Source organism: Tiliqua scincoides, chromosome 9 (genome assembly GCF_035046505.1).
Source record: "Tiliqua scincoides isolate rTilSci1 chromosome 9, rTilSci1.hap2, whole genome shotgun sequence".
NCBI lineage: Eukaryota > Metazoa > Chordata > Lepidosauria > Squamata > Scincidae > Tiliqua > Tiliqua scincoides.
In genome coordinates, this window is record NC_089829.1 from 2,889,175 (window position 1) to 2,959,458 (window position 70,284).

At 46.3% G+C, this 70,284-nt stretch overlaps 3 protein-coding genes across 7 annotated transcripts; 2 read left to right on the plus strand and 1 right to left on the minus strand.

Annotated features, from left to right (window-relative positions):
• The first annotated feature begins 255 nt into the window (after positions 1–255).
• Positions 256–9,326, plus strand: MAD2L2 (mitotic arrest deficient 2 like 2). 2 transcript variants are annotated; one of them, XM_066637894.1, is made up of 9 exons: positions 256–367; positions 1,213–1,264; positions 2,000–2,118; positions 4,574–4,645; positions 5,098–5,198; positions 5,739–5,833; positions 6,254–6,327; positions 7,033–7,125; positions 8,772–9,326. In XM_066637894.1, the coding sequence occupies exons 2-9, from the start codon at positions 1,225–1,227 to the stop codon at positions 8,811–8,813; spliced, it is 636 nt and encodes a 211-aa protein (XP_066493991.1). In that variant the 5' UTR covers positions 256–367; positions 1,213–1,224; the 3' UTR covers positions 8,814–9,326. The 2 variants fall into 2 exon arrangements, with proteins under 2 accessions (XP_066493991.1, XP_066493990.1); XM_066637893.1 differs by having other exon boundaries at positions 275–610.
• LOC136660602 (F-box only protein 6-like) lies at positions 4,979–16,466 on the minus strand. 3 transcript variants are annotated; one of them, XM_066637891.1, is made up of 6 exons: positions 16,302–16,379; positions 14,495–14,778; positions 13,706–13,832; positions 13,112–13,207; positions 12,274–12,406; positions 4,979–5,491 (listed from the first exon to the last, which is right to left on the minus strand). In XM_066637891.1, exons 2-6 carry the CDS (start codon positions 14,751–14,753, stop codon positions 5,432–5,434), a joined length of 675 nt encoding a protein of 224 aa, XP_066493988.1. In that variant the 5' UTR covers positions 14,754–14,778; positions 16,302–16,379; the 3' UTR covers positions 4,979–5,431. The 3 variants fall into 3 exon arrangements, with proteins under 3 accessions (XP_066493988.1, XP_066493989.1, XP_066493987.1); XM_066637892.1 differs by lacking the exon at positions 4,979–5,491 and adding an exon at positions 9,138–11,709 and having other exon boundaries at positions 16,302–16,466; XM_066637890.1 differs by lacking the exon at positions 4,979–5,491 and adding an exon at positions 9,138–11,709 and having other exon boundaries at positions 16,347–16,426.
• Positions 16,467–17,907: 1,441 nt separating this feature from the next.
• FBXO2 (F-box protein 2) lies at positions 17,908–28,307 on the plus strand. 2 transcript variants are annotated; one of them, XM_066637888.1, is made up of 8 exons: positions 17,908–17,971; positions 22,898–23,131; positions 24,450–24,731; positions 25,145–25,271; positions 25,507–25,602; positions 25,704–25,839; positions 26,897–26,985; positions 28,076–28,307. In XM_066637888.1, the coding sequence occupies exons 3-8, from the start codon at positions 24,479–24,481 to the stop codon at positions 28,212–28,214; spliced, it is 840 nt and encodes a 279-aa protein (XP_066493985.1). In that variant the 5' UTR covers positions 17,908–17,971; positions 22,898–23,131; positions 24,450–24,478; the 3' UTR covers positions 28,215–28,307. The 2 variants fall into 2 exon arrangements, with proteins under 2 accessions (XP_066493985.1, XP_066493986.1); XM_066637889.1 differs by having other exon boundaries at positions 26,897–27,062; positions 28,076–28,151.
• The last annotated feature ends 41,977 nt before the right edge of the window (positions 28,308–70,284 follow it).

The window sequence follows — 70,284 nt, forward strand, 5'->3', positions numbered from 1 at the left end:
CAGCGTCGCCTCCCCCAGAATGGCTCCGAAGGGGGGGGGCCGCTTGCACGCCGCGGTGAGGCTCCCTGAAAAACCTAGTACTTTGCACCCCACGGCTACGCCACTGGTCCAGCCGCAGGGATGCCCGGTGATGGGCAGCGCACCGGAGCGCACGGGCTCTAAGACCCGGGGCCAGGAGAAGGGAGAGGCGGGCACGTCAAACGGCCGCGTCCGCCGGCAGGGCTCCTCCTCCTCCTCCTCCTCCGCCGTCATCAGCCTCCCAGTCGGGCGAGGCGGAGCTGCTGCTGTGCCAGCCGCCGCTCCCCACCGACGGGCGAAAGGGCGGCGCGCGCGCAGGAGAGGTGGCCGTCCTCGGCGGTTTGGGCAGGTTTGCAGCGCGATCCGTGGGGAGGGGGCTGTTTACTCGGGAGCAAGCCTTCCCCGGCAGTTGGGAGTCCGCGTGGACGCGGGGTCTGGTTCGCATCAAGTGCTCGGAAACAGGGACGTGCCGGAGTCCTCTGCTGCTGTGTCCTCCCAGGGGTTGGGAGTTCCTGAGCACTTCACGTGGCCAGCGGGGCTTTTTGAAGGATTCGGGTGAGGAGGCACTGCCTCACCAGGCTCCCCACCAGTTGTGAGTACTCGAGCACCTCCCGTGGCAGCGGGGCTTTTCAAGGGACTTGAAAATAATAACATTTACTTTAAAACAGCCACTGCAGAGGGTTGTGGTGGGATGCAACAAGCAGCTTTGCTCAGATGCAAGCCCCAGTGGGTCTTCCCCCCCCCCCAAATAGATGGGGTAAGGACTGCAGCCTGCATGTCTACTTGCAAGCAAGCCCTTGTGAATGGCATGGAGCTTTGCTCCCACCAGGATCCCTGGAGTCGTGCGAGACCCTTGCCAGGGAAAAGCAGCCCATTGTTCCCAGCCCCTTGAGGATTAAACAGCGTCCTGGTTGATCTCTGGGGTGAGTTCGTTTTCTGGAGGAAAAGTCCACCACGGGTTACAAGTCATGATAGGTCTGTGCAAGCTCCTGGTTTTAGAGGTAGGCTACCTCAGATTGCCAGATGCAGGGGAGGGCACCAGGATGCAGGTTGTGTCTGTTGTCTTGTGTGTTCTCTGAAGCATTTGGTGGGCCAGATTCAGGAAGCTGGACTAGATGGGCCTTTGGCCTGATCCAGCATAGCTCTTCTTAGGTTCTTTGCTCTAATGGTCTCAATTCTTTCCTTCCTTTCAAGGTTGCTGGGACGATGACCACCTTAACCCGGCAGGATCTGAACTTCGGACAAGGTACTAGAAGCAGCAGCAGGGCATGCTCAGATGAGTCATCCTGGGACTGGGGGTGGGCCAAGGCAGCTTGCCATGCAGACAGTCCTGGGTTCATGCCTCTTCAGGTGGGGCTGCGAAGGTCCTTTGGGCTGGAGAGCCACTGCCAGTCAGTGCAACCACACTGAGCAGAAGGGACCAATGTCTGACTCTGCAGGCAGTTTCCCTCATAGGAAAGGTAGTGGCCCAAGTTTTCAATGCAGAAAAACGTGACCATCTCTTCTTAAAGGGATCTAGTAGCAGTGCCGGGTGAGGCTTTGTTTGAGACCTTGGAGAAATGCAGCTGTGCAGTCCCTTTTTAAGCCCATTTTAAGCATGCTTACTTAGGAGTAAATCCCACTGAGTTCCAAGAGTATGTGGAACCTGTAGGTGCCAAGAGACAGTGGTATAGCTATGGGGGGAGGGGGTGGCTGCACAGTTAGCACTGTAGGCATTGCAATGTGCTGTGTAAGTGGCCCCTCCCACCTGCCATTTTGAGCCAATCTAGCAGCGATGGCAACAGTGAGTGGGATGGGCTACTTACACAGCGCTTACCGCTGCCCCTAGTAGCTACACCACTGCCCCCAGCTTCCAACATTTGCCCAATGCACACTTCCAATAGTGTTGTTCCAATTGCACCAACTCAGATGTTTCCTTTCTCCTGCTTTGCTCCATCCCATCTTATTCTTAGTCCCTTTTCAAAATTCTTCCTTCTTCCAGTCGTTGCCGACGTGCTTTCTGAGTTTCTAGAAGTGGCCGTTCACCTCATCCTTTACGTCCGAGAAGTCTACCCCACTGGGATCTTCCAGAAGAGGAAAAAGTACAATGTACCTGTTCAGGTGAGAGACGGCTCCATCTTTAGCCTGAGTCACCCATCTGGCTCATCTCTTGCTCAGGTGTCTTTTTCCTTCTAAAAGACCTCCACTCCTTCTCCAATAGCTCCTATTTCTTTTTCATTTCTTCTGTTTTGCAATCCCTCCCTTCAGTCCATGCTAAAAAAATGACATCTAAATATATTTTTGCTTACACTGGCTGAAGCCTATGAGCCATCAGGAAGAAATGGAACCTTTAGGTAGCATCTCTCTTAAATATCAATTGCTGGGAAAGGGCTGCTGCCTTCACATGTTGCCTTGAGACATCTGGTTGTCCACAGTTGGAAACAAAAATGTTTGATTAAATAGATCTCCTGGTCCAACAGAGCTCTTCCTATGTTCTTTCTTCCTAGGAAAGAAAGAAAAGACCATTGTAGAGTTCTGGAAAGGTCACACCTTAGCAGTGGCGTCGCTAGGGGGGTGCAGGCCGCACCAGGTGACGTGCAAGAGGGGGGTGACGCGCACTGGGAGGGTGACGCGCTAAAATCGTGGTGGTTAGGAGTAATACCATCATGTTATATACCGTTGAATGTGGAATTTTGAGCGGAATGCATTGCAAAAAACGGGAGTGAAATATCTCCTTTCTATCAAACGTTATTGGCAAAAAAACTGGAAAACAAAAAATGCACGGAGCCCAATGGAAAGAGAAACCAAGGGGTATCTCGTGTTTACGCACGAGTAGGTGAACATGCCTTAGTCCCTCTGAAAGGGCAGGCTGAGAGGAATCCAACAATCCCAGAATGGTCCTGATCCAATGAATGTAGCCCCCCCAAAAACACCAGAGGAGGTCCCTCCCTCCAAGCTGGCGAATGTATTGAGCCCTATGGAAAGCGAAACTAAACCACATGGTCCTGGGCAGGTCAGGCAAAGGGAAATGTGAGGCCACCAGAATGATCCTGATTTGATGCAACTGGAGTTCAACAAATGCTCCAGAAGGCAGCCCCCCCATAAAAAGAATGAAACAGGCTTGACAGGGTAAGGTGAAATTTTTATCTGTTTTAGGCTGCAGTCCTATCCACACTTTCCTGGGAGTAAGCCCCGCTGACTATAATGGGACTTACTTTTGAGTAGATAGGCATAGGATTGGGCTCTCAGACTTGCAAAGATAGGTGGGTCCTGATAGTGATATGCTTGAAATACAAGAACTTAAATTGAACTGGGTACTGGGTAGGGGTGAAAATCTTACTGATTCTTTTTGGGGGGGGTGTTATTGCAGGCAGGCTACAGAGAAAATTCACTTGGTGGAACAGGGCTGGCTTTCCCTTATTTATTGATTTTACTTTAATTTATTTATAAATAAATTTATTTATTTATAATTATTTATTTTAATTTGCTTTATGATGGGTCCTGGACAGATTGTCATTCCAAGAAGTGGGTCCCAGTGCTAAAAGTTTGAGAACTGCTCCAATAAGGTGTTAATAAGTTGACACCCTGGGGGGAGGTGACACCACTAGGGACCAAAATCACTAAAATCAGAGTTTGGAGGAATAATACCATCATGTTATATATCAGGGGTGTCCAAAGTTTTTGGCAGGAGGGCCACATTGTCTCTCTGACACTGTTGGGGGGGCCGGGGGGAATTAATTAATTTACATTTAAAATTTGAATAAATTTGCATATGTTTACATAAATGAATATATTAAAGATGAACTTATATGAATGAATGAAGGTCTTGCAATAGCTCAAGGCCTATAAAAGGCTTTGCACAAAGCAAGACTGGCCTTTCCTTTGCTACTGCATCACAGACGTGAAACAACAAGCAGTGGAGAGAGCGCTCATCCCACAGCTCACGTGAGAGGTCAAACAATCGCCCTCACACTGAGAGCAGTTGCGTCAGACCAGTGTGGGCTCCAACAATCTCTGGAGGGCCAGAGGCTCCTTGGAGACTGGCATTGAGAGGCCTTGATGGGCCAGGGCAAGGGTTTGGGCACCTCTGTTATATATCAATTAATGTGTAATTTCATGCAGAATGTGATGAAACAAACTACATTGAAATATCTTTATTCTATCAAAAGGTATAGCCAAAAAAACCAGTGGGGGCGGGGCGATGGTAGATCACCATGCCTACCACTTAGAATGTTGCCCCGCCCACTGCAGGGGGGTGACGCACTGGCCTCCCACACCAGGTGACGCAAACCCTAGTGATGCCTAGTGACCTTAGTTGCTGAAAACCCTGCTCTTTCTTTTTCCATCTCTGGATTCTGGGGTTGCCCCGCCCTCTGCTCACACGTTTTCCAACTATTCTCTATTGAAATATAAGAACTAGAAACTTGACTTTTAAAACAAAATGCAAGCAGAGGCTTTTGGGGTGCTGAATTTCAGAACTTACACACCTTGCTCATTGTCAGCATGTACAACAATGGGATCATGGAAAAGGGAGGATATTCTTTGCAACTAGATATTCTTCACTCTGTTTGAACAGATGTCTTGCCACCCAGAGCTGAATCAATACATCCAGGACACCCTTCACTGTATCAAGCCTCTGCTGGAAAAGGTGAGTCAAGAAAGGACAATCTATGAGGGAGCTGCAGGAGTTGTCTGGTTCAATTTTTAGTTCTGTTTCCAACTTAGGGCCCAATCCTATCCAATTTTCCAGTGCAGCCATGCCAATGGGGCGTGCACCGCATCCTGTAGTGCGGAGGCAGTCACAGAGGCCTCCTGAAGGTATGAGAACATTTGTTCCCTTACCTCAGGGCTGCATTGCAGTTGCACTGGAGCTGGAAAGCTGGATAGAATTGGGCCCTTAATTTCCTCATCCTGAGATTTTTTTTTATTATTGCAAAAAAGTAGCCAACAGAACAATAACCAATCAAAACAAAAGCAATAAAAATATCTCCTATTAAAATCAAGTTAGTTTGGGTTGAACTCCCAGGCTCCCAGATTTCACAGAAACCTGTTCAGTAGAATGAAGAAAAAGAAAGTTCCTGTGTTTTGATTGCCTTTCAGAATGATGTGGAAAAGGTTGTAGTGGTCATCCTGGACAAGGAGCACCATCCGGTGGAGAGGTTTGTCTTTGAAATCACGCAACCACCCTTGCTGTCTATCAGGTGAGAGCCTTTCTACTAGGCTGCTTCAAAGTGTTGCTCTTCTCTAGTGAGAAGTCGGTTTCACAGGATTGGAGCTTGTTGGCCCTGAGTCATTGCATGTCTGCCCAGTGATTGGCTGTGTGCCTGTAAGCAAAGGCCTGTAGTATAGGTTCCTCCTGCAAGAGGAGGAAGAATCTCTACCTTGGCCTTTACTCGGTGGTAGGCACCAACTTTGCACTTGGAGGATTCCAGCTTCAGTCACTGACAGCATCTTCAGATATGAGGAGAAGGACCTTTGGCTGAGATCTGGAGAGCTGTTACAGGAGAGAGCATAAGGCCGAAATTAACCTGAATTATGAGATCTTGAGCATATACCTTAACAAAACCGATCTCTGATAGACCTGGAAAGGGGTGCAAGGGATCCTTCCCTGAAGAATTGCACGTACCCTCCTTGCTCCTTCTTCCAAAAGGATTTGGTTTTCTGAACCAAAGTAAACTATTTGTGCAAATCCTTTTTTCCCTGCGATCACCACAGTCTTCTTCCTCTTTTTCCCACCCCAGCTCAGATTCACTTCTGAACCATGTGGAACAGCTGCTGCGGGCCTTCATCTTGAAGATCAGCGTGTGTGATGCCGTGCTAGACAACAACCCTCCAGGTAGGCTGGCAAGCTGTTCGTTACTTAATTGGTTTTTGGATTTCTTGCCTATTCTCTCTCCTCAAAGAAGGGGTGGGAATGAGTAGGAGTTTGTACTGAATACCTTTTCCCCCTCCCCCCACCACACACTTCCTCCAGTTACCTGTCTGGCTAACTCAGTATTGGCAGCACCAACTGGTAGTTACTCTCTAGGCTTTCAAATGGGAAATTTTCATTATCTTACCTGGAGAGTGAGCCTGAGTGAACCTTCTGCATGCAAGGCCTGTTTTCTGCCAGTGATCTATAGATCCTCCCTAATATGTCTATGAACCAACTGCATTTCACCCAGAGCTCACGTGGTGGAGCTTGGATGCTATTGCATCAGCACCCAGTTCCCTCTTAGGCTTCTAATGAGCTTTCTCCAATATCCCTTTCTTGGAGGCTGTACTTTTACTGTCCTGGTTCACACACGAGAAGCCGCTACCCGCAACATGGAGAAGATCCAAGTGATCAAGGTAGGGGGGAGAGGATTAAATTGCAGGATTTGCAAAAGGAAACCAGCAAATCATAAAATTTCCTATCAAGGCTGCTGCTTCTTGTATAGCCCAGAAATGTGGCTGATTCTTTCTGCTGTTAATAGTCTCAAAAGCTATTTGTGAATGTGTTATTTCACTTATTTCTAAGCCATATTGGGTATGTGGTGGGGGAAGCACTGACATATTACCCCTGCTAATTGGGTAAGAGGCACTTTTTCAAGTGGGTGTCCTCTTATTAGCAGGGAAAGAGTAACTGGCCCTCCTCACCCCGGCAGTGTCTTTTCTAGTGGCTGTCTGCTGGTGTGCTTTTGCATCTTTTTAGATTGTGAGCCCTTTTGGGGCAGGGAGCCATTAGTTGTTTTATTTTCTCTGTAAACCGCTTTGTGAACTTTTCGTTGAAAAGTGGTATATAAAGTTAATAATATTATTATTAATAATAATAATAATAATAATATTTGCCCATCAACATTTCACATATAAGCATTTATCCCTTGATGGCTGCAGTGCCAGGCAGTAATTGGTTTGTGTGCATGTGTGTATGAATGGGGCCACCTGTGAGGCCATAGTCAGAACTTCCACATCCCTCAAATGCAAATGAAGTCAATTGACCCATTCCCATTGGGTCAACATTGGGCTAACATTATAATAGCTAATAGTAAACCAGCACCAAATCTTTGCCCAAAGGATTTCCCCTGGATCCTCGCTGATGAGCAAGATGTCCACATGCGTGACCCACGGCTGATCCCTCTGAAGACCATGACGTCAGACCTTTTAAAGGTAAGCGGTACACTTTTTCTTAGAAGGATATCTTTTTGAAGAGTGGTGAATTTTCTTCTGATGGGCATCCAAATCTTCATGCTGGCCATGCCCAGCTTCTTAGGACTGGAGATGCAGTGGCAACAGGCTGGCCTGGAACCAGGAAGTTGCCTTCACAGGCAGGTCAGCCAAACTGAGGAAGTACACCTTGTAGCTTTTACAATAGAGAATGGCCAACAGTTGGCTCTTCTGCATCACCTGATTCTCAGGACCAGGAGGATTCTGGGTAGCAGTGTTTTCTGCCTGCAGTTATCTCCTCTGACCAATGGGAAAAAGGACCTGCATGCACTCTAAGACTCCTGAGTCAAGTCTCACTGTACCCAGCAGCACAATTCTGTAGGCAGCGCTACATTGAGAGTTGTGGTCCAACCTGCTTGCTCTAGACCCCCTACTGCATGTGTTGCAGTTTTACTGCACAATGAGGGTTCTGGCTCTTGACAAGTCAAAGGCCACTGGTCTAAGCTAAGTTCCTGCTCTCCCTAGTCTACGTCACAAATCCAGACTCAGTGTGTCCTTACACCAGCAGAAGGGCTATAGGGCAAATGGCTCATGCAAGTGAGCCAAACTAAGCCACATCGCCATTCCTGGCTTACTAGCCAAACTGAGCCAGAGAGGGGGGAGGGAGAACTTCCTGCTCCCAATAACCTTGTTCAATTCATGCACTTGTTCTCCCTCTCTTTGAGTTTTCCAGTCCTTAGATTTATGTGCTATATCTCAAAGAAGTTTTTTTGCTCTTGCCAACTCATATCAGTGCTGGGCATTGAAAAGACTTCCTTCAACAACAGCTGCTTTTGTTGCCTTTCAGTCCCCCTCCCCAACCCCACAATTACGCTTCAGTTAAGTCGAGGGGGCAGACAAACTGTGTGGAGAACAGGGGGTGCTGTTGGAAATATTGCAAGCCTGAGAGCTGCTAATTGGCCTGCCACTTACTGCAGTTTACATATTGGATTCATGAAGGTAAACTGGATTGGGTGGATATGGCAAACTTGGTTTAAGGAGCAAACTTTCTAAACTCTTTCCCAGTGAATGCCAATTTCTGCAACTGAAGGTGCTCTCTGGCTCTTCCCCAGTCTGAGATATTAGAGGCAGTCATGGATTCTGATTCTGGTCTAAAACCAGAATCTCACCAGGGGTGAGTTTACATATCTGTGGGGAGGAACTATGAAGCCCCCGAAGCCCTGCAGAGCTCTGCTGAACAGTACACAGTTCTGCTAAACTGTTATGACATTTACCTTAAGAGTGCATCACTGTGGGTTTTAGCTGTTAGGCAGAGAGGCATTATTTTGTTACTTTAATAAATTAAATATCCAGTGAGCGCAACTAAATTTGAAAAAACCGTCTGAACATTCCAAAAAGAAACTATTTACAAACATCTGGGTATTGGTCTCAAAGTTGAATATGCATTATTGGATTCACCTGATATCTTGCAAGCAAAGTGTTTGATATTTTTTTTACTTGAACTACATCTAAACCAGTTCTAAACATCCAAACTGGTTATTGAACTGGAATGTTTAAAAAAAAAAAAGTTGAACTTGAAATGATCTGAACTCCAAATACAAATGGTGTTAACTTATCAATGATTGCTTTAAATCTTCCTGTGTGTCCAGATGCAGCTGTATGTAGAGGAGCGGGCTCAGAAAGGAACTTAAGACCAGCCATTCTCAATATGCCTGCAATCTCAAGATCTTCAAGGGGAGCCAGAACTGACCTGACATCTCTCTGTAGTTGCCAAAGCTGGTGTTCACTGCCATCTGTGGTGACTTTTGACACTGTGCCAAGGCCTCTCTGGCGTGGACGTGTACGTTTTTAAAAAGTGCTCTTCTGTAGACAAGAGACTCCTGTAGAAAAAAGTCCTGCCAACTTCAGTGGGTGGGTGTCTGTATGTTGCCTGCGTCACAGCTTGAGAGACCTGTGTACTTGGGGAGGAGGAGGAGCACACAGAGGAGCTGCCTCTCATTGTGAATATTAATGAGTTTTGATGTAATGTTTTGGTCTGTGTGTGTGTGTGTGTGTGTGTGTGTGTGAGAGAGAGAGAGAGAGAGAGAGAGAGGCATGTGGAATGTGAGTATGTCATGACTCTGTCCAAGGTGGTTAACCTGTTCAGGAGGAGACTACTGTGATATTTCTGGCTATCAATAAATGGGGATTTTTTTCACTGTAAACTGGTTCCATCTGAATGGATGGCTTGCAAAGTGGGCAGTTTTGACAGTGGGGAGAAGGTAGTGGATCCCCCATGAATCTATATGGGAACTTGAGCTTTTTAAGCTGTTCATCAGTGACCTGGAATTGGAGGCAAAGAATGTCGTGGTCATGTTTGCAGGTGATGCCAAACTATGTTCAGGGTGACAAAACCCAAAGCACATTCAGAAGGGCTCTGGAAGAATCTCTCCAAGCTGGGCAAATGACAGTGAAGTGCAGGTCAGTGTCCAAAAGTAGTAAACACGCACAGTGAGAAACCAAACACCCCAACTTCACCCCGACTTTGTCAGTGACAAAGCAGGAAAGAGACGGGGGGGGGGCTGTGGTGGGAGCTCAAGAAAAATGTAGCTGAATAGTTTTAATGCATGCACTGGTAATAAACACTCCAAGATTATACACCCCTCTGTGTTGAAGAGAGAGGGACACACAGGAACCATTTTCCGAGGTGTGCTAAATGGTGTTCTTTGGTTGAAGATGAACAGAGGTGATGCCACCAAGTGCCCACTGGGCTCAGGGGCAGAATGCCCAATTTTAACCCTTCCCTGTCTTGTATCACCTACAGAACAGAAAACCCCTGAACGTGAATTTGGTCAACATACAAATGGGAACATCGTCCTTCCACCCTCCATATAGAGATGGTGGGGAAGGAAGCTGCTTTAGGCTTGAATTAATCTGGTGTGCATGGCTGTAGGAGCTATGCTGATAAGATGGTAGGCTTGAGGAGAAGAGGGTCAAGGTAAAGCCCCCCCATAGTTCTACAGCTAAGATGGTGGCTCTTCACCCCTCTGCTACCTTAATGTAGCTTGATTCAAGTGTCTGCTCTCACTATGATGCCTTTGTGGCCCCTGTTACAGAATCTGAACACTGCACAATCTTTTCCCTGGGCAATCCACACATCACACTGTACGTGTTTACTGAGTGTGAAAACTGTCAATTTGTAGGCTTGATTTGCTAGTCACATACAATGGCCTACAGGGGTGTGTGCTGCCTGGAACAAGTTGGACCCTGCATTCCCTTTCAAAACAGCAAACGCAAACACAGCCCTTCATGTGCATACATACATACAGAAGCATAGACAAATATCTGCCTGTAATGCAAACAAAGAAGTTGGAAGTGCCCAACATCAAGACAACATAAAGATATGCACTAGGAGTGTCCTACGATGTGCACTGGAGATGGCGGTGGCAACTTGCCAGCTGAAGACAACTGCTTTGGGCATATACGCTAGGAGCTTCCAGGGGTTTAGTGTGTGCTCTGCCCCAGAGTGATAGGCCCTCCTGATCAGCAGCCATGTAAACCAGCCTGCTGATCCCTCAAATCTTAGTACAGACCGACTCGCCAAAGTCTCAGGGAGGGAGCCTATCTGAGCCCTGCCATGCTTTTAGTGGCTTTTTAGTGCTGAGTGGCCCTTGAACCATTGGTCAAGGACAACACTTTCTTACTTGCCTGGCTATTATCTTATTGCTATTCTCTTTGACTCTTGGTATTCCTCATTCTACACTGCTTTGTATTCACCAGTGGGAAAAGAAAGCGGGGTAGAAATTATTGAAATAAATAAACTGGCCTTGGGCAGGCAAGACAGAGGGATTTCCCCAGACCAGCCACCCAAGTTCTTTTTAAACAGGTAGGACTTTGACTACCTAGCAGATGCTGTGCCATGGAGTGACATCCTCTCACTCTGGACACAAGGACATGCTAAATAGCTCTGAAAGTGTGCAGCAGCACCACACTGCAGGTCCCAACTGCATTCGATTGTCACTCCCAGTTCCCCTTCTCCAATGGTTCAGATGGGGTGGCTGATAACTGCCTGCATGGTTGTCTTATCAAACATTTATTTGGCACTTTATTTTTCTCTCTTTTTTTTGCTCTTCTAAATCTGCTCTGAGAAGGAGCATGGGGCTTTGAGACATACACAAGCACTGGCCAATCAGAGCTATGCAAATCCCACAGCTGCAATAACCAGGAAAATTGATTTCCCAGGCATTCAGTCCTGGGGATGAAAACGGTCAGTATATCCAAAACACTCTTTCAAACTGGGCCCACCGCTGAAGCCACGTATACCTGTACATGGTCAAATGTGACCACCGCTGGTCAGAAAATTAAAAGAGAAGCTTCACCCATAAACTGCACATGGGGAAGAAAGCATTGCAAATTTCACCCAAGCATGTCCGTGACCCGAGCATCTCAGTGCTGCCATATTCACTCTGCCACCTCTGGGCCAATGGTGAGGCTGCTGTTGGTTACTCTGACACCATACCAGCCAGCCCAGAACTGCGTGTCTTGACCTCCATGGCTAAAGAGGATGCGGCGGACGCCAGGTGCGTAGTTGTGAAAAGTATGAGACACCTGAACGAGATAAAAGGAGAGGGGGATATTTAGATATTGTTCCTGCCAGTCCAGATCATGTCCCGAGAACTTCAGTGACAAGAGGCCTCCGAGTCCAGCATCCCACAGTGTTCGACCAAGTACCTCCGGGAAGCAGGTGATGAAAGCAACAGCTCTCCTCAGCTGATTGTTTGGCCTCCCCACTGAAGCATCCAGACTACTTAGCATGGCTCCATTTAGCATGGTTCCATTTAGCATGACTACTGGGTAGAGTGAACCACCAGCTTCAGGAGCAGAAGGTTGCTAATATCACCTACCAGAGGGTGCAAAGAGCACAATCCTAGGTGTGTCTACTCAGAAGTCCCATTATGTTCAACAGAGTATACTCTTAGCTAAGTGTTTATAGGACTGCAGCCTAAGGCTTTCCTGGGAGAAAGTCCTAATGAATTTAATGAAACTTATTCCTGAGTAGACATCCATAGGCTACTCCATCGAAAGCTTTCAAAAACATTTGACTTTAGCAGCAGTTGCACAAAAGGGTCTCCAGAAGGCCCCATTGAGGACTTCTATTGCAGGCTCCTTTACCTCACACCAGTCCACATCGCCTGGCTGTAGAATCACATCATCAGGATGAAATTCTTGGAGGACAATGTAGTCCGCGGAGAGAAGCTGCACAGTCAGTTGGTATCGACAGCCGCAATCGAATCGCGCAGCATACCTGGTTTGGGGAGAGTGGTGAAAAAGCAGGAGGACCTCAACTGTTAAGCAAGTCCATTATGCCTTTGCACCTCTACGGTGATCACTTGATACGGTGATCACTGCAAACATCGTATGCAGATATCATCACAGTGATATCTGCACCACACATAGGGACATCAGAACACCCTTATCTGCACCACACATAGGGACATTGGAACCTGCTGCTACAGCATCCCTGACAGGTGACCACTAAGCCTCTGTTGGAAAACCTCAAATGAGGGTGAGCTCTTCTAACCATTTATAGGAATCCACTCCAGCTTACCCATAGCCAAGTCTTCCAGCACCTGTTGCAATCCCCCCTCTCCATTTTTAATTTCCTCCTTTTGCTTCTTTAGCAATTACTTTCATTTTGCTATCCAACTTTTCCTCCCTAAATTATACACAATTATTAAAACAATACAAATAAACAAACTATTAATAATTATACTAAGAGTGGATTTCAGGAGGAAAGTTTTTAAGCATCATCTGGCTTAAAAGGCCCCATCTCTGCATAGGCTGGCTGGATCTCTATTAGTAATGGCCTGGATAGGAGAGTTCCTGAGGTTGATCTCAGGGGCTGAGCAGGTACCTACAGAACCAGGTAACGTAATCCCACATCATTTAGTTTCAAATATTATCATCACGCTTCAAATTGAGTTGCTTTCCACCTTTTTTTTCTACTCACCAATCTTTCACCACAATATCAGGCCTGGTTTCATCCATCAGCTCATCCCAGTAGCCTTCATCCTTTAAGGAGAAGAGTTGAAACTTAACGCAAGGCCTACAGGAGAAAATATTATTATTCAGGGTTGCAAATATATTTGCCAAACTGCAAAACTACACTGCAGGAAGAGACAAAGATTGCCCCAGGAAGGGAGCCTGTTCTCATGAGCACATTCCAATCCCCTCCAGTTTTCCCCTACATACACTTACAGACGCTCGTAATTACCCAAACCTTTCCAGAGCTGAGATGCGGCATTGAAAGAATGCTTGATGGACCAATACAGAGCTCAGGGTAAGTCTGCTTCATAATTTCTGCTGCTGCATCTTAGATTCAAGTCATATTAAACAGGATTGCAGCACCATCTGGTAAAAGCTGAAACACCAGACTCTATGATGCAACTATTCCTTTAACGTATTGCAAGGCTGAGCACTGCTTGAAACTATTAAAGGACAAGTTTTCAAGTTCCTGGTGGCCACCAGATCTTTGCACCGCTGATGACCATTGCCAACTCTGTAGTCTGGCAAATAAACCCAATTCCAGCCTAAACACCCTCACCCGTATGACGTGACAAAGTATTTTCGAATGTGTGGATGTGGGAAGTCCTTTCCGCAATCTCCAGGCAACTCTTCAACCTTCCACTCGTTTCCTTCATTGGACTGGAAACTCCAGGAATTAAATGCGTCTGATGAAAAATCACAAAGAAGGACTATGGTGGGGGAGGCAGTAAGTGCTACAAAAGAGATTTGGGGCAAAACCCTGCTGGGTGGGCAGCTTGTGTAGTGGGTACAGCAATGGCTGCAGACATCTCTCTGGAACTCAAAACACTCCTTCCGTCCCATGGCCCCTTTTGCACACATTCAAAAGAAAAGAACATGTATCATTCACAAGCTCAAATGCTGTAAAAGGGTTCAGACACTGCAAAGCATCACTCCCATTTTATCACTGAATAGAGCAAGTTCTTTCATTTTCTGCATCTATAAGAGCATAACAGCATATCCACCTCTGCATGGAACCCTGGGAAATGTAGTTATCCTGCCCAGTCCTTTCACATTCTCCTCACCCATAGAGAGCTAGCATGTCAGAAAGAAAGGCACCATTTTTTTGCCTTCCCATTGAGATGCAACCTTTCTGCAGGCAAGGAGAGGCTTGCTTTGTTTGAATGTGGAGAGCGTCCAAAGCGTCCAAAGAATGTGGAGAGCGTTCCCCCACACCTGCATTATGAAGTGGTACAGTCCTAGGAGTGGTACAGTCCTACAACTTTTCTGGAAGTGAAGCTCAGCCCTAAGATGTGAATCATGTTTAAGTCCTGGAGAAATGTTGTTCTCTACTCCAAAACAGACAAACCTTCGGCACAAGGATTCCTGATTAAATTTCTCTTCAGGTTGCAGAGGAAGTAGAAGATTCTCCAGTCTCGGTTGCCAGAGTCTGGTGTCTCAGAGAGGTAGCCTTCTTGCTGGCACTTGCGTTTCCACAGCGTGGACAGGTCCACCAGATCTCGCCACAACAAGCACACCAACCGGCAACTGCGAACCAGGTGCCTTGCGGGAACAAAAGACAGGATCTCCAGCATGACATCCTCTGGCAGGTCCCCAATATTCACCATGTTCCTTTGGAGAGATCTTAGCACCCTGCAAAGAAGAGCAACTAAGAGTCAGGTCCACAGAGAGAGAGAGACAGTCTGCATGTGCTCAGAAGGACACATTTTTCCTTTATCATCACCTCCCTTGCCTGGAACCAGGCAGATTGATGGTGCATATTATACTCAACAGCTGAACCACCATGTGCAGAGGTACTCTACCCTGAAGCTGGAGACCAACAGCAGCAGAAGGCAGTTTGTCTTCACGGGATTGCGGACCTCGTGGGAGCATCTGTCCGGTTACTCCCAAAGCATGGTGTAACTAAGGGGAGTACAGAAGTGGTGATTGCACTGGGCAGCATGCAACAAGCTGAGCTTGACACTAGTGGCCAAAACTGTGAAAACCTTGGTAAGTATAATAAAATCATCATCATCATCATCATCATCTTTTGGATACAGGCTGACAGACACGTGGAGGCCAATACTCCAGATATTACTATCATAGAAGCCAGGCGTGTGTAAATCATTGATGTCGCCATTCCTGGCGACTTGTGAATTTTGGAGAAAGAACAGAAGAAAGTATCCAAATACTGTGACCTGTGCATAGAATTGACACGTATCTGGATGAAGCATGTAAAAGTGCTGCTAATAGTAATTGGTGCATTAGGAACAATATCAACACAATTTAATGAGTACTTTGCACAACTGGATGCCCTGGCAATAATACTAGTCGAATTACAGAAGACTGCCATAATTGGTACAGTGTCCATCCATCCTTCGTCGGTATCTCATCTACACCTGGATGCCAGGCAGATGTCTGTGTGGATGAGGATTTACCAGCTGATAAATGTTGTGTTTTTTGTGTGTATATGATCATTATCAGCTGTGTTGCCATTTTGATGTGAATAATAATAATAATACCACCATCATGAGATATATCACTGAAACGGTAATTTAACACAAAATGCAATGAAACAAACTGCATTGGAATATCTGCAATCTATCAAAAGTTATGGCCAATTAACCAGAAAACCTTTTATTTATTTACTTAAATAAATGGATTTTGTCATATGGGGGACTACAAAATCTTCTTTGACCCGGGCAGCTGATGCTATGCCACTGCCCTGAAAATAGCCTACAACAGCCTGTTTAGACAAACAGGGCCTCTGAATACTTCTGGGTACTAGAAACTGGGGGGTGGGGGAGACACAGCTGTTGGCATTCTGCTGCTGGAGACGCGCTTCTTCTGCTTGCGAGAGGCTGACCCAGGGTCACAGTCCAGGGGGATGTGGCAGCAGCGACCCTCCCCCCGTCCATTACTGCTGCTTGTGGTTCAAGGCTCATTCGACAGTTGGGAATCCTCCCCGCGTTACAGGTGTAGGGAGGGCTCCTAGTGTGGCTTACAACAACCCTGCAGTGTTGCCCCGGGTTGACTAGTGTCTCTCTCAGCCGCATCCATCTCTGCAGGGGGCTTTAAGAAGCAACATGGGGAGGGTCTCTTGCCCCCAACACGGATCTGTTGCCCAAGGTCTCCCCGCCCCGTCCGGTATCATCAGGGTGCCGGGCGGGGCCTACCTGAGCTGCCGCCGTGCACAGAGGCGGGGCCCGCTCGAGGCTGACCTGCTCAGCGCCGGGAAAGGGTCCCTGCCCCGCAGAAGCCGCGGCACAGACCGAGGAAGCGCCGCCCGCCGCTGGAACGCAGGAAGCCGCCGGAAGGGGAGCGGCAGCCAACCCGGCGCGGGCGCCTCCCCCGCAGGCGGGCGCACGAAGGGAACTCCCGGCCCGGCCCGGCCCGCCCCTCCCGGTCACGCGCGTGTAGGGTCGCGCCCATTCAGACGACGTGCGGGCGAGCGGGGGGGGGCGCTGCGGAAGGCCTGTGCCGGGGCGGAGAAGGGGCTCTCCGGACTCCTTCTGTTCGCGAGGCCCGGAGGGCGTCGCTGCAAAACACTGGCGCAGCTGGGGGTGCAAAGCACGAAGGTTGGCCCGGAGCCTCCCCCTGGCTAGCCCCTCTCCTTCGGGCGGCGGGGCCCAAGGGAGCCTCCGAAGGGGGGCCTGCAAAACCGCGTGCGGCACCTGCTCCGGCTGCCCCCGTTGCCCCGCCTCGTTCGTGTTCTGCCTATAAATCCATCCGGCGGTTCTTCCATTTGCAGTCTGTTCAGAGCGCTTCAAGCCTGTGGCAGGCATGTGGGGAGCGCAGAAATGGCCCCCCTTCTTCGTGGGGTTTGCAGTGCCAGCCAGGCCAGCTTCCTCCAAAGTCAGTCCCACTGTCTCTTGCTCCCGAGTAAGGGTGCTTGCAGCCGACTCTGCCCACGGAGCACCTGGGGTTTGCAAGGGTGGCTGCAGCCTGGCACTGACCTTCCCCATCCAAAGCCTTTCCAGAACAGACGAGGCATTGTTGCCAACACAGGCCGACAGTATCTTGGGATGGTTACTTGACAGGGGAGTTTGGAAAGTATCTGCTGATCATGGATGGCTTCAACCAGGGGCATGATCGTGCTGCAGCAGAACAAGGAACATCCACTAAAATTGAGTTAGAACAGACAAAAGAAAATATTTCTTTACCCAATTAAATTAATCTGTAGAACTCCTTGCCACAGGATGTGTCTGGCCTTGTTGTTGGTATCCTTCAGTCTTGAAAGACTCTGGTATCGCACTCTGAATGGTAGTTCAAAAACAGTGTCTAGTGTGGCTGAAATGGCCAGTTCGGGAATGACAATCCCTTCCACACTGGGTGCAAGTGCAGTCTGTCCCTGGTCTGTCTCCCTGGCTATGGGCCTGCCTCTTTGCCTCAGTCTGCTGGGCAAGTGTCTCTTCAAACTGGAAGAGGTCATGCTGCACAGCCTGGCTCCAAACCGGCCAGGGTTTCCCACCTGTTGAGGTCCACTCCTAAGGCCTTCAGATCCCTCTTGCAGATGTATCGCAGCTGTAGTCTTCTTGTGGGGTGCTTTCCCTGCACTAGTTCTCCATAAAAGAGATCCTTTGGGATCCAGCCATCATCCATTCTTACAACATGACCAAGCCAGCACAGGTGTCTCTGTTTCAGAAGTGTGTACATACTAGGGGTTTCAGCTCATTCCAGAACTGTGTTGCTTAAGACTTTGTCCTGCCAGGTGATACCATAGATGCGTCGGAGGCAGCGCATGTGGAAAGTGTTCAGCTTCCTCTCCTGTCATTTGTGAAGAGTCCAAGACTTGCTGCAGTACAGAAGTGTGATCAAGACACAAGCTCTGTAGACCTGGATCTTGGTATGTTCAGTCAGCTTCTTGTTGAACCATACTCTCTTTGTAAGTCTGGAGAACACGGTGGTTGCTTTGCCAATACATTTCTTTAGCTCAGTATCGATAGAAAGAGTGTTGGAGATCATTGAGCCAAGATACACATAGTCATGGACAACCTCCAGTTCATGCACAAAGATTGCAATGCGGGGGTGGGGTGGATCAACATCCTGATCCTGTGTTTTCTTCAGGCTGATTGTCAATTCAAAGTCTTGGCAGGCCCTGCTAAAATGATTCATGAGCTGCTGAAGGTCTTTGGCTGAGTGGGCAAAGAGAAAGTCATTTCAGACATTTCAGCTGGGCTTTGGACTTTGCTCTCAGTCTGGAGAGGTTGAAGAGCTTCTGATCTGGTCCGAAGATAGATGTCTTCTGTTTTCGTCTCAAAGGCGTGCTTCAGCAGGACAGCAAAGAAAGTCCTAAACAAGTTTGATGCAGGGACACAGCCCTTCTTCACGCCAGATGTCAAAGGGGTTTGATGTTGAGCTGTCAAAGACTACAGTGCCTTTCACGTCCTCATGAAAAGACCTGATGATGCTGAGGAGCCTGGGTGGACATCCAGTCTTGGGGAGAACGCCTTTAAAAGAGGATTTAGATGCCTTTAAAAGGGTATTTGACAGATTTCTGGAGGAACATAAGAACAGCCCCACTGGATCAGGCCATAGGCCCATCTAGTCCAGCTTCCTGTATCTCACAGCGGCCCACCAAATGCCCCAGGGAACACACCAGATAACAAGAGACCTCATCCTGGTGCTCTCCCTTGCATCTGGCATTCTGACATAACCCATTTCTGAGGTTAAGGAAAAGTTCATCGCATATTACAAGCCATGATATAACCTCCTGGTTTTAGAAGTAGGGTACCTCAGAATGCCAGATGCACCAGGATGCAGGTCTCTTGTTGTCTTGTGGGCTCCTTGAGGCATCTGCTGGGCCACTGAAATACAGGAAGCTGGACTATAGGCCTTTGGCCTGATCCAGCAAGTGGGCTCTTATGTACTTATGACAGACAAGGCTGGTGGCTCATCAGCAATGATCTGAGTTCATGCACCGATCTTATGGCCTTGTCTGCACAAAAGTCCTCACGAATAAGCCATGAAAAGGAGCCTGTACAAGAGGAATGGGCTTCACTTGAACCAGAATGGAAGCAGACTGCTGGTGCACAACATTAAAAAGGTGGCAGAGCAGCTTTTAAACTGATCCCTGGGGGAAGGCTGACAGGAGCCAAGGGGCATCCGGTTTGGGACTCCTCATCCCTATGGGACAAGGATGGGGAGGTTAGAGAACAACAAGGTAAAGGCAGAGTAGGAGAAGAAATTGGGAATGGTAGCGTGATGGTTTGGCCCAATGAGAGGATTCAGGGATAAAGGAGCTAATAAGCAGCCCATCCTGGGGCATTCCATGTACAATGCAAATGTACATTTCAGGCTTTTATGCAAATGCCCAAAGTCTCTGAGCAAAGATGGGAGAACTGGAATGTTCTCCCAAAGATGGGAGAACAAGGGAAAACATTGACATAGTGGGCATAGTGGACATAGAAACCTGGTGGAATGCAGAGAAGCATTGGGATACCGCAGTCCCGGGCTATAAACTCTACAGGAGGGACAGGGAGGGCCGTGTTGAAGGTGGGGTGGCCATTTATGTTAAGGAAGGGATAGAATCCAGCAAAGTAGAGATTGAAGGTGGGTCCAACTCCATAGAATCTCTGTGGGTTAAATTACCAGGCCTGAAGAGTGATGTAATACTGGGGGCGTACTATCGTCCTCCAGACCAGAAACCAGAAGGGGACCTTGAAATGAGGAAATAGATCAGGGAGGTGACAAGGAGGGACAGGGTTGTAATCATGGGGGACTTCAATTATCCTCATATAGACTGGGTCAATTTGTGTTCTGGTCATGAAAAGGAGACCGGATTCCTTGACATGCTGAATGACTGTGCCTTAGAGCAGCTAGTCATGGAGCCCACCAGAGGACAGGTGACTCTGGATTTAATATTGTGCAGTACTCAGGACCTGGTTAGAGATGTCAGTGTTACTAAGACATTGGGGAACAGTGATCATGCTGCGATCCGTTTCGACATGCACGTTGGGGGAAGAATACCGGGCAAATCTCTCACAAAAACCCTTGACTTCCGACGAGCGGACTTCCCTCAAATGAGGAGGCTGGTTAGAAGGAGGTTGGAAAAAAAAGGTAAAAAGAGTCCAGTCTCTACAGAGAGCATGGAGGTTGCTCAAATCAACAGTAATAGAGGCCCAGCGGAAGTGTATACCCGCAAAGGGCTCGACTAAGTCCAGGAGGCTGCCAGCATGGGTAACCAGCCAAGTTAGAGAGGCTGTAAAGGGCAAGGAAGCTTCCTTCCATAAATGGAAGTCTTGCCCTAATGAGGAGAATAAAAAGGAACATAAACTGTGGCAAAAGAAACTGGAGGCCGAGAGAGACTATGAGGAATACATGGCCAGCCGCATTAAGGGGAATAATAAAAGCTTCTTCGTTAGAAGCAGGAAACCCACCAGAGAAGCGGTTGGCCCTCTGGATGGTGAGGGAGGGAAAGGGGAGATAAAAGGAGACTTAGAGATGGCAGTCAAATTGAATGAGTTCTTTGCATCTGTCTTCACGGCAGGAGATCTCGGGCAGATTCTGCTGCCCGAACAGCCCCTCCTGACCAAGGAATTAAGTCAGATAGAGGTTAAAAGAGAAGATGTTTCAGACCTCATTGATAAATTAAAGATCAGTAAGTCACTGGGCCCTGATGGCATCCACCCAAGAGTTATTAAGGAATTGAAGAATGAAGTTACTGATCTGTTGACTAAAATATGCAATTTGTCCCTCAAAATGGCCACAGTGCCAGAAGATTGGAGGATAGCAAATGTCACGCCTATATTTAAAAAGGGAAAGAGGGGGAACCCGGGAAACTATAGGCCGGTCAGCCTAACATCTATACCGGGTAAGATGGTGGAATGCCTCATCAAAGATAGAATCTCAAAACACATAGACGAACAGGCCTTGCTGAGGGAGAACCAGCCTGGCTTCTGTAAGGCTCACAAACCTTGTCTTGCCTCACAAGACTTTGTCTTGCCTCACAAACCTTTCAGAATTCTTTGAAAAGGTCAACAGCCATGTGGATGCGAGAGAACCCATGGACATTATATATCTGGACTTTCAGAAGGCGTTCGACACGGTCCCTCACCAAAGGCTACTAAAAAAAACTCCACAGTCAGGGAATTAGAGGGCAGGTCCACTCCTGGATTGAGACCTGGTTGAAGACCAGGAAACAGAGAGTGGGTGTCAGTGGGCAGTTTTCACAATGGAGAGAGGTGAAAAGCGGTGTACCCCAAGGATCTGCCCTGGGACCTGTGCTCTTCAACCTCTTCATAAATAACCTGGGGAAAGGGTTGAGCAGTGAGGTGGCTAAGTTTGCAGACAACACCAAACTTTTCTGAGTGGTGAAGACCAGAAGTGATTGTGAGGAGCTCCAGAAGGATCTCTCCAAACTGGCAGAATGGGCGGCAAAATGGCAGATGTGTTTCATGTAAGTAAGTGTAAAGTCATGCACATTGGGGCAAAAAATCAAAACTTCACATATAGGCTGATGGGTTCTGAGCTGTCTGTGACAGATCGGGAGAGATCTTGGGGTGGTGGTGGACAAGTCGATGAAAGTGTCGACCCAATGTGCGGCCGCAGTAAAGAAGGCCGATTCTATGCTGGGGATCATTAGAAAAGGTATTGAGAACAAAACGGCTAATATTATAATGCCGTTGTACAAATCTATGGTAAGGCCACACCTGGAGTATCCAGTTCTGGTCACTGCATCTCAAAAAGGATATAGTGGTAATGGAAAAGGTGCAAAAGAAGGCAACTAAGATGATTACTGGGCTAGGGCACCTTGCTTATGAGGAAAGGCTAAGGCATTTGTTCCTCTTCAGCCTAGAAAAGAGATGCCTTGAACATGATTGAAACATACAAAATTATGCATGGGAAGGATAAAGTGGAAAGAGAGATGCTCTTTACACTGTCACATAACACCAGAACCAGGGGACATCCACTAAAATTGAGTGTTGGGAGAGTTAGGACAGACAAAAGAAAATATTTCTTTACTCAGTTGGTCTGTGGAACTCTTTGCCACGGGATGTGGTGACGGCATCTGGCCTGGATGCCTTTAAAAGGGGATTGGACACGTTTCTGGAGGAAAAATCCATTACGGTTTACAAGCCAAGATGTGTATGTGCAACCTCCTGATTTTAGAAATGGGCTACATCAGAATGCCAGGAGGCAAGGGAGGGTACCAGGATGAGGTCTCTTGTTATCAGGTGTGCTCCCTGGGGCATTTTGTGGGGCGCCGTGAGATACAGGAAGCTGGACTAGATGGGCCTATGGCCTTATCCAGTGGGGCTGTTCTTATGTTCTTAAAAGCCAACCTCTGACCTCTGACCTATTATGGCAAAGTGGCTCGTGGGCTCCTGGGAACTCCAGGTAAAGTGGCCCCACTGTGTCCTTTTCACACTTCCCACAAACCATTTCCCACCACTGCTTATTGGGTCCACTCCAAGAGAAGTGCAGGAAATGGAGCACCTCGACACCCCCCCCCAGCACCTCTTTCCTTAGGCGTCACTTTTCTCTTGTTGGATTTTGACCCAGAAATCCAACAAGACCAAGGGGGAAAATGGGGGGGGGAGCATATGCCACACACACTTTTTTCTTGTGCTCAGAATGGTGTGATTTGCTCTGCAGTGAAGGTTACGGGACTGACCTGTGAATGTTCCTACCTTGCAGAAAAGGGGTTAGTCTGGATGACCTTTGGGAATCCCTGCCCAGTTTGCAGTTCCAACCAGTGCCATTCATAGAGACTCGCTTTTGCCTGCCTGCCTGCTCATTTTTTTTCTCTTTCATTCTCACTCCCTGCCAGAGAACAGGCGCTAACATTTTGAAGTTACTTGCCTGCGACAGACAAGACCAGACTGGTCCAGCTACAGAGGTGGAGTCTAAAGAGACAGGAAGTGCCCAACCCTCCCCTTCTCCTCCAACATACTGACAAGGCTGGAACTTCATCCCCGGAGGCTGCTGTGTCACCACAGGCAGCAGTGACACTGCAACGGATTCACAGATTCCATCTGGATCGCTGACTTTGCAAAAAGTTTGGGTAAGTGCCAGAGAGATATACTGTATAATTTTATTTGCATCCTGCAATCCGAATACATTAGATTGCCTGAGAAGTAAATCCCAGTTAATTCAATGGAATTTACTGCCTAGTAAATGATTTCAGGATTGCAGCTTCAATCCTATGCATACTTTCATGCCATTGAAATCAGAGGGCCTTACTTCTCAAGTATACATGTTTAAAATTGTGAATGTCTTAATGAAACACACAGCCGAGTGAGTGATGGCTGCATTCTTTTCTCAATAGAGCAGTCTCTCTCCAAGGTATCCCATAGGAGTTTTCCTGGCCCTGCCTCCAAGATCCATTTAAACCGGAGTTTTGGGAAATTGAGTCTGGGATCTTTAACATCTTAGGAAGGGATCTCTTTCAGTATCTGGTGAGACAATCAGAGACCTAAGGCTGGTATCTCCGTGATTTAATGGATGTGGGAATTAGGGATTATGACTTGAAATTCTGCATTTGGGGCATGGATAATATAGAGGTGTGATGGTCTGATATTCAGAGGGCTATTCTAGGAGAGCTGAGGCCGTTTGGGGCCATTTGGGGCCTACTGCAAATTGCATCATTTTGAGGTACTTTAGTGGCCTTCTGGCACCTGCTGCCCCCATATCAAATAAGGTGCCTGCAAACCTCTACTTCTCTCACTCCCTGAATTGGAAAAGGAAGAGGGAGCCAGATAGGAAAGGAAGTGTGGAGAAGAGTGTAGTGGCCTAGAGTGTCTCTGATCCTCGAATCCACCACTCTAGGTGGGTTGAATGTTCAACCCTTCCACCACTCTATGGCTAGAGTGCTCTTCTGCTGCTCTTCTCATCCTCTTCTGCTCCATTTCATTCTTGCCTTTCCAGACCAGAGAGCGAGAGGAGCAGCTGCAGCAGTGGAGATGACTGGATGGACAGAGTTGGGTGTTTCTTGCTAATCTGCTGCCTGAGGCAACAGCCTCAACTGACCTCATGGATGTGCCATGATATGTACCTATATGTTCAAAATGCAAAGATATTTTCTTCCAAGAATGAGCCATGGCGTTTATTACATTGTATGTTTGGTGTGTTTGAAATTGTAAGTTAGCTCAGTCCTGTGCATTTTGACTCAGAAGTCAACACACTCTGTTCAGTTCACTCTGACCAGGTAAACATGCACAAAACTGCAACTTTATTGATCAATGTTCAACCCTTGATTGTTCAACCCTTGAACAATCTTAAATTCTTAAATTATGAGCAGGGAAGATCCCAGTTGCAGTTTCCAGTGTGTGCATTTCTCTTTGCTTCTCCAGTTGATGAGCTGTTTACAATTTTATTTCCAGCAAGCTCTCTCCCCTCGTTTAGACTGAGGATGGAGTCCCTTTCTGAGCCACTGCTCATCCGGATCCTGGCTTCCATCCCAGCAGTTGAACTGGTCTTGGTGTGTCGGCTGGTTTGTTCCCAGTGGAAGAACCTCATTGATGGAGCAGCCCTCTGGCTCCTAAAATGCCAGCAGGATGGATTTGCTGGGGAGGACGCAGAAGAGGAGGGGGCAGAAAACTGGCAAACACTTTACTTCCTGAATCAGAGGAAGCGGAATTTAATCAAGAACCCAAGTGGTGAAGGCAAGTGGTCAGAAAATGTTCTGGAAGGCAGGGTCAGAGTGCATGTCCTTGGCAGCAAGACCAGTTGGCTTCCATCTTTGCTTCTGGTGAGGTGGCCATCTTTCTTGCTAGCATAGTTCCTGTTTCTTCAGCAGTTCCCCTTTAAGCAGAAATTCTGCAGGCATAGTTTCCTTTATCATTGCATATTCATGATGGGAAAGCTCAACCTGCTGAATTTCTGCCTGAAATGAAACCAGTTTGAATTCTGCTGCGTAGATACGAGAGGAGAGTTCCAGAATAGGTCTTTCCCACCCCCAATATTTTCCACTCTTTCTTCATAAGCAAAAGGGACTTACCCTCCATCCTGTGCTGGGGATCTGGGGTTGTATGAACAGAACAACAAGGACTGATTTATCCTGTTTTGCCATTTGCAGAAGGTCTTGACTACTGGGTGAACGTGGAAAACGGGGGTGATGGGTGGAAAATTGAGGACCTGCCTGGAGATTTTGGGAAAGAGTTCCCAACCGATGAAGTCCAGAAATACTTTGTCTCCTCCTTTGAGTAAGTTCAGTTTTTCTCTCTGTCAGTGGGGATGAGGGGCAAGTCTGGAAATCCACATCAGTGTTACAGGAGGGGTCAGTGTTGCCTTCCCTAACTGGCAGTAGTTCTAATCAAGTTCCTGAGTGCGAATCTTTCTCTGTCCTTCCTAGAAAAGCTGCATGTGAAGCTGGCCCTCCCCATTTGTGCATTCACACACTCCCAAATCAGGAAGGGAATTAATTAATTTGTGCTCCAGGTGGTGCCGCAAGGCTCAAGTCATTGATCTCCGGGCTGAGGGCTACTGGGAGGAGCTGATGGACACCACCCAGCCCAAAATTGTGGTGAAGGACTGGTAAGTGGCAAGAGAAATGCCCCTCCCCAATCACAACCATGGCAAGCCACTGATACACTTTCTGTCCAGATGTCCTGAATGTGTCAACCTTCCTCCTGCAGGTATGCAGCTCGGTGCGATGCCGGCTGCCTTTATGACCTGAGTGTGACGCTGATGTCAGAGAGTGAGGATGTGGTGGCTGAGTACACGAGTGACACCGTTGCGGTCCCGCAGGACAATGAAGGGGAGTGGACTGAGGTTGGTAACTGGGCAGGGTTTGCTGGGTGCAAAACCCAAGAGGAAAGAGTCGGGCATGTGTGATGAGTTGTCCGTTGCTGCACCTTTTTGTAGTGGCTTGGTGCGCGGACATGAAAACGCAGTCATGGCTATTGCCATGCCTGTGAAGAACAGCAGCTGGTTGAACATACCCAGCTGCTGCCTACTGAGTCAGAGCCTTGGTTCGACTCACTCACTATTGCCAACCCTGACTGGCAGCAGCTCTCAAGCCTTTCAAATAAGGGTCTTTCCAACCACTACCTGGAGATGCTTCTAGAGATTGAGACTCTCAAACCCACAGTGGGGATTCCATAGGCTTAGATTCAGTGGAGGAGTAAAGCATGCTGCAGTCTTTCCCTAGGAGAAAACCATATTGTGGGATCTTTTCAGAGGCAGGCATTGACCAAGCCAGTGGAAAGCCAGCCCAGTGGACAAAACCATGACCCAGAACTGGTGGAACCCAATACCAATCAAAAGAAGAAACTCTAAAGGGGAAGAAGAATGGAGAGGTTTATGGGATATCTGTTTGCTCTCCTCCCCACCTCCCCCCCCCCAGCTTTCCAGGGCTTTCATTTTAGGGGAGGGGGGAAGACTACTGAGGGGAAGAAGATGCAGATTTATAAAATGATAACCAGAGAGAGATTTATCTCCCTTTTTCTAAGTCTAAAGCTTGGGTCAGCAAATGAAATTGATTTGCAGAGGCTTCCGAAGAGAGGAAAAGAAGCACATTGTACAGAAATAACCTATGAAACTCACTGTCACAAGAGGTGGTAATTCAGGGGAGACCAAAGGAAGAATGTCTTATACAGATGTGACTTAGGGAACTCATGGCCACCAGATGAGCCATGCTAGTCCTATCAGCTGCTAGTCCTAGTCAACTATGCTAGTCCTATCAGCTGCTGTAGCTGAATGGATTTGGAATGGATGCAGGTTTTGTTTGTTTGTTTGTTTGTTTGTTTGTTTGTTTGTTTGTTTGTTTGTTTGTTACCATTTCCCCCTACCCCAACTCTCCCTCTCACCTTTTCTCTCCCCTCACAAGGTTACCCACACATTCACCGATTATGGCCCCGGAGTTCGCTTCATCCGTTTTGAGCATGGTGGCCAGGACACTGTCTTCTGGAAAGGCTGGTACGGAGCACGGGTGACTCACAGCCAAGTAACCATTGAACCCTGAAGCAGCCTTGAGAGTCCTGGAGCTGGTTCAGGTCTGCGTGCCACACTATCCTTCATTAAGGAGCGAGGAAATCTTTGCATGGTTGTACTCAGGGTCCCTGTTATACTAAACACTTCACAGTGTGTGCCAGATCTGGAACCCTAATGGTGATCTCCTTCTCTGGAATGTAAATAAGTTTCTTTATGTCCTCTTGGGGGGAAAAATGCTATCTCTGCAATTGACAATGTTCCTGCAACTTGGACTAATATGATGCCCATTCACACATGAAAACAGGACTGCAGCAGTGACCCCTTTTGGGGTGTAGAAAATGTTTTAAATACCAAGGGTCTGGATTGAGAGATAGAACAAAATACTCTTTCCTCCATGGTTAATAACAGCTGGGGGGGTGACTCAAGCTGGGGAATTGGTGCAGGGGTAAAAGAGTTGATCTCTTCTGTTCCGTCATCATGGCCCTGGTCTGAGTCAATATCCCAAGCTTGAAGAATGAAAAAAAAGGATCGCAGAGTCACTTTTAATATTGGTCTTTTATGGAAGAACAAAATTAAAGATTAGGAATGGGTGCATGTTAAAGATTAGCTGGGTGCATGTTTGAATACAAGCACATCTTTCTGCCCCATCTTATATGTGAACACTGGGTGATGTATACCCTGGAGCATATTTAAGGACCTGCATGAAGGATCCAAACATGGATGAGAAAGAGGGAAGCATTTTGGGAGGAGGAGGTGGAGGAGGTGGAGGAGGGAGACAGAGAGATTGGCTGCAGGGAAAAGTGACAGCGATTTGGTTTGGTTGTTGACGGAGTGATTTTTAATACTAATTTTAAAAAAGAATCAATATTTAACCTGTGATCAAATTTGGTACAGAAAAATCAAGACTGACCAAAGCAAAATCTGAACAAACAAGATTTGACAAAGTTGTCTGGCTGTCTGCTGGGGATGCTGTTGTCACCTCACTGAGCAGACCTCTGAGGTCAGTTCCAACATTGTAAGATCCCATCATGTTATAACTGAGTGGACCTGAATGTAGTGCTCCTTCTGCTTGTAGGGTGTCTGCTACAGAATCCCTTGCGATGCCAAAGATCACAACCACCGATTGCCTTTTCCGATGCTGCACTGGGACTGTATGTGCTTCTCTGCTCTACCCTGCCCTGCCTTGTGATGATCTTGTCAGACGATGGCTCTGACAAGAAACAGTGGCTCTTGTGTTCTCCACTTGCCAGTTTGGTGGCCCCATCTCCTGCCTCTCTCTTGCCTCCACACCAGGCTCCCAGGGCTGTTCACACACGTGTATGTAAATAAATGTGTAAGCACCCATTGTGCCTCCATGCTGTTGTCTCTTACTCTTCAGGATACACCTTTATTGATTCTTTCAAGTTATAGCTATGTTTTTTTTTTACTGATTCTTCAACTCCATAACAGTTTATAAGGCCTTTCTTCTAAAGGAGCTGAGGTGGTGGATTCCCCACTCCCATTGCAAGGGAGTGGTGCCAGAATGCAGGTCTGTTGTTGTCTTATGTGCTCCCTGAGGCAGCATTTGGTGGGCCACTGAGATATAGGAAGCTGGACTATATGGGCCTTTGGCCTGATCCAGCAGGGCACTTCTTATGTTCTTTTGCACTTCACAACAACCCTGTGCAAGAGGGTGGGCTGAAACAGAGAGATTAGAACAAGGTCACCCAGTTCATGGCTGAGAAGGGATTTGCTGCCCTATCTGCTACATTACATAACCTCATTTTTAACTCTTATTTCTTCCTGCTCTCCATTCTCGACTCTTTTGGGGCTCAATTCTGCTGTAGTGACATGAAGGATCAGTGCCTAGATCTTTCTGCATACAAGCCATGCATGTCCTCAACCACCAAAATTCCCATTGGAGCATCTTTCAAGGGTGCATGCTGGAGCATCTTGCTGTTGGAAACGGGCTGTTGCATCTGGCATGAAGCAAGGCTTCAATAGCTCCGAATAAAGCTGTCCTTGGAGATTTTGTTTCTCCTTGTCTTCTCATTTAGCCAAGCAGGCCCAGTGTAGATCTCCAGGCTTTCTTTCAGCTGGAAATTGATGCTGGTTCCTGGAGATGCCAGGACCTTTGTGGAAGGTGGACAACCTCAGTTGCAGTGGGAAGGCAGTCTTAGAGGTCTGGAGATGTGAACAAGCCCTTTAATATCTTCCAGGCCTGTAGAAGGTTCTTCACAGTTCCCTTGAGCCAAAGCCCTTAACTTCAAAGATAAAGGCACAAAGAAAACATATGAGGTAGTGATCAGATACACATTTACCTGGAATGTGGTGGAATTTGCATTTGAGGAAAAAGCACAGGCTCAGGCTGCCATCCCTAAACCTACCACAAGGTGTCATCATTGATCCATTAGGCCGGGGATGCTGGAAAAGCCCTGCTGGCTTTCCCAAAACATGAGTCCCTGGGATCAAATGATGAAGGCCAATCTGGGTGCATTTTGGGGAAGTGGAGAATTAGGCGTATCAGTGCATTTTTAATATAGGGTGCAAAACATTCTCATACACAGAAACATGGCTCTGTTAAATGTTTACTTAGTCACTGATTGACTGGTTGTCACTGCAAGGCCTGTTCTGGAGGACAGGGCTGAACAAAAAGCAGGAGGTATAAGCATGGAATAGAACTTGTTCAGGAAGAGTTTACCTCTGAATAACAGAGGCTGAGAGCTATGGGGAGGAGTGCCAAGATTTGATTTTAAGTTTCCAGCTTCAAAACTCTGGAATTGTTCATGGGTGACATCTGGTTAGGGGGATGGAATCACAATAGACCACGATGTCACTCCTTCCTGACTTCCTGGTTGGACCAGCTGCAAGACCCAGAAACTCAGAAGCCACACCTGGGAGAGAATCTGTTACGTGAAAATCCCCTTTTTCCTTAGTTGTGATTTTATATCTGGTTATGTTAAAACATCATGCAGGCCAAACTTCTCACACAGGCCAAATTTCCAAAACTCTGGTCAAGCCACAAGCTCATGGATTACAACCTCCACTTCCCTGTGGTCACTGTATTCATTGTATTGTTTTAAGAACTGTATGCAAAAGTGTCTCCTAATCCAATCACTGTTTATGCAAACACATTATAGGAAGAAGTCTGGCATAGTAAATCATTGTTTGAGTGTCTCCTATTCATTGTATTGTTTTAATTCAATCACTGTTTAAGTACTCTATGCAAATTTGAACTGCCTTCCTGGGTTACTGTATTTACTGTATTGTGTAAATTCCCCCAGCTAGGAAGACATTTGACCCTATCGAATTTTGCTGATAATCCTTTTAATGTTTTACATATTCCAAGTACCCCACTGTGTGGTAGTAAGCAAGCACATCCAGGTCAGCTCTATCCCAAAAACCCTTTTTAAGAGAGGGCTGCCCCACATGCTCTCTCTCTGACCGCCCCCTCCAAGGACACAACACAGATGTCAGAGGGTCCTCTTCCTAGGACTCCCCCCCCCCCACCATCCAACTGCTCTACAAGACAGGTAACTATCTCATGTCTGGAACTCTTCCCCTTCTTCCCCTGCCTTTTTCTCCCCTTCTCTCCCCATCTTTAGTCAGCAACTGGGTTTGGCAGACCAGGGACCCCTAAAATCCTGCCCTACAATCTTCCCTTTTTCTAATTTCCTCAGATGCACCAAATACTCTCCACACGCAACCACTATGAAAGCTTAGGTACACTGGATTCAAGTACTAGAACCAAGACACATTTATCTACCATTTTTCCATGTGCATTATGTTTACCTTTGTGCTTTTGTAATAAAACTATAATCTTTTATTAAAAGTTATCTTTCTCCCAGTCTCCTCCTTAAGCTAAAGGGAATTTCTCTGCATTATGCCGTCTTGTTATCCAGCCTGCGATTCTGAGGTTCCAAAAAGGGTAGTGTAATAATTCCCCCTAAACAAAACAGCCCTTTTGGTTACAGATACCTGTGTGGCTGAGGTTTTTCCATTGACCAACCTAGCATTTTGTAGCAGTGCTTTCTAATCAAGGGGTGCAAGCCTGGACCCCCGAGAGAGCCAGGAAATAAGCTTGCTATGAACAACAGTTGCTGGGAAGCTGAGAGCAGGATGTTCACACACCTCTTGGTCTGCTTCCAAACCCAGTCTCAAAATAGCTTTTTCAGTAACAAAATGGACCCAACTTGGATATGGCAAAATGCAACATGGAAACCAACCCCATGTTCTCTTTCCCAAATAAGTCCAGGTTCATAATAGGTGCTTTAAATGGGAATCAAATGAATTCATGCAGGATCTGTCTGTCAATTGGTCTTGGATGGCTAAATGGAACTTCCATGGCCAAGTAAGGTATACCTTTGAACAGCTGCTGCTGGGGGATGACAACAGGAGAGACCTATTTGCTATCAAGCCCTCCTGAAGAGTTTCTGGGATGCAACTGGCTGGCCACAGTTAGAAACAAGGTACTGGCCTTAACAGGCCTTTGGCTGGATCCAGCCGAGCCAGTGGCATAGCTAATGATTGTGTAGCCCAGTGCCAAGTTCAAAATATTACCCCAGAAGTGATGTCACAACCAGAAGTGACATCATGCCTGGGCTTTTAAAAAAGTGAAAATTGGGAGGAACCCAGCTCCTCCCCCCAAAAGTTCACCACCCACTTGCACTGCTGCCTCCCCCCATCAGTGGCATAGCTAAGGCTATCTGATATAGGTCAAAGAAGATTTTGTAGGCCCCCCTGCATGATAAAATCAAATTTAATTATGTAAATAAATAAAAAGTTATTGGTTCCATGCTGTATCATAATAACATCTCATTGGCTCTCAGAACAATCAGTCTTATAGGTCAGAATGGAGTTAACCAAATTGACTTTTTTTTCACAAGCCCGTTGTGTTTTCATTTTCAGGTTAATTGGCCATAACTTTTGATAGAATACAGATATTCCAGTACAGTTTGTTGCACTGCATCCAGCATTAAATTACCTTTCCAATGATATATAACATGATGGTATTATTCATACATACCAAAAATTTTATAATTTTGGTCAGTACTGTCAAGCTCAGCTTGTTACCCCCCTAAAGCTTGACGCCCGGTGCAGCTGCTACCCCCTTAGCTATGCCACTGAGCTTATTGGCAACCTTCAGTCTCGAAAGACTATGGTATCACGCTCTGAAAGGTGGTTCTGGCACAGCGTCTAGTGTGGCTGAAAAGGCCAATCCGGGAGTGACAATCCCTTCCACACCGGGAGCAAGTGCAGTCTGTCCCTGGTCTGTCTCCCTGGCTATGGGCCTTCCTTCTTTGCCTCTTTGCCTCAGACTGTTGGCCAAGTGTCTCTTCAAACTGGGAAAGGCCATGCTGCACAGCCTGCCTCCAAGCGGACCACTCAGAGGCCAGGCTTTCCCACTTGTTGAGGTCCACTCCTAAGGCCTTCAGATCCCTCTTGCAGATGTCCTTGTATCGCAGCTGTGGTCTACCTGTAGGGCGCTTTCCTTGCACGAGTTCTCCATAGAGGAGATCCTTTGGGATCCAGCCATCATCCATTCTCACGACATGACCGAGCCAACGCAGGCGTCTCTGTTTCAGCAGTGCATACATGCTAAGGATTCCAGCACGTTCCAGGACTGTGTTGTTTGGAACTTTGTCCTGCCAGGTGATGCCGAGGATGTGTCTGCCACTGAGCAGAGCTGTTCTTAATGGCGCTTAACCACTTTCCCCACAGCAGGCTTTCATATGGCCAGTAGGTGGTACTGCGGCACTGCAAGCATGTCATGGTTTCCCTTTCTTAAAACTCCATCTGCAGGCCCTGAGTCCTGTATCTCTGCCGCTGATGCTCCAACACCCAACTCCTTGATTTCTCAAATGAGAGCTTCATGTTTGCCACAGAATGAAGACCTCCTCTAAGTCCCTGGTCACAGCCCTGGAATGCATGTGGTAATAATAAAACAGGAGGACCTAGAGCATGATTTTCTGATGCACTCCAAGTAACCATATATGCAGTGTTTCTCAAACTGTGGGTCGGAACCCACTAGGTGGGTTGTGAGCAAATTTCAGGTGGGACCCCACTCATTTCAATGTTTTATTTTTAATAGACCTGATGCTACCATGGTATGTGACTGCATCTGGGGAAATGTTACAGGCCTGTACTTTTAACAAGCTACTATGTATATTTTTTAACAATTATAGTCAATGGGACTAACTCCTGGGTAAGTGTGGGTTGGATTGCAGCTTAGAATTGTTAAAAATTTTCCTGCTTGATGATGTCATTTCTGGTCATGACATCACTTCCAGTGGTTCCTGACAAGATGTATAGAATCTAACATCTTGTGGAAAGGGATTTCTCAAAGCCGGGCGGGTGGGTGGGGTGTGTGTGTGTGTGTGTGTGTGTGTGTGTGTGTGTGTGTGTGTGAGACCCTGCTGGATGGAGCAACTTGCTGGAGCAACTTCACTTTCCAGTTGTGCTTTATTTACTCAAATATCTGCTTTTTAGAACGAATCAATGGCCGGGGCCAGGGCCAGGGCCCAAAGTCCTGCCAGGTTGGGTCCTGCCACCATTCTCTTTTTTCTTTCCCCACTCCTCCTTGCATTGCCATCTTTGCCTACAGAGCCACCAGTAGCTTTGCCTACTACTCCAGCATGAGCCCAGACTTCTGCTGCAGAAGACATTGCCTTTCCTTCCACCTGCAGGCTACCCAAGTAGGGTACCCAAATAGGCTTCACTCTGTGTTCGGCTGATGGGAAGGAGTTGATACTGAATGCAGAAAAGGATGGGGAGTCAGTGTGGTGATTGGAGAGACCTTGAGGTCATTCTTATATCCAGGTGATTGGAGAGAGGTATCACCTGGCAGGGCCAGTCCAAATCCTACGTAAGAACATAAGAACAGCCCCACTGGATCAGGCCATAGGCCCATCTAGTCCAACTTCCTGCATCTCACAGTGGCCCACCAAGTGCCCCAGGGAGCACACCAGATAACAAGAGACCTCATCCTGGTGCCCTCCCTTGCATCTGGCATTCTGACATAACCCATTTCTAAAATCAGGAGGTTGCTGATTTTAAAATCAGGTTGTATTGGCAACCTTCAGTCTCGAAAGACTATGGTATCGCGCTCTGAAAGGTGGTTCTGGCACAGCGTCTAGTGTGGCTGAAAAGGCCAATCTGGGAGTGACAATCCCTTCCACACCGGGAGCAAGTGCAGTCTGTCCCTGGTCTGTCTCCCTGGCTATGGGCCTTCCTTCTTTGCCTCTTAACCTCATACTGTTGGCAAAGTGTCTCTTCAAACTGGGAAAGGCCATGCTGCACAGCCTGCCTCCAAGCGGGCCGCTCAGAGGCCAGGGTTTCCCACTTGTTGAGGTCCATCCCTAAGGCCTTCAGATCCCTCTTGCAGATGTCCTTGTATCGCAGCTGTGGTCTACCTGTAGGGCGCTTTCCTTGCACGAGTTCTCCATAGAGGAGATCCGGCCATCATCCATTCTCACGACATGACCAAGCCAACGCAGGCGTCTCTGTTTCAGCAGTGAATACATGCTAGGGATTCCAGCACGTTCCAGGACTGTGTTGTTTGGAACTTTGTCCTGCCAGGTGATGCCGAGGATGCGTCGGAGGCAGCGCATGTGGAAAGCGCTCAGTTTCCTCTCCTGTTGTGAGCAAAGAGTCCATGACTCGCTGCAGTACAGAAAGCAGGGAACAACGACAGCCACTCTTTATAGCCTTCATAGATCTCACAAAGGCTTTCGACCTGGTCAGCAGAGATGGCCTCTTCAAGATTCTCCCCAAGATTGGATGTCCACCCAGGCTCCTCAGCATCACCAGATCTTTCCACAAGGACATGAAGGGCACTGTTGTCTTCGATGGCTCCACATCAGACCCTTTTGACATCCGAAGCGGAGTGAAGCAGGGCTGTGTTCTTGCACCAACCTTGTTTGGGATTTTCTTCGCTGTCCTGCTGAAGCAGGCCTTTGGAACTGCAACAGAAGGCATCTATCTCCGGACCAGATCAGACGGAAAGCTCTTCAACCTCTCCAGACTGAGAGCAAAATCCAAAGTCCAACTGAAATGTCTGCGTGACTTCCTCTTTGCCAACGATGCAGCTGTCACTACCCACTCTGCCAAAGATCTCAAGCAGCTCATGGATCGTTTTAGTAAGGCCTGCCAAGATTTTGGACTGACGATCAGCCTGAAGAAAACACAGGTCATGGTTCAGGATGTGGACTCACCTCCCTGCATTACAATCTCTGCGCATGAACTGGAGGTTGTCCATGACTTTGTGTACCTTGGCTCAACGATCTCCGACACTCTTTCTCTCGATACCGAGCTAAACAAGCGCATCGGTAAAGCAGCTACCACGTTTTCCAGACTCACAAAGAGAGTCTGGTCCAACAAGAAGCTGACGGAACATACCAAGATCCAGGTCTACAGAGCTTGCGTCCTGAGTACACTTCTGTACTGCAGCGAGTCATGGACTCTTCGCTCACAAAATCAGGTTACTGATTTCTAAAATCAGGAGGTTGCTCCAGGCTAGACGCCATCATCACTTCCTGTGGCAAGGAGACCAACCACATGCTGAATAAAGAAATATTTTCTTTTGTCTGTTCTAACTCTCCCAACACTCAATTTTAGTGGATGTCCCCTGGTTCTGGTGTTATGTGAGAGTGTAAAGAGCATCTCTCTATCCACTCTGTCCATCCCCTGCATAATTTTGTATGTCTCAATCATGTCCCCCCTCAGGCATCTCTTTTCTAGGCTGAAGAGGCCCAAACGCTGTAGCCTTTCCTCATAAGGAAGGTGCCCCAGACCCGTAATCATCTTAATCACTCTCTTTTGCACCTTTTCCATTTCCACTGTCCTTTTTGAGATGTGGTGACCAGAACAGGGCACAATACTCCAGGTGTGGCCTTACCATAGATTTGTACAACGGCATTAGCCGTTTTGTTCTCAATACCTTTCCTAATGATCCCAAGCATAGAATTGGCCTTCTTCACTGCCGCCGCACATTGGGTCGACACTTTCATCGACCTGTCCACCACCACAGACAGCTCAGAACCCATCAGCCTATATCTAAAGTTTTGATTTTTTGCCCCAATGTGCATGACCTTACACTTACTGACATTGAAGCACATCTGCCATTTTGCTGCCCATTCTGGACAGATCCTTTTGGAGCTCCTCGCAATAATTTCTTGTCTTCACCACTCAGAAAAGTTTGGTGTCATCTGCAAACTTAGCCACATCACTGCTCAACCCTGTCTCCAGGTCATTTATGAAGAGGTTGAAAAGCCCCAGTTCCAGGACAGAAACTTGGGGCACAACGCTTTTCACTTCTCTCCAATGTGAAAATTGCCCATTGACACCCACTCTCTGTTTCCTGGCCTTCAACCAGTTCTCAATCCATGAGAGGACCTCTAATTCCCTGTGGAGTTTTTTCAGTAGCCTTTGGTGAGGGACCGTGTCGAACGCCTTCTGAAAGTCCAGATATATAATGTCCATGGGTTCTCTTGCATCCACATGGCTGTTGACCTTTTCAAAGAATTCTGAAAGGTTTGTGAGGCAAGACTTACCCTTACAGAAGCCAGGCTGGTTCTCCCTCAGCAAGGCCTGTTCGTCTATGTGTTTTGAGATCCTATCTTTGATGAGGCATTCCACCATCTTACCCAGTATAGATGTTAGGCTGACCGGCCTATAGTTTCCCGGGTCCCCCCTCTTTCCCTTTTAAATATAAGCGTGACATTTGCTATCCTCCAATCTTCTGGCACAGTGGCCGTTTTGAGGGACAAATTGCATATTTTAGTCAACAGATCAGTAACTTCATTCTTCAATTCCTTAATAACTCTTGGGTGGATGCCATCAGGGCCTTTACTTTATCATCTTTATCAATGAGGTCTGAAACATCTTCTCTTTTAACCTCTATCTGACTTAATTCCTTGGTCAGGAGGGGCTGTTCGGGCAGCGGTATCTGCCCGAGGTCTTCTGCAGTGAAGACGGATGCAAAGAACTCATTCAATTTCTCTGCCATATCTATGTCTCCTTTTATTTCCCCTTTCCTCACCATCCAGAGGGCCAACCGCTTCTCTGGCGGGTTTCCTGCTTCTAACATATTTGAAGAAGCTTTTATTAATGCGGCTGGCCATGCGTTCCTCATAGTCTCGCTTGGCCTCCCATATCACCTTCTTACATTTCTTTTGCCACAATTTATGTTCCTTTTTATTTTCCTCATTAGGGCAAGACTTCCATTTACTGAAGGAAACTTCCTTGCCCTTCACACCCTCTCTAACTTGGCTCGTTAGCCATAGGCTCGTTAGCCATCCTCTGTGCACATGAGGCAGCAGTGTCCCCAGTACTCAGTGGCTTGCCAGCAATGACCTCCACCACCTTGTTCTCATTCCCTGGATTCAAAAAAGGAAGAATAAAACAGAGCAGAGGAAGTGTGGAGGAGAGGGGAGTGACACTCTAGCCAAACATTCTTTTCTCTTCCATACATCCTCCTTCACGCTGTTCCCCTCTTCCTTTACAATGCCAGGAAACCGTGGAGGCACATGGGTGGGCAAAGACAGATGTCTCCAGCTAGTCTCCTGCCTGAGGCAACTAGCTCAGATGACTTCATGGGGAGGCCAGTCCCAACATGCCATCTTGAGTATCTTCTCCTCAATCCGTACCCCTCTGCTTCACACAAGCTACACACTCCTTGCTTTCACCATTGAGAAATGAGAGACATTGTTCAATAGTGGGGACTTGCCAGGAGGATATTCAGAAGCTCATCCGCTTTCTGGCACCCTCCTGACATTGATCCCCTTTCAGCCTGTCTCCCCCAGCACCAGGATCAAATGTCAAGGAGTCTCTTGTTTGTGCCTGCCCTGGTGGGGAGGGGGCAGGCAGGGGTAGCATCCTTCTCTAATGATGCCAAATGCAAAGAATTGTGTTCTACCTGTTTAATTATGGAGATTGGGGCTTAAAAGCTTACTCAGGCCACCATAGGCAGCTTTGAATAACAGGGGAAATAATGAGCAAATTGCTTAGCATGGAAAAAGAGACTGGAGAATAACTTCTGTGACAGAGAACTGGTGTGCTTTAACACCAGTTAAAGCATAAGTTTAAACTGGTCACCACATCATAAACTGGTCACACCACCATAACTGGTCACCACATCATAGATAACTGGTGTGCTTTAATGGCAAAGAGACAGAGCTGTGAATTTCCAATTTTGACTCTGCCACTAGCTCACCAGGTGGCCTTATGCAAGCCATGTGATCTCAGCTGACATGGTAAATTCTGAGATGAGCTTGCCAGGCAATGGCATAGCTAGAAGCGGTGCAAGCACTAAGTTTTGCAGGGAGCCTCACCGCAGAGCACAAGCAGCTCCTCTCCCTCCAGCCATTCCAAGCAGTGGGAGCATGAGAAAGGCATTTGGCTCCATTTTGCGCCCACCACCCACAATGGCTATGAAGCGGAATGGGAGGGGCCACTTGCATGCTGTGGTGAGGCTCCCTGCAAAACTTAGTGCTTTGCACCACCTCTAGCTACACCAACTTTGCCAGGATCTTGCCCTACGAAAGTGACATGACAGCAACCAAAACCTAATTTTGAATTTCCTCCTGGGAGTGTTTTTTTGCCCTGACACTTTATTTTACTTTGAAGCTTTTTATCCATTTTAAGATGGAGCTCTTGCAGCAGACAGACTGCAAGGGTTTTAACAATTTTTCAAATTTCAAATTATATATTGTTTTGATATATGTCAGTGTATAAAATATGTATTTATATACTCAGAAGTAAAGTCCCACTGATTCAGAAGGACTTGCTCCCAGGTAAATTTGCATAAGGTTGTAGCCTTGATATCAGCTACATCAGCTACATATGGACTTTCAGGACTTGATATCAGCTACATATGGACTTGAGAAAGATGGTGGACTTTGGCATATGCCCCTAGGCAAATTTCTCAGTTTGCCTCCTGGTGTTGCAAGGTGCAAAAACTAAAGCAAGGCTGTGAAAGCAAGTTAAAACTAACAATTTATGTAGGAGTTTATATATTTAGCATGACCAAAGTCAACCATTTGTGTTGCAAATCATTTAAACAGAGTAATATGTTAGTGCTTACATTTCACCAGCATTTCACAAACAAAACTTATAAGAGGGCATTCTGAGCCAATAGAAAGCAAATATGTTATGTTATGTTATGTTAGGTGAATTAAGGAATTAAGCCTTGAATAAGATGTCAATAGTGCTACCTATTGATGCTTGGAAAATCATGCCAAGCCAATCACAGGAAAGTTCCATTTCTGATGTCACCCAGCTCTTCAACCAATGATAGTAAGATTTTTAGAACAAAGAACCTAGGGGTATTTAAACAGAAACATGTATTGGAAAGTTGCTTTTTCTCTGGAGGCACTGAGAGTTACCACAGTTCCCCATTTTGCGTGGAGTGTTCCCCATTTTGAGCCACCAAGAGAAGCCCATTGCTGGCAATGTATAAATGCTTGGAAATCACCACAATTTGAGTCTGTTGAGTTTGCTTTTGAACCCTGAAGACACTGTGCAACAAAACCAAGGTATTACAAGGGATCCTAGATGTTACAAGAGATCTCAGATGTTGCACTGTAATCCCAGGTACCAAAGCAAACTCAGACGGCCAAGGTGATCAAATCCAGGCCTTTATTGTAAATCCAAAGTGGATTTACACTAGATTTACCAAAGAAATCACACTAACAAAGCAAAGCTTTGAGAGAGTGTATGTACAAGTCAGAAGTGGAAGTAGAGAACAACAACAGTATTTATATACCGCTTTTCAACAAAGTTCACAAAGCGGTTTGCAGAGAAAATCAAATATTTAATGGCTCCCTGTCCCAAAAGGGCTCATAATCTAAAAAGATGCAAAAGAATACCAGCAGACAGCCACTAGAACAGACACTGCTGGGGTGAAGCCCAGAGTGCCTTCTGCAGCGCACTTTTATAACAAACTGGGGTTCCCTCCTTGAGACACATAGATTTCTCTTTGGAGACAATTCATTCGTGGGTTCAAAACATCTGTTGTTTTATAATAGGCTATCTTATACATCCATCATATACAATATACCCCCAACAGTCAGCAAATGGCACTGCACACAAACCTGACCTCATCCATAACTATCGGATGATGTACTGTGGCCTTCTTAAGGCAACATACTTGCCATTGACATCACAGTGTGTGTGTTCATCTAAAAACTGCTTCGAAAAGATTTTCTGTGGGAATCTGACCTATGAACCTGGAAGTGATTTTGTGTGGACCGGAACTAGCTTTAAATGCTTTAAATGTAGACTACCACTACAACAAACTTAAAATAATATGTTATATTGTTAGTTACACCTGTGTGTGCCAAACTGGTTTTGGTGTATAATACTGTTCCAGCGTGTGTGTACAGCCTGTTGCTCTAATAATATTATATAGCTAACTACATATGCCTATATATACAATCTCTGAGCTTAAAGCAATATTAAAACTTCAAGCCGAATTTCAAACCGCATTTTTAAAAGTACCAAGGAAAATCTTTTTTTTTCTGTGCTCTGAAAACAAAGACTTCATTCAAATGTATCAACATTTTTTAAGAGAACATCTTCTGGCAGGCTGCCCAATCCCAGCCAAATGCTTGTGAGACTCAAGTTGAACATTCAGAGAGAGAGAGAGATCAAAAACCATGCTGTTTTTATTTCAGGTAAGCAGTCTTGCTAAACTTCTACTGATAACACCTTGTTTCACTGGTGAGCCTGATGATTCTTATACCTCCTTCCACCCCAATGCTCAAACCTGCATACAAAATGTGTGATTTCTCTGAAGGAAGCCCAAACCTGGTTGCGCTGCAGCTCCTAGAAGTTCTCACCACTCAGAAATGTATCCACGAGTATGTGGCAATATGTTCACAACCTGAAGGAGTTGCTGGTAGACTTGGAGGAGTTTGGTGGAAGTGATGGCTTTGTTCAGAGCTGATTGGGATTGGTGTTGAGGACAACAGCTCCCGGAATACCTGCTCAACCTGTATCTTTCCAGGGAAGCTGGATATAAAGAATAACGGAAGCCAACCCTACAACGGATGCTGGCCACCTGTCCACTGGTGGATGGTGGGAAGGGAGGATGTGGAAGAAAGGAATGACCAGGGGCTTCTCTGACTTTCTGACTTTCTGTATCTCAACTGAGCTATCCTCAAAAGCAAGAAGCTGGTACTGCTGCTGAGAGAAGCTTGGGTCGTACATCTTTAACAAGGCAAGAACACATGAGAAAATCCCTGCAAGAAGAGATTTGCTAACAAAGGCTTGCAAAGAATGAGGAGGGGGATCTGTTCCCACCACCATACGGGGCATTTGTGTTGGGTTAGGTTCAGAGTATAATACCATCTGCTCCCTGCCACACTGAGCCCTGGCAAAGAGGTCATTGCAGGTATCGGAAGGTAAAATGTCCAGTTCATTCATTCCAAAAGGGAAAGGGAAATATCCAAAGATGATTATCTGAAGGCTTTTCCTCTGCTCAGCTCTCCTTAGTCACAGAAGAGTAAATAAGCAATTAGAGATGTTTCAACCCTTTTCAGTGTTTGCACTCACCTCATGGAAGGCTGGTCCCACCATATATTCCTTTCAGAGATATGCCAATGTCATAGCACTTGTTATAGCACTCTCTTTTGCAGAGAGCCTCACTACAGCATGCAAGCAGCCCCTCCTCCTCCGCTTTGGCGCCATTCCGGTCAGTAGGTGCACATTGGAGGCATAGGGTTGCTTGCAAACTGAGGATTTGAGGTTCCCTGCAAAACCGAGGCTGCAATCCTAACCACACTTTCCTGAGAGTAAGCCCCATTGAACAAAATAGGACTTACTTTTGAGTAGACCTGGTTAGGATTGTGCCCTTAGTTCTATGCACCCTGTTTAGCTACACCACTATGACCTGCCTTTTCCTTTTCCTGCCTTTTCCTTTTCCAACTTTTTTTTTTGAGGGGGGGGGCTGATATTCAGCAGAGGTGATGGGAGTATTTAGCTGAGCCTTATCACTTGTGGTGTTTGTCTTCACACTGTCTTTTGAATTAGTTGTTGTCATGGTTAATCAACCAGCCTGTCCAAAAGCAAAACTTTGCTTGCAACCCAAATTCCCTGCATATATATAATTCATTTTTCTCTTGTTGGAACGGCTTGTAATTTATCTCGGAGTTTGTAGCTTGCCTCCTGGAATGGTTTCCTTCATAATGTAAAAGTGAAAATTCTGTTATGTCAACCACACGGCAATAAATTCCAGATGCACATTTTGCTGTAATATATTGGATTATTCCACAGGCTGGTGACGGAAAAAACAAAATTTAATTCCCCCAGCAAGGCAGGCTAAGAAAATCACTTTCCTTGCCCATTTTTTCTCTCCCCCTTTTAAGTCATTTTTGTCTGCTGATGGTGGATGTGCAGCAGGGTTTGGGGGCTTCTTGTATGTTTCAAATTTTGCAGTGGTGAGAAAGGGAGAAGCAGAAGCCCCAAGACAAAAGTGTTATCAGATCTGCTTAAATGTTGCCTATTTCTCAGGGTTCAAGGATTTCTCATCGTGTGTGCAGGATGGCTGGTTTTTCAAGACATTGACAGCAGATAAAACAGAGGCCTCCAAGGCTTGGTGTGTGTTCCAACAGAGTGCTGGAGTCAGTATCTGGAGGGCAGAACAGAATTTATTGATACTCTGAATTCCCCCTTGGCTCATTGGATGACCTAGCTGCATTCTCTTGGCCTAACTTACCTTGCAAGACTGTTGTGGGGAAAAAATGGGGACGTTTGCTCTTGTTTGGGGGGGGGCTTGGGGCAATTCCAGTGAGGGTTCCCAATAGCATGGGTCTGCCATGCTTTGAAAAGCATCTCTGCATGCTGGCTCTCCCCCCTCACACACACCCAGTGGTGTGCTGTTAAATCTTGAAGTGTAGGAGGTTGTCATGACACAGTACTGATTAATGTCCTGCTAGATCTGAATTATTACTTAAACAAGTCTGAATTATTTTGTGAGAAACCATGCTTCACCTACTGCTTATTACTAAGAATATAAGTACAACCCTGCTAGATCAGGCCATAGGCCCATCTAATCCAGCTTCCTGTATCTCACAGTGGCCCACCAAATGCACCAGGGAGCACACCAGATAACAAGTGACCTCATCTTAGTGCCCTCCCTTGCATCTGGCATTCTACTACTTTAAGAAAAGTCTGCTACTTTAAAACAAATGTCTAAAAAGAACCAATAGATAAGTCTAAGTGCTGGCCTCAGAATAAGTGCTGGCCTCAGAATGTTTACTTGGAAGTGTCCCACTGCGTTCAGCAGGTCTTACAACCAGATCAGTTGGTGTAGGATTGCAGCCTCTCAGATACTCCATGGGAAAGACATTAAGATATGCCCTTATGTGTCTTGGTTTGCCTCATACTGAGCCTGGTGCTTCTTCTTGGCCATGGTCTTTCAATAAACACTTCAAAGTCAGCACCAAATGGTGCCAGCTGATGACATTACTGCTTGTGCTGCAAATGCCCTGAATTCCAGCTCCACTCCCTGACTACCTCCTTGTGCTACCTCCGACTACTATCAGGTGCTGCCCTAGCCTATTGGAGGCCTTGGTGCTGCCGGGCCACTATCAGGTGCTGCCCTATTCCTATCTATGAATGCTGGCTGGTTCAGCTCCATATCATTTGGGCCTCTCTCTTCTTTTACATTACTGCAACTTGCCAGTCTCCCCAGCTTATTACTCAAACTGGGTCCCTGCCTGCCACTGTTATCTGATCCTGTTTTTGTCTAAGGTGAAACTTGGCGCAGATTCCCCTAGGCAATTAATTGGCTTTTGTTCAGCAAGAATGAACAAACTCTCGTCTTCATCTTCATTATTTTGTCCTGTAGAACAGAGTCAACTCAAGATTAGGTTTAATTTACAAAAATTAAAAAAACGGAACCCATGTTCCTCTTTATCCTGAACCAGATCTATTCTTACATTAAAACAAGAAAAAGGAAAAAATATATATTTTGCGAGGCTCTCTTTCTCAGTATTCCTGTATTCCCAGTATTCCCAGAGAGGGTCAATGCAAAGCACAATTTCTGCAATAAAAATAAGGCTGCAGCAGAAGACTGTCTGGTTTGAATGCTTGCTCAGTTAATATCTGGTGAATGTGGGAACTCTGCAGATGCCCAGAGGGCACACGTCCAGGTTTGAGGTCTTGCATCAGAAAAACGTGGGAGAGGTGAGCATTGAGTTGAGCTCAGCAATGGAATACAGGATCTGATCCATTAGGCCTATTTTCTATCCCTATTGAGGAAAGGAGTTCCATAAAGGACTACCACAAAGAAGACTCCATCCCATGGGTAAGCCAGTTAGGCCTCATTCAGTAACAGTCTGTGGAGCAGAGGCTTGACTGAAAATCTTAACAGAAAGATACAGAATCATAGACTATTGGAGTTTGAAGTGACTTGGAGGTCATCCAGTCACCCATTGGATGCTGTGGGAGGGAAATCCTCCAGAAGTCTGAACAAGAGGGCCAGACAACATTTGGGGCAACTTATTCACCCACTTCCACATAATTTGGGCCCTACAGTGTGAGCGAGAGAGTGTGAGCATTTAAAAAGGGATGCTTGCACAAATATTCCTGCTTGTCAACAGGAGGAAGAGGAGCAGAACAGGTCTGTGCTCCTGCAAGTTGCCCTGCCCCCAGGACATGGCTTTGGGGCTGAGGAAGGGGGAGGGATCAATGGCAGGCAACAGAGTTCTGGCCTGGAATGGCCTGTGGGAAATCCCTGATGGGAAAGCGATTCTATTAATGTCACTTCTGCCATGAAGAGGGCTTTCCCTGGTCAAGTTTCCTGCCAGGGGTTCTGCAACCGGTGGCGCAACAAGCTGATATGGTGCAATGCGTGAAAAGGCTGACCAGTGTTTCCTGGGTTTGAGTCTCATCTCCACTATGACCCCACTGGGTGGCCTCAGAAAAGCCACTCCCATTCAGCCTCAGTCTTTCCCATTTGCAGTATGGGAAGAATAATCCTTACTTTTCAAGGCTGTTGGAAGGCTTGTGTCACCAAGAATTATTATTATCCATCCTTGGTAGGCGACAATGCTCACCTGGGGCTCTGGGAGGGCTCACCTCCTCTCCAGTCTGCCAGCTCCCCCTCCCAAGGACTAAGTACTTAGAAAGGGAAGGGGAAAGGGAAGGCAACAGAGATAGGCATGCTGTAAATGACATCAAACCATTTGGGAACTCATCAGAGAAGCTTTTTCTCTTGCATTTCATTGTATTCACCTCATTGAAATATCTGGTATGCATCTTATTCAAGGCACAGATCCTTGGTTCAAGCACAGCCAATTAAAGCAATCCTTGGTTCCTTCCCAATTAAAGAGAAGCAGCAGGTTGATGTTCAAAATCTAATGGCCAGTGCTGCACCTCAAGGTTGAGATTCCCACTTCCCTGGTGCATGTGGATGATTATGTAAAGCTTCTGAACATTGAAAAGACACCAGAAGAGGAGGGGAAGAAGGGGCTGGTGGTGGCTGTCCTCCTTCCGCCCCTAGGCGGGCTGGTTTAGCCCTGAACCATGAGATTCAATTACGTTGATCATTAGCTTACAATAGCGAGGAAAGTTATTAGCCTTGATGAAACTATCCACGGCTATTTTGATTTTTGTTTTTTAACCCTGTGGAGAATGGAAACGGATGTTGGCAGGAGTCTCTGAGAGCAAATGGAGAGAGAGAGAGAGATGAATGAGGGAGATGCCAGAATTTCTTCTACACGGCTTCCTGATGGAAAAGAGCCATCTCCTTTCGCATTGTCTTTTGCCTTTGAGTCATCCTTAAGGAGAGAGGCTGCAATTTGAAATTTGGCTCACCAGAGTGCATCTAAATCTGGCATGGACTGGTCTGTCTAGGCTGGCCTGGCAGCTGTTCCTATCTGAGTCTTGTTGGAAATCCCTGTACTACCAACTGAGCCATGGGCCCTGCAGTTCCAAATAGGAGAGCTTTGCTGCAGGTTCTTGCGCATCAACATTTGGAATTGTCTTGGGCAGCAACAGATGGCAGTCCACCCACGGCTGGCCTGCCCATGAGGCTAGGTGAAACAGCCCCTTTCTGCTGGGAGATGAGGAAAACTGTATTGTTCCCCACCATGCACCTGTCCAGCTACTCACCACACACCACCCAAACTGAGCATTGGCGCTGGGGGAAAAATTCATAAGAACGTAAGAAGAGCCCCGCTGGATCAGGCCAAAGACCCATCTTCCTGTATCTCACCAAATGCCAAAGACCAAAGACCCAGCTTCCTGTATCTCACCAAATGCTTCAGGGAGCAGACAAGATAGCAAGACACAACCTGCGTCCTGGTGCTCTCCCTGCAGCATTGTGAGGTAGCCTACTTCTAAAATTTGCACATAGGCTGGTCACATTACTCGTAACCCCTGAACTTTTCCCCCCAGAAAAAAATAATTCTATCTCAAGTTGCAAGATCAGAACCCAGGAGGCCACAGAGCAAGGAACTGCAGTGGAGAAAGAGGGGGGGGAGAATTATTAATTGCTCAGCAGCCCCATGTTACATGCTCCATTTTTAGCATTTTCTTGTCTGTTTTGAAACTGTGAAATGAGGCACAGCAATCAAGAAGGGGTAACCATAACCATCTCAGCACTGACATTTAAATTACAGATGGCATTTTCAATTAAACAGGCACTCTCGGTAGGTTTAATTCGGCTATCAGTTCTACTTCGGTCTTTAAATGTTTTTTTTAAGGGAGGCTATGATTTTACAGACGTGTCCCACAAGCCAAGCAGGTTGCCTCCACAGGTGGGGGTATGGGGACCAGGGCTCTGCAGAGAGAGGGAAACTTGAGCTGATGGACTGGCAAGGCCATGCCAGCCCAATGATGTGTCATCTGCACCTCCCATGGCATATAACTAAGGTGCATAGAGGAGGTATGTGAGAACCTTTTCTGCTCACATGTGCTGTCTTGTCATGCATAGGAGCGCATGTGCGAATCTGAACACAACAGAAACAGAATCTTGATACAATCATGTCTACAGAGACATATCAAGATGACATCGGTGCTGTGTTGGATCAATGGATATGCCATAAGTTGCAGAGGTAAGTACAGAAAAAGTTTTTGTCAAGGGGTCTCACTGCCTGATGACTCCCTAAATGCAGAGGGAGACCAAATATTAGGTCTGGAAAATGCAAACTGGAAACTCCATTTCTGAGTCATTCCTAATAAAGAGATTTTGCACTTTTCCTTCCTTTATTATTCCATGGGTTCTCTCTCCCTGCCAGACCACCTAAACTCTGGTTAATTGGGAGGAATTCCTAACTGATTCTGAAAATGGAACAAAGACAATGTGCAGTGGCTGTCATTTCTTTCAGTCCTTTTGCAATTTCCTCCTGCGCTCTATCATATCAATGCACACATGTGGCTAAGGAATACGTGACAACAGACGCACTCCGGAGACCTATTCTATCCTGCAAAAGCCTAGTGTATAAAATAGCCAGTTAAAAAAATATAACAAATGCAACTTGCCTGAGAACTGACAAATCTAATCAGTTCAACCAGATCTAAGGCTGTTCAGAGATCAGTATACTGGCAGCAGCTGACATAGCTGCTGCTGCAAAGTTGAAACTGTTTCCTCAATTCTCACACATGGCCTTTCTCATCCTGAGGCCTTCAGGGCTTGCCTCTTAAAGAGGCAGTACATAGCAAGCTTATCAGTGAAACACTGGGGAAAAAAGGCAATCTGGATTTGACTGTGTGCTTGGTTGCATCAAGATTCTTTTCCTGTGTGTGGGGGCGGCGGGGGTTTGTGATGTGCTCCTGCATCTTGATAAAATCATCATGCAGAAAGAATTAGGGGTAAACCATATTTGGAATACGAGGATTTAGGACCTCTTGCTACTTGAGGCTGGTTTGCTGTGGGAGAACTCTTAGACTTGATTCAGAAGCAAAACTAGGAGTTAACCTGGACAGGGCAGCCTTGAAACTGCCACAAGAGGGTGACACAGTGCACTCTCTCCATCCCAAGGAGACCACCTTGCTCTCTCGCTCAATGCCTGTAGGCTCTCTTCCAGTTAGCCGTGATAGGCTGCCAAGAACATCATGCACTCTGAGTTGAATGTGGGGAGGGAGAGAGCACAAGTGAGTGAGCAAGTGAGAAAGCAATATTGGGTTGGGGGGGGATGGCTGCCAATTTTATCTTTCCTGGCAGGGATCCCGGAGTGACAGCATGCAGGTACAATGGCCACTCGCTCCCTCTGATCCTGGCTCACAAGCATCTTTTCTGCTGCGCCTTTGACTTAACTCCATGTTTACTTGTAATGGAGCTTAAGTACATGCAACTGGGCCGGCTGCCTTCATACTTCCTGATCTGTAACTCCTCTTCCTCTTCTCTGAATTCAAAAAGGAGGCAAATGAAACGAACAGGAAGTGTGGAGGAGATGCCCTAACCCGCTCCACTTCTTTTTCCACTCCATTTCCCACTTTCCTTTCAAAGTTAGGGAGGATGAGACTTTGTGGTGGTGGGTGTACTGCTGGGTTAGGAGGGTAGCAGCTAGGTGGACATCAGGTATGGAGAGGTTTATTGGTTGGCCGAGGGAACAAGGCAGCAGAAGACAGTGGAGATGAGCTAGACCCGCCTCTGTCTTTTGGACTCTTCAAAGATCCCTCCACATTTATGGAGGACAGAGCTATGTGTGGATCCTCCATACACATAGCAATCTGCCTATTAACACCAAATTCTGAGGGCTGACAACAAGCAAAAACCATCGCATCCATGCAGGCTTCCTGGAGGCATTTAGCTGGACACACTTGAAAATAGGATACGGGCCCAGATGGAAGGATTCAGCAAGGCAACTCTTGGGTAAACAAAACTAACTTTACTGAACCTGAGAGCAATACCAGAGTCTTCCGAGACTGAAGGTTGCCAACAACTACGGCCTCTGCCAAAGTTCTTATGTTCTAATAGCTAAATGGAACCTCCATGGTCAGGTACAGTGTACCCAGACTAGACCTATGGACTAGACCTCGGGTGTCAAACTCATTTCATACAGAGTGCCAAATACCATTCATGATGCCTACTGAGAGCCAGAAGTGATGTCATCAGGTAGAAGTGATGTTGTTAAACAGGTCATAACCAAAAATAAGAACTTTTCTCACTTACAAAATCATTAGCTTCAAATGACAGAAGAGGAATTATACAAATCTTGATCATATTTCAAGAGATGGAAGAGTACAATTTTCATGTGGGCTGCTCTTTCAGCACTAACTTCTGAACACTGATCAGCAGCTGAGAGCCTGAGGGCCAGATAAAAAATGTCCACGGGCTGCATCCAGCCCCTAGGCCTTACTTTGACCCCCCCCGGACTAGATTATTAATATTAGTTAATAGACTATTAGTAATTAGACTATTAGTTAAATGAGGCTGAACTTGTGTTTTGGGATCCTTAATCCACCTGAAAGTTGATTACGTGTATAAGAGAGAAAGAGAATATGTGAATATATATTTTTCCGATCTTTACTTCTATAGAAGATCAAAAGAAGTCTCCTCTGAGAACAGTATTTCTATTTTTTTCTTAAAAGGGGTGGGGGATGAGGAGGGGGGAAACATTCAGCACAACGATTTTGTAGGTAGGAACTTTTGACCTTCTTGATTTCAATTTTATTCCCTAAAAGGAGAATAGGGAGAGAAATTACAAAATTAGCACATGCATCTGGAGAGGAGAAAGAAAAAAACCTGGGACAATTAATCCCATCCCTCGGCAAACTCTATTAAAGTTAACTGTAATTAGATTGTAAACTGGTTTACATTAATGTAAAAGAAAAGACCAAATTGAATTATAGCATGGGAAGTCGGCTCATGTTGAAAAAACACTGTAATTAAAACTCGTGATAAATTGAACACAACTCTTTTTAATAAGGCCTGCAGGCACTGCTCTCCTCTGTAGAAGTATGCATTAAAATAAGAGCGTAAGAAGAGATCTGCTATGTCAGGTCACAGGGCTTTCTCCAGCATCCTGTCTCCCACAGCGGCCAATCAAATGCCTCCAGGAAGCCCACAAGCCAGAAACAAAGGCAACAGAGTTCCCTTATCATGCCTTCCTACGTGCTGCCTCTGCTTTCACCTCAATCTAATAAGCTGAAGATCTTCAAGATCTGCTTGCTTGTACTAAGCATGCACAAATTGACAGGATTCTTCTTCTTTGCTGGATAAAGGATCTGCCCCTTTCCTTTGAAACACTTAGTATGCATCCCTCTAAAGGGGGGAGAAAAATCATCTTCCTCTGAAAAGTGCTGTAATGATGAGTTTAACGAGCTTTTCTTTAATTGCCCCAAAGTAAAAGGGGGCAGAAGTGAATTCCGAGGATGATGAGATAATTACGCCCAAACTCTGCACCTCTTCCTGGCTGCTGGGGGAGGGGGGAAACAAAGTTTGAGGTGCCATTTGAATTGAAGATGCACATGGCTCATTAACAAGGACACAGAAAAAAACGTTGCTCTTACCAGGCTGAGGCGAGGACAAAAGGAAGGTGTTTGGAAGCCACAAATTCTGTTCATATTTCTATCTCAGTGACCTCCCTCACATCAGAGCAGCAACAAAGACTGCAATCCTAACCACACTTTCCATTGAACCAAATCAGACTTACTTCTGAGTAGACTGCATTAGGATTGTGCCCTTAGTCCCAAACTCCTTTGCTTCAGCAGATAACTCACTGATGCATCTACTCCAACCTGTCATAGAGGGTGCCAAATCAAGGATAGGAATGGCCTCCTTTGAACTAAATTGCAATGAATTTAATGGTCAATTTGGGGAGAGGTGTTGGTGCTGGCTAGTGGAGAGAAGGGCTACCTGGTCACAGGGAGCAGGTTTGACATTGTGGTTCCAGGTTTGACATTGTGGTTCCTTAGATACCAGGAGAGTCTTAGTATATTTGGAGCTGTGGGGTGGTCAAGTTCACTGTACTGACGCTGTCCTTCACTGGAGATGGAGAGCATCACCTGTACCATCACCTAGACATGATTTTTCCACTTGTGATAGGTGACCTATACAGAGGAATAGGGCAGGGCAGGGCAGCCAACAGGATACCCAAGGCAGGAGATGTGAGTGAAGACAATCTGAGTGTCGAGAGAGTTCAAACAGACCAAGGAAAATATTTATTTAGCGTAATTAGTCTGTGGAACCCCTTGTCACATGTTGGTGGTGACGGTACCTAGAATTGGAAAAAGGGAATTGGACAGATTTCTAGAAGAAACGTTCATCACAGGTTATAAGCCATGATGGGTATGTGCAACCTCCTCATTTTAGAAATAGAATGTCAGGTTCCGGAGAGTGCAACAGGAGCAGGTATCTTGTTGTCTAGTGTGCTGCATGAGGCAACTGGTGGGCCACTGTGAGAATCAGGAACCTGGATTAGATGGGCCTTTGGCATGCTCCAGCGGGGCTCCTCTGCTGTTATCTGGAGAGGGGGGTCAGAGAATCTGTACAGGGAGTCAATCTGAGCAGTGGTTTGATGGGCACCTATCAGCACCCTATCATCTCAAGTTCCCCTGTGATTGTCTGGCTGCAGTTTGCATTCTGGCTTGTTGCAGCTTTGAACTGTGAAGTATGACCCAGGCAGTACTCCCCACTCTCGATATTGCAAGCAGTAGCACACCTGGGCCCAGCTGCATGATTCTCAGGTTTGCTATTGTTGGCAACCAGGATTTGTTGATGAGGAAATCCGCAAGAGTTGAGAAGCGTCCCTGAAGAACTGCTTGCCCATCAGGACTGATTTACTCTTGCAATATCTAAGTATAGAGGTGTGTTCCTCAAGATTACATGAGACAGTGGTGAGGTCCCACCACCCTGACATGTGTACTATAAGCTATACAATATATCCCCCCCATGTGACAGAAAAGTTAATATTAAGGACCAGGTTGAGGATCTGAATAAGGAAAGTTTCTGCTGCTAGCCATGCTGCTAAGGCCTGAGTGCAAGGCCCTAGCTGTAACCAACTTCTAATAAGTGCATACTAGGTCTGAGAAAACCTTGGAGGAGTTACCTTACCAACTACCAAGTGGGCTTCAAGGCCAACTTGATTAACAGCAAGGTACAGCTGTGAACTTCTCAGGTTGAGAGGGGGAAATTCCACCATGGATAAGAAGGCTTGTGGTATGTCCACCCCTAGAATGTTCTGATGGAACAGAGTTCTGATTGGTGGGTGAGGGAATAGGTGAGGGAAAAGAGCTTTTCTTTGTTCTAGCTAACAACCCTCTTTGAACCAAAGAACAAAGAGCTCTGGCTAAGAGGGCCTGAGCTTTGACCATTCTAGCAAAATGGGTTAGACTGGACTTTGGAAATTAAGACTTGGGTGGTAGAGTTAGGAGTTATCTCTATTGTTTTATTAGTGCTGAGGTTTGTATTGTATTGGTATGCTCTATCCTGAATTCTAAAACATTTGACTGATGCAGTACTCTCTGTATAACTAGACTTTAAATCTATATTCAATAAATCCTATCTATTACAACTGGGTTATTGGGACTGGTGAAGCAAAGGGAGTTATGGGAATTAATCCAGTGTGACCGGGTGGAACCTGGAGACCCAGTACTAGGAGCCTGCTCAGAGGTTCAAGCTGAGACCAGTGGAGTCTGAGTTCAGGGGAGGATTCCCCCAAATTTGACGTGGCTACCAGGATTGGAAACTCTATGGTTAAAGAGCAATTGGTAACTGGAATTGGAAAGACCTGAGGAGTCTTAGTTATATGGGTTTACGGCCACTTGATTACACTGCCTGTAAGGGAGGGTTCTTGATTGTCAAGATTATCCCTATGGATAGGTTGGAAGAAACTACTTAGTGAAATCTGGAACCAGGAGCCAGGCAACCCAGGTGAGGCTATTCAGCACTAGAGGAGCTGTCCATGGAGTCAAGGAGGCTTTGACATTGCACCAGTAATAGCTAGGTTGACTATTTTCAGACTAAAATAGAACTTTCAAATCCTTCCTCTTCCTGGACAACTGTGGTCCATTTGCTTCTGCTAAGCTGTTTCCTTACTTAAAATCACACACACCTAATGGACTACATGAACATGTTAAATGAGAACTGTCCTTCTTGATGTGTCTTCACGTGCTAGCATTGTCAAACAAGAGCCTAGGATGGTACAAAGTACAATTTCCTATGCAGGGAGGCGCAAGGGATATCTTTGGAGGTAGCCAGGCTTCATGTGCTGGTGCCTGCTGAAGTTTGGTTGTCATGCGCACTGGACAGGGACTTTTTGGTGTTTTCCAACCTGGCCTCCTGCTGGTTTTCTCCTGCTGGCCTCCTTCATTACTGTCATTTTGTATGCTGTAATTTTGATTGAATATTGTTTAAGGACATGTTCTCATTGCCCACAAAAGAGCTGGCCACGGCCTCCTAGTGGAGAGGGAAAAAAGGTATAAGGAGGAAATGTGGAAAGCATATCTCTTCTCTCTTCCATGCATTTGTTCTAGCTTTGCCTCTGGCTAAGAGGGCCTGAGCTTTGACCATTCTGACCCCCCCCCCCATTCTGCACATTGCCTTCACCCCATCTGGCATGCCCTCCTCCCTCTTCCACTGTACCCTTATCACCCGCTCTCTGTTGCACATCTTTCTACATCTTTCCTGGTCTGGCTGGCTCCCCACCCCTTCCTCTCATATCCTCCATGAGATGGGAAGAAATCTCAAATTTGACACCTCTGGATTGATAAGTCCAAAAAGCAACCATCGCAAGCTGGGCATTAAGTGTTTCTCAGCTCCTGGGCTCTGCTGCAAACCAGCAATCAATTTCAAAGGTCTTGAAGCTGTGGACATTTTCTCCCTTCAATTTGATTTGCATTTAAATATATATGCAGCCAAACTGACATTTTTGTGCGCACGCATGCGCGTGCGCGTGCGTGTTGTGTGTGTGTGTGTGTGTGTGTGTGTGTGTGTGTGTGTGTGTGTGAGAGAGAGAGAGAGAGAGAGAGAGAATTGCTTGAGTCTGTAATTAACTGGAAATAATTTTTCCCTCTCACCTTGTTCTTTACAATTCTTCAGTTATGAATAATGATTTCAGCTCATAAATGAAAATTACTTTTCTATTTAAATTTTGTATTCTTTTCCAAGGAGGCAAGGAGAAGAAGGAATACCAGGCAAAAGCAGCTCTTGGGACATTAGCAACTTATTAATTTCAAGCTGCACTCTTGGAGAGCATGTTAACCCCAAAAGTATTTAATGTCTAGCTCATTAATTACTTTGCAAGGGTTTTTTTTAGATGGATGGACTGCGTTTTTTATGCAAGACACCAGTGATGATGGAGAGAAGTTAAGACCCAGAGAGATCCTGGAATGAAAGTTTTATTTTAATGTGATTCTCTAGGCACATTCCATTATTTATTTTTCACATTTTTATATCACCCTTCCTCCTCCAAACTCATAATCTTCCCTCATTGGGAAGGTGCTCCAACCCAATGGTCAATTTTGCTGCCCTTGTCTGCACCTTTTCCTTTTGCTGCACCTTGTCTGCACCTTGTCTGCACCTAACTATCTCCTTCTTGAGATGCAGAGAATGTAACTGGACACCATATTCCAAATGTGGCTGCAGCATAATTTACAGAGGGGCAATTTAATCTTAGCAGTCTTACAACATCACTTCCAGGTTCTTCCAGAAGCAGCAGCCTGATCATGAAGCTGCCACCACTGCCACCTCCTTCTACTCATGTTTCAGAAACACAAGAAGGATGTGGCCACTGAAACATGAAGAGGAGGAGGCTGCTGCAGCTTGGTTGGGCATCAAATAGCATCCCATTCTGGCCTGCTGTGTTGGGCAGACTGCCCCCTACTTGTATGCCACTGGTGTTTGTTAAGCTCTCTGCCACAACCCCAAGATCTCTTTCCTGGTTTGTCACTGACAGCTCAGCTTCCACCAGTGTTTGAAATGGATTTTGGTGCTGAGACCTGCTAATACCTGGTGCATGGTAAGCCCTGGATGAGGGGTGGGAAGAGGGTGCATGTGCCAGATGCTATACAACCTCTTTCCCTTTACAGGGAGCTTTGTCCAATACATCAAGAGAACAAACTGGGCTTCCTCTGCTGCCTTGTGCAAGGCAAAAGAGCCTGCTTCCTCCCTCCACAACAGAAATGTAATACATTTGACCAGGGCTGGATGTGGGTCAGTCAATAGAAAGAAGGAAAGCGAAATGCCCCCACCTGCTTTGAAGCCTCAGTGCAGTCTGCCTGTTGCAGGCTACAGAGAAACTGCTTGTCTGTCGAAATCTCACACTAAAAGGGTTTTTTGTTCTTTTAACTTCATGTTCCAGTTTAGTTACTAGCAAGGGAGGTATTGGAAAGCATTTTTTGTCACACACACCCACTCCTTTGTTCCTGATAGCACAGATTGAACTGAACACATCAGCTGAAACAAGGTCTCTGAAACCATTTTTCAGTCCATTTTGCACAAAAGGCATAGGAGTAGGCCAGGGTGAGTTTTCCTTGTCAAGTTGGCAACCCAAAGCAAGGCAACCAGATGAATGAGCCAATGGGAAAACCAGGGAAGATCTCATTTATGTCAGCCAGAACGGACCATTGAGGAAGTCTCCCCATTTATTAGCTCTACAAATGCCTACCTGTGATCTGGCTACACACTCCAAGAGCCTATCCACTAAAAAGTGTGACTCCTTTTGCATTTGTTCCTGGTACTTGCCTCTTAAACAATCTTGTGTTCACCCTTGGACCCCCAACTTGCCAACATCCTCCAGAAAGTCCAAGGCTCCAAGGTGCATCTCCAAGTGAGATCCGCTCTGTGCCCAGAGAGAGCTGCAAAGTGATTCATATTTGGAGGTCTGAATTTATGAGCTAATCTTTCAGAGCTGCTCAGGTGACTTCCTGGGAAAATCAAGAGCCCTGATAAAATGGAGAGCTGTTTCAAGCAGGTTTGGTGGGGCGGGGGGGGGGAAGAGGGTGGTAGCCTGTTGAATACCTTCATCATGGCTGCTATAATTACTGGTGATGCATGGCTGAGAACTGGTAAACTGAGAACTGGCTGAGAACTGGTAAACTTCCCCAATGAGTCCAGGATCCCTGGTTGGCTGGCTTACTGGGTAATGGTGGGGAACAGTGGCTGTGGGATCCTTAAAGCAATGCTAAGAGAAAATTAGTCTACTGAGGTCGCAGGTCCCTGCTGCCTCCCCAGGCAGGCCAATCAGGGATTCTAAGCCTATTGGGGTTTAATGGGGGGGTGACAATCTAGAATCACAGCACCCTAGAGTTGGAAACTGGATCATCCAAGGCCACCTTGTTCAACCCTTGCTTCTAGCAGAAAAAATTTCTCATAGAATAGTTACAAATCAGCAGTACTACACCTGTTTTGTGCGTAGGCTCCATGCTTGTAAAGTGACTCTTACAAGCAGGGCTGGGAAGATCTATGTCTGACAATCTGAAAAAGCCAGTTTAGAGACAATAAGACCATGAGCTGATTCAGGGGAAAGCAACTTCATGGATTCCCTGGTGGGATCTCAGCTGGTTTCAAGTCTAGCTTTCGACAGCAGTAACAGCGCAGGGGGCAGGTCTGACCATTACCAGAAATGAGGGTGACAGGCCCAAGACTGGCCAGATTGAAGGCATTTTTCCCAGGATCGTGGCCTGTGTTCCTTTTTTCCCACTCATTAAGTATCCATGGCTCTCTCTCTCTCACACACACACATATAAAGGCACTGTTATTTTGCCAGTCTGTTGAATTTCATTCGTACAGGATGAAATGTATTTTCTAGTTAATGAACCTGCCACGTTTTATGACCACCCCTTTCCAGGTGCAGAGGAGTGAGCATGAAAGGGAGGTTGGGGAGGGGGGAGAAAAGCCTGAAGTCTTTATGCTGGAAGCTCATCCCCACACCATAGGGCCATGTTACATAATAGTGAAAAACTGCACTGTGACAGGCTTCCTTCCTAGGTAGCCTCAAGGTCAGCTCATTGCCTTCCTGAAAGGTGAAGCCTGCTTTGATCTACACACCCATTAAACCCCTCAGCAAGGAGTGCAGGGCAAGCAGGTATTTGGAAGCAGGCGCAGAGCTGAGAATGTTCCTGGAAGATGAGAAGCCTGCTTCTTGACATTGGCACTGTACTCTTAAGCACAACTGATATGGCCAAATTTGGCACTAATTGGTTTATTACAGATATTTCTCTTACTGAAAGTGCTTCCAGGATCAGGGCATCCACTGGTATCTGGGAAAGGGTAGGGCAGCAAGGAGAGAGAAACAGATGGCCGAAACCGCAATTGATATAGCTGCAGCTTCTGGTTTGCCTGAAGAAGATTAAATACCTGGTTGAATCCCTAGAGGTGTAGCTGAGTAGGACTGAGAAAAAATTCTTTATTGTCATACCTGACGACTGCTTCAGGGGGCAAAGAAGCCCACCAGGCCCACACAGCCTTGGAAAACCTTTAAGGGCAGCCATTTTCAACCACTGTGCTATGGCACATTGGTGTGCTGTGAATGGTCCCCAGATGTGCCATGGGAATTTGGGAGAGGGTCATTTATTAGTAGGGCCATTGGGGATGTGAACCCCCCTGTTGGCAGCACAGTGTTCCTTGTCAATTAATTGTCAAAAAACTGGTGGTGTGCCTTTCAATGCAAGTGCCTTGCCAGTGTTCCATGAGATGAAAAAAGATAATCTCTGCTTGCAGATGGGGAAGACTGAGGCCAAGAGAGAGTGGTTTAGGCAAGATTGAAACCAGAGAAGTTTCTCCACCACACTATGATGGCTCTCTAGAAAAAAAATGAAAAAAATTCATGAATGCTCCTAATTGAGGCACAGACTTTTGGAATGTGGAGGTGCAAGCACTATTGTATATTCAGCAGCCTATTTTGTCCCCCTCCCTTTTCATTTTAGAATTTTTAACCCTCATCAACCTTCTTTCTCTCCCTCTTTCAAACCCTCTTGCTTTCACCAGCCTGTCTTTTCAAAAGCCATCCGACACTCTTTCCCTTTGTGCCTACTCAGACGCAGCTGCTGAATATGGAGTGGGGTCCCTTTCAAATGCCACTCTTACAAGGATCAAACCTGGAGAATCCAGAGATGGATCCTGTTTAGAATCAACAAGAAAGAGAAGCAGCCAGGCTTCTTGCAGCTTGACCCAAATCTATCAGGAGCCCATTCATGTCATATTCTGCCTCTCCTCTCTCTGCTTCGTGCCGCAGGAGAGGCTGCATCCACACAAGCAGCCCACACTCTCCTGGAGCTAGATTGCAGTTTCTATTTAGATTTGCTTTGGGGCTCACACTACTTAACACTTTATTCATACGAGATGCAGCTGCATCAGAATCTGCCATGCCTGAAAAGGGGATCTATCTTTTGTGGTCCAACTAACTCAGAGACTTCTCCACCCTGGAATCCTGCAATTCCCTAGAATTCCCTAGAATCTTTCCCAGCTGCAGAGGTGCAACTAAAGACTGAACCTGGACCACCTGGTCCACCTGGTTGTTCTCCCTGCAGTTGGTTTGGAAGGTGCAATGGTTCTCGCACTGGGGATCCAGGCAGCAAGTTGTAGGTACTCCACTTCCTGTTCCATCAGGGCATTAGGTGCACCACTTCCTGTTCCAAGCTATTGGCCTCTGCTGCACAACAGCACCACTTCCTGAAATAACCACAATTGGTACTGCTCTGCTTTTACCCAAAGACCTGAGAAGCCAATAGATTGCTAGATTGCTTCTAGTAATAGATTGCTAGATTGCTTCCGTCTAGCAATCACTCCAGGTCCATTTTCCTTAGTCTGAGCAACCCCTCCAAGTAGCCATCTTGGCACTTTTGTCTCACCTTCCCTTTCCTCATCTCTCTGTGCCTCTTTTCTAGCCCTCCAATTTCTGCCTCTTGCCTCAGGCAGCAGATGGCTGGACGATGCCCATCACTGTTCACCTTACCTGCCTCTCCTGCTCTATGGATGAAAACTGTTGCTCTTTCTTCACTGTGCACAATTTCACAAGCCTTCTTCATAGCTGACATGTCAACTCAGCTGACATTTCTCTGCTCTCTGCTCCTTCCTACAGCAGTAAAGCAATTTAAACAGTGCAACAATGGATAATGAAACTCTCAGATTAATAGGAATCTGAGCACTTCCACTGCTTTTCTTTTCAGCAAGTTGGAAAGAGCAACTGCTGGCTCAAATCCAGCCCACATTAGCCGGAGCTCTTGGAGTGACTTGGAGCTCTATCTTGCCTGTGTTACCTTGGAAGTCAATGGGGTTTCCTCCTAAATAGTGGTGCATAGGAGTGCAGCTGGATAGTGGCCAATACCCCCTATTGATGTGGCCCATACCCCCTATTGATGTGGCCCACCCCCTATTGATTTGCAAAAATCTCATCAGTCATGATAGGAAGTGGTAGTGGTGTAGTAAAGGCAGCTGGCACCCAAGGGCACTGTCAGAGGTCGAGCCCTTGTCTGACCCCCGCCTTTACCTGGCTGCAGGCCAGGGACAGAACCACCTGGCCACAGAGCCAATGCTGCCTCACCAGCTGACAAGGCAAGACGCAGGGTGGCTGGGTGGGAGAGACAGTCCCCCCAGAGCTCTGAGGCTTCCCCTGCAGGGATCACCAGGAGGGAAACCACCCAAGGGACCCTAAGAGACCAACCAGCTGACCCTCGGTACCTCGCTGGGCAATCCCCAGAGACACCCCTCACAGGCACTAAATTTTGTGCCCCTTACATCTGGTTGTGTCTGGGAGGTGCTCTGAGGTGCGGGGAGGCCACTCACAGCAGCCCCAGGGCTTTAGAGGGCCTGCTGGAGGCCTTCGAAAGACACTTCCCTTCAGTACTGCTGAACAGGGTGACCTTTAGGGTTCAAGAACCAAGAACTCTGAGCACCCTAAATTTATGACATGGGTCAAAGAACATTTTGCATCCTGGTGCAGCTCAGAGGGTAATTCAGGATCCTGTTGTGCCTGTCAGAATCACAGTGCTTATTCACCTTTTAAAAAGAGCCTTTTTTTAATGGCACCGATAGACGCTTTAATCTCTTTGAATGGGTCCCTACCCCCCCCAGCAAAAGCCTGTGGCACACATTCTCATTACACTAATGCTCAGATGCATAAAATCCCATTCATGCAATTAGATTAAAATCTTCAGATTTCCCTCGGAACATGAGAGGTTTCAACTGACACAGCAGGAACATGTGCTAAAGAACAGCCTTGCATGAAACAGGTGAGGATAATGTTCTCTGGATGAGAGAGAGAGAAAATATGTCTTAGCAATTACAGAGCCCTTTTCTCCACCAGCAGTTCAGGGTACTGCCATCCAAAGCTCTATTTAAAGGGGCTGGCTGAGTTCAGTGCTCAACTGGCTCCTGCCGGTTCCCACCAGCTGAGGCTCTCTCCAGGAGCATCAAGGCAAGCCTGTTTCATTGTTATGCCTCATGCCTTGGCTTCCGGGGGGGCGGCCCAGCCATGAGGCCAGAGGCAGCTGCCGTCTCATGCAGCTGATTGGGGAGGGCACATTTTGCTGTTTGCCCAATTTCCTCTACTGGTAGAGTGGAAAGGAAGGAGGAAGACAGAGAAGAAGAGGAAATGGGGAGGGGAGTGCTGGAAAGAACACTGAAAAGTTGCAGAAGCAAAGGTTGGAATATCAGAGGGGGCAGCATTTGGTATGCCACCTCAGGAGGTCTTGGGCATGGCTTGCTTCTTTAAAAATCCCAAGTTTCTAATCTCTTTGGAGACAAATCTAGGCTTAAAAACGAATGGGCAATGCTTTCAGAAATCTCAGCAGTCAGGGAGGAGGCCTTCTGAGGACTGTGATGACCTGAGTATTGATTGCATTTGTTGTAAGCACCAGAAATGTCTTGGACTCAAATGTCAAAGTTCAGGGTGGTTTAGCAGTACTTTAAGAATTGGGGGGGGTGTAGTTCTGAGTCCTACATTTTGACAGAGGGGGCGGGTGGGCAAGGAGAGGGAGGCAGGGCTGGGGAGGAGGCAAGGAGAGGGAAGTGGCACCTCAGGAGGTGGCGCAAGTCCAAGGAGACCCATTGGGACCAGCAGAAGAGTTTCCCCTTGCCTCTGGCTAAGCCGCTGCTGGCCACAATCCTGTGCTGGATACAGTGCAAGCCTCCTAGCTTGCCAGTTCTAGTGCAAGTTAGGACTGCACCCTGAGACTGAGAAGCAGTCTGGTTTAAGGTTCCCTAGTGAGTTCATGGCAAATGCCGGAGTCAAACAGGGGAAGGAATGATCTGCAGTGTAGCCTCTTAGCCCTGATGCTACACCAGCACGTACTAGAACAATATCACCTCATGGAGAGATGGGCACTAGGCTGACTATAGCTGCGGCCCTCCCCATTTAAAAAAAAAAAATTTGTGCCACTTAGAACAACCTGAACATCCACCCCTGGCTGTCACTCATATATTGGCATACATCTCTTCATCTCGTTACAATCTGTCAGAGCTGCTGCAAGGCTGTGTCTTTGGGACAGGAACATGAGCTGTCGGCCTTTGTGCAGAGCCAGGCGCTCAGCTGTCTTTCTCCCAGCACCAGGGCACTGTGTTTCATGCAGCTTCACTAGAGGGAGTTGCAAGGGAGTGCAGAATAGAATATTACCAAGGGGCAGTCATAGCCCTGCTCTTCACTGAGATGCAAAAATGAACCTCCAAAAAAAGTTTGGAACCCAGGGTAAGCTGAGCCCTGCCAGAACAGGCCAGGTGAAGCATCTAGCCCAGCACACTGTTTCTTGCAATATAAGAAGAGCACTGCCGGATCACATCAAATGTCCAGTGGCCTACCAGATGCCTCAGGGAGCACACAAGACACCTGTGTCCTGTTGCTACTCCCTCACGTCTGACATTCTGAGGCAAGCACTACTTCTAAAAGTTGCACATACTCATCACATCTTGTAACCTGTGATGGACTTTTCTTCTAGAAATCTGTCTAATCCCCTGTTAAAGGCATTTGGATGGATGCCATCATCATATCCACAGACTAGTTATATGTGGTTAAATAAAAATTTTCTTTTATCCCAACACTCGCCCTATTAATAGTTTTAGTGGATGTCCCTGATGTCTCCCACCAGCTTCCCCTGGGAAGCCCCAAGCAGAAACCACTCTGGAGCAGCCTCATAACTGTGGATGGCAGTTGTCGACAACAATTCAAATGGGAAAGAAGGCACAGAGGCTCACTCTCACCTCTGACTCCAGGATGGTGACCACAGATAAACCTCCAGGTGGCTCGGCCTGGTTTCTGAGCCAAAGAGAGAGGAATTTGATGTAAGAATGATGTAAGATGGCTCTATTGGCCAAAGAGAGTAATTGGCGGAGCAAGAACAAAGCCTTTTAACGAGGTTGTTATAATCGCATTATGCATCTTTAGAGTGCAAAGTGAAGCATCTGGAGACCCCTGTAATGTCCAGATGTGTGCCTGGCTGCCAGCATTGAAAGGGTAATTTACTGGAGACATGGGCTTGATCAATACCTCCCCAGATGGACTTATTATAAGGAGGCCCTTGCCAGGGCCTTTGGAGGAGGCCCTTAAATTCTGAAACAGAGCATGGGGGAGATTTGGGGGAGGAAAAAAAATACAGATTCACAAAGAGAAGGAGAATGTTGCATTGCAGATTTAATGCAATTGAATTTCTGCAGTCTTTCACTCATCTTATTTTTGTCTGCTCCATGGTAGTAGACCAAGAAATGGCTGGCATAGCCAACCAGCTGGGTGGGAGTGCAGGGACCTCCAGTGGAAACTTCTGGATAAAATGGAAGACACACCTGTTGCCAGAGAGGGGTGAGGTGTTGCCAGAGAGGGCTTGTGGGGGTGGGTGGGGGAGCAGGAGGAATGAGCAAGCTATTTGGGATTGGGGATAGCTGGGGATAGAAGTGTTGACCACCTGAACGACTTGGGTTGCTCTTACCCATTCTGAAACATTCTGAACCTGAGGCCCTGCAGATTGTCTGAAGGTTGTCTTCCATGGTTCCTGGACCCAATAATGCTCCTGATGACCATTACCTGAGAGCTAATAAAGGGGGTGCCCCCCAGGTGCGCCCATAATGCTCCATGCCCACATTTTTGTACCACATTTTGGCCTTATAATAACACCATGACAAAGGAACACATTGACATAATGCATTCCTGGTGGAATGCAGAGAATCAGTGGGATTCGCAATCCCGGGCCACAAACTCTACAGGAGGGACAGTTAGGGGCATGTTGGAGGCCGGGTGGCCATTTAACGAAGGGATAGAATCCAGAGAGATTGAAGGCAGGTCCAGCCAACTGTAGAATCTGTAAGGCCCAACAGGCCACACAAATGCCTGGGAAGTCACATTCCTGTTGTTTCCTCATTGTCGGAAGTGAGGATGGGAAGAAGATTGCAACCTTGCAAGATCTCCCTCTCCATTTTTCAAAGCCAGCTGGCAGATGGCAGATGGCAGATGGCACACAAAATCTTCTCTGAGCAATCTTCTATGCTGCGATTTGCATGAGGTGGACTTGCAGAATGTGACCAGATTAAGTTCTTCTCCCATTGGCAAAATATCCTGTTGTCTTTTTGACAGCATGTTATACCTCAAATGCTTTTTAAGTCATCTCCTCTTTTACATCATTTTGGAATACAACCTAAGAAAGTCTACTATGAACCTCCCATTATTGCTTTTACTCAATCTCGTGGAGTTAGACATCGCGATACAGTCAGGGCAGAGGTTTCTCCTATTGGGCCTAAAGCTTTTGAGCATCTGGATTCACAGCTCCAACTTTGGCTGCCCTTTTTACGTATATTGATGAAACTGCTAATATGCCTTCTGATTGGGTTGGGTGATTATAGTTCCCATTTATAAAAAGGGAGTTCATGAAATTCCCTCGATTTAGAGGCTTATCAGCCTGCTGAATATTATTAACAAACTCTACGCTTTGCATCTGAGAGAGAGGCTGTTGGCCTGGATGGAATCTCAAGACATTATATTCAGACAGCCTTTTGCCCTGGAATATCACACCTTGATCACACTTTAGTGCTCCAATTTCTTGTTGAAAAACATCTGGCCACTAGGGTTTCTAGACTTTTTGCAGCCTTTGTTGGTTTCAAGGCTGCTTTTGATCTAATCCCATCAAGGCTATGGGATAAGTTTGCAGCTTCGTCCATTGACTCGATTATTGCTGCTTATGGTTAGCTTGTACAGCAATTCTGGATTAGGTGTTCATATAATTGCCACAACGAATCCAATCAATCAGCACAGAAAACATCTAGTGCCATATATCATTTTTATTCAACTGAAGGCGCCAAATTACTCCCTGTGTCTTTAAGGCTGCATACTGCGAAAACTAGGGTTCAATTGCTCTATGGTTCTGAGATTGCTCCATATTTAAATACCAGGTCTCTGGAGGTGATCCAGACCAAATTTTTGCATCAATTGCAAAACACACGTTCCCCGATGTGTGCCGATGGGTCAGGCTGGAAATGTACCCCAAGTATAGAGATGTTGATGTGGCTAAAGGCCTTAATTATTTCTTGAAGATTCTATGTTCATATATTCTTGAAGATAGTGAGACAGGATCTTTATTTATTTGATCTTTTCTGATCCTAACGTAGGCACCTGGGAAAGAAGATGCTTGGATAATTTCAATCTCTCCCCAGAGTCTTTAATGATGATGAGCCCAGGAGATGCAAAAGAAATATTGTGTCAGAGGTTGGAGGACTTTGAAATGAGATCTGCGAGAGCCAGTCTTTATGTTATTCTTGGGGATCAAGCTTTTGTACATTCACCTGCCAGATATTTTTATAATATTGTTATTCCTAAATTTAGGATTGCTTTTACCAAAGCTAGGTGTAATGTACTTTTATCCGCAGTTCTTTTGGGGCGCTATGCAAGGCGTCCCTATTCAGAAAGACTGTGCCCCTGCCCTCAAAATGTGGTGAACTGCTCACATTGTTTTGCAATGTCTATATTAGACATTTGAGATTGTCTAATATAGACATTTTAGAATATATCTAAATTTATATTTAGATTTAAGACCTAAATTTATCTCCCCGATCATCGGTACTGAAACGGGGATGCAGGTGGAGGAGCAGCTTGCTTTTACCTATAGAAGTATTATATCATTCAGGGTTGCCTGCTTTTGTTATGCTGCACATTTGGTAAGAAAGAAAATTGAGAGTGTAAACTCTTTTATGATTTTATATATATGTATGGGGTGTTGGTTTTAATTCTGTGTATTTTGTTTTGTTGTCTGTTTCTAGTTTTAAGCTGGTCGGGTGACCGTAAATAAAACCAATCAATCAATCAATCAATCAATCAATCAATCAATCAATCAATCAATCAATCAGTCAGTCAGTCAGTCAGTCAGTCTGTCTGTCTATCTATCTATCTATCTATCTATCTATCTATCTATCTATCTATCTATCTATCTATCTATCTATCTATCGTAGTATTAGTTTTTCAACCCCCTCTTAAAGCCATTCATGTGTCAAACCAGACATGATGCTGGCGTGTCCCAACTATTTTTGATCAGCAATGGGAGCGCACAATCATGGACATGGGGTGTAGCAAAGGGGTACTAACCCATTCTGCAGTCTTGAACCATTCTGTGCTTGCTACAAAAGAATGCACTGGCACCTCCCTGGTTCCAAATGTGAATTTTTCCAGCTAGTCACACATGGGTAATCCAGGACCTGTTCAGAGCACCTGAACCCAAATTCGGAAGATGTCAAGGAAAATAAATAAAAAGAGAAATTAGACCATGTTCAGGAGTGAGCTGGACCCCAGAATGCACCGTCGCACTTATCCTGCCATGTTTATTGCTCAGCAGGGCGTTTACGCTTGAGTAAGCCACTGCCATAGCCCGGTCCTTTATCATAGCTCACCCCGGTCCTTTATCACCAGAGACTCCACGGACTTCCCTGGCTGTGCAATTAAGCTCTCAGCAAGCAGTTAATGCCATTGTTATGCCTGCACGGTTGGGATGACACCAATCCCCCCTCTGCTTCCCTTGGCATGGACATCTTCACCATTTGCGGCGCATGTACAGCTTCTGGCGAGAAACAGCCCACGATGAATCTTGTGTGTTTGTGTGGCAATTAGGCCTGTCCTTTGATCTTGACAAATGTCTGCTGAACTGGCAAAGGTTTCAAGCCTTGTTATGCCATCTTGGAGTTGGGTAGTTCACCAGAAATGAGCAGAGATCAGGAACCTTGACTTTCTCACAAGAAAGAAGGTAAACTGCTTGAAGTACAGAGGCCTGGGCTGTATACATGTGCCCTGAAGTCTCCCCATGTCTAGACCTGCTACAACTAGAAATGGGAACCTGAGCTTTGCAGTGGATTCACTAGGATTTGCGTTAGCCCATGCGGGAGGCCTGCAGTGGACTGGACAACACCCCAGGTGGTGGGCGTGATGATGTACCATCATTCTGCTCCCATTGGTTTTTTGGCTGTACCTTTTGTTAGTACAGATATTTCAATGTGGTTTATTCCATTGCATTTGGCATGAAATTACACATTGATTGATATATAACATGATGGTATTATTCCACCAAATTTTGTATTTAGTGATTTCAAAAACTTGTACACACATACACACACACACATGTCAACTTACAAACAACTTATTGCAGCAGTTCGCAAACTTTTAGCACTGGGACCCACTTTTTAGAATGACAATCTATCTGAGGGAGACCTCAGATGTTTTTGGAGGGCTGCATTCAATGGATCAGGATGATTCTGCCTTTGTTGGAGTCCTCACAGCCTGCCCTTTCTGAAAGACTATGGCAAGAATGCCTACTCATTAGTAAATATGGTTCACATTCACTTTCCATAGGGCTCTATGCATTTTTTTCCTTCTGGTTTTTTTGGTCATAACTTTTGAAGGAAAGGAGCTATTTAAACTCTGGTTTTTTGCATTGCATTCCACTGGACATTCCACATCCAAGAGTGTATGGCATGATGGGCTAGCTCCAAATGCCATGATTTTAGTTCGTCATCCCCCCCCCCGCATAAGTGCAGCCCACATCCTGCTAGCGACGCCATTGCGCAGATAGCTGTCAGGCATGATTATTAGTTCCAGGAGCTTCAGAGGCCATGTAGACAGCTCTACTGCCTGTCTGTTGATTTTCAGTGTCTCCAAGCTAGACAGCTCCCCCACCTTTTGTTTCTTGCAAACCTACAACCCAAGGCTCCCCACAGAAGGGGCGGAGATTGTTACATGAAAATCCCCATTTTGCCTTTTAGTTGTGATTTTTAGTTGTGATCCCCCCTGATAAGGGGGATCCTGTTCCTTTCAATGTTTTACACCACTGCTGGGTGGTAGTAAGCAAGCTACCATCCAGCTGACCTCTGTCTGAAAACACCTTTTAAGTGAGGGATTCCCCTCACTTAAAATTCTACACAAGACTCTTTGCTCTACAGGATAGAGTTACCTAACTATCTTGCACCTGAAACTCTTTCCACTCTCCTTTTTCTCCCCTTCTTTCCCAGACTGTGTTTGGCAGACCAGGGACCTCTAAAATCCTTCCCTACTCCTTTTTCTTCCTCAGTGTCATGGATATGTACAGTTCAGGCCTAGTAGCATTGCAAAGCCTGAACCAAGCTAAAACAGCAGTAACACCGAAGTGGCCTGCATTTCCTAGCTGCTAGGATTTACAACTCAATGGAAGGTGATTATGTAGCACCTAGGCTAGGCTAGCACCTAGCACCTAGCACCTAGGCTACAGAAAGAGGCCCATCAAGGATGGAATGCAGCTGCAGATCTTCAGGGGGGAGAGAAGAGCTGAGAGGGCGAGCTTCCAGCCCCAGTTCTGGAGGATAGGATCTTGGGTCCTTGTCTCTGAGTGAGAGAGGTGGTGGGTGCACATCCTGCCCCACCAGGACCATGTGGCCATAGGTAACTGGCCTGAGGATCTACAAAAGAAGCTGACCCAGGTCAGAGAGAATAATAGAGAATAATAGAGTTAGCCAGTTAGCTTTGATGTTTTATGCTGATATGTTTCCTAGAAGGTTTTTATGCCTCTAGCATTTGCTGCCTCTTGTAACCTTTTGTAACCCTATGTATTTAATAATGTAGAAAATCCTTTTACCATGTTGGTTCATTGTCTGTTGGGGACAAAGGTTCAGAATCCTACCTAGCCGTTCAGCAAGCTACCAAAAATCCTCATTGTGGACTAGGAACTTGAGGACTGAGACTTTAAGTAAAGAAAGTGCTCAGTGCCTACAAGGGATATAGTTAAGCCTAGAGGGTCTCAGTTCCCTGGACTGAGGCACTGGCTCTTACAGGGTGGTGGCAGTAATACCGAACGGGGATCTTTGAGGGCTCTAGTGTTCAGACCAACACTCTGAGCAGATGCACCAAATACTCTCCACACGCAACCACCATAAAAGCTAGGTACATTGGTTTCAAGTATTATACATACCAAGAAACATACAATTCATTTCTCCATGTGCTTTATGTTTACTGTTGTGCTTTTGTAATAAAACTATAATCTTTTATTAAAAGTTATCTTCTCTCAGTCTCCTCTTTAAGCTAAAGGGAATTTCGCTGCATTATGCCATCTTGTTATCCAGCCTGAGATCCTGAGGTTCCAATAAGGGTAGTGTATGTAATTCCCCTAAATGAAACAGCCCTTTTGTTAGCAAGATTCAATACAGACCGTTTTCACCTATGGGATAAGGGAACGGATTGTAATTTTAAGGGAACAGATCCTGCAGCTTCCACATCTTGGATGTAATAGACTGAAATCACCACCACTTGCTTTTGAATTCTGATGGGTCCTGTCTCTGCTGTGTCAGGCTGGAGCTAACAGCTGCACAGTGCTTTAATCTAGGGTATTTTTTTTCCCTCCAAGTTTGAGGTTTTGACTGGTCAGAAGTCAATGAAGTACAAGTCAAAAGGGACCTGTCACAGGAGATGTCACTAGCAATGTTGTAATGATTAAATTTTGTATTGATTAAATGTTGTAATGATTAAATTTTGGGTCCAGAATCCTTGGCCCCTCATCTTATTGAGCGACTCAAGAAACATGAGTTAAAAGGGGGCAGGTTTGAAACAATCGATTAGTATGGCTAGACTGAATCATGGGGGAGATGAAACAGTGATGGGTGTTGATGGAAATACGGATTGGAAAAAACCAAACCCATCGGTTTGCATATATGTGCACACATGTAACTTCTTCAAAAGGTTGTACTCCAAGCCTAGGTCTGGGAATGACTGTAGCTCAGCGCAGTGGTGTAGCTAGAGGGGGTGCAAAGCAGTACGTTCCTGCAGGGAACCTCACCAAGCAGCACCTCCCCCTCCCCTTTGGAACTTTTCTGGGTGGTGGTAGCAGAACAGATTGTGAATGCCTGGCTCTAATGAGAGAGAAGTGAGTTTTCCTACAAAACAATGCTTTGCACCACCTCTAGACACACCACTGGCAACGACTTTGCATGCAACGAGAGAGCAACGACTTTGCATGCTGAAGATCTCAGGTTGGATCCTTGGAACCTACCAGAAAAAAAAGCCTGTCTGAGCCCCTAAAGAGCTACCTACAGCTACCAGCCTTTGTTGCCAATTCCAAGCTAGATGGACCAACATCAGCAAGAAGCAGAAGCATCGGTTCTTAGGAAAATGGGGTAATTGCACATATCCGGTTCTCTTCTAGCCATCCTTAGGTGAATACAGTACATAGTTGGCTTCTGCATGGCACTTTGCCCCCAGAGTTCAAAGTTCAACCAACCCTCAACCTTTTCCTTCAATGGGAAAAGCAACTCAGCTAAAACCTATTAAGTTCCAACTTTTGATCTGATTGGGGCTCTGCACCCAAATGAGAAGCAAACCCCCCCCTGACATTGATTTCAAGAATTGTCTGTACGAACAGAGCAAAGACCATATTCATGATGGCTGTGTAGATAAAATGCAATTGCAGGCTTGTTATTTTTTAATCCCCTACTTACTGTAGGGGATGAGGCAGAGCCTGGACAGATGCTCTGAGCCTCTGAGCCTGTGCTTTGTGGTCCATCTTTGAGACACATTGGCAGGACCCAGGGTCAGAGCCTTATCTGTGGTGCTGCAAGAATGCTTTCCCTGTGAGGACTCACCAAATGACTTCTTTCCCGCCTTAAAATTATATTTTGGTGGGTATGTGTGGGTTGCCTTGAGCTACCAGTTTACACACACATTTCAACGCTACTTTGAAATGTGAAACGCATTGTGAAATCTGCACATTTCAACGTTACTTTGCAGTTCTATTTATTCGATTTAAGTGATTTGTTTAATTGTTGTTCAGATCTGCAGTTGCACAAGGCCAAGGGAGTTTCTCAGCATGTTAAAAAGCTGTTGAAATAAATAGTTATATGGAGCTGTGCGCTTTCTCTCTTACTGGAGACCTCCACCTCTTACTGGATGCAAAATGCTTAATAATAACCGTATTCCTGTCTTTTCTTTAAAAAGGCAG

Coding starts and splice junctions, on each gene's coding strand:
- MAD2L2 (XM_066637894.1), top strand. CDS start 1,225: ATGACCACCTTAACCCGGCAGGATCTGAACTTCGGACAAG. Junction 1,265..1,999: donor GGATCTGAACTTCGGACAAG/GTACTAGAAGCA, acceptor TCCTTCTTCCAG/TCGTTGCCGACGTGCTTTCT. Junction 5,199..5,738: donor CCACCCTTGCTGTCTATCAG/GTGAGAGCCTTT, acceptor TTCCCACCCCAG/CTCAGATTCACTTCTGAACC.
- LOC136660602 (XM_066637892.1), bottom strand. CDS start 14,753: ATGGTGAATATTGGGGACCTGCCAGAGGATGTCATGCTGGAGATCCTG. Junction 13,833..14,494: donor CAGGAATCCTTGTGCCGAAG/GTTTGTCTGTTT, acceptor ATTTTTCATCAG/ACGCATTTAATTCCTGGAGT. Junction 13,208..13,705: donor TACTTTGTCACGTCATACGG/GTGAGGGTGTTT, acceptor TTTCTCCTGTAG/GCCTTGCGTTAAGTTTCAAC.
- FBXO2 (XM_066637888.1), top strand. CDS start 24,479: ATGGAGTCCCTTTCTGAGCCACTGCTCATCCGGATCCTGGCTTCCATC. Junction 25,603..25,703: donor AAAATTGTGGTGAAGGACTG/GTAAGTGGCAAG, acceptor TTCCTCCTGCAG/GTATGCAGCTCGGTGCGATG. Junction 25,840..26,896: donor ATGAAGGGGAGTGGACTGAG/GTTGGTAACTGG, acceptor TCCCCTCACAAG/GTTACCCACACATTCACCGA.